Here is a 72,089-nt window from a genome sequence, read left to right on the forward strand (position 1 = left end):
GCCTAAATATATGCCAATGGACTGTTGCAGTGTTGGGTGACGTGAAGCCTCATTCTCTGCTATGACATGCAGACTGATTCTCTGCTGACATGAAGCCAGATCGTCTGTTACGGGACCTCTCTGCTCTGCCTGTGTGCTAGGCCTAAATATATGCCAATGGACTGTTGCAGTGGTGGGTGACGTGAAGCCTCATTCTCTGCTATGACATGCAGACTGATTCTCTGCTGACATGAAGCCAGATTGTCTGTTACGGGACCTCTCTCCTCTGCCTGTGTGCTAGGCCTAAATATATGCCAATGGACTGTTGCAGTGGTGGCTGACGTGAAGCCTCATTCTCTGCTATGACATGCAGACTGATTCTCTGCTGACATGAAGCCAGATCGTCTGTTACGGGACCTCTCTGCTCTGCCTGTGTGCTAGGCCTAAATATATGCCAATGGACTGTTGCAGTGGTGGGTGACGTGAAGCCTCATTCTCTGCTATGACATGCAGACTGATTCTCTGCTGTCATGAAGCCAGATTGTCTGTTACGGGACCTCTCTGCTCTGCCTGTGTGCTAGGCCTAAATATATGCCAATGGACTGTTGCAGTGGTGGGTGACGTGAAGCCTCATTCTCTGCTATGACATGCAGACTGATTCTCTGCTGACATGAAGCCAGATTCTCTGTTACGGGACCTCTCTCCTCTGCCTGTGTGGTGCTGGGCCTAAATATATGCCAATGGACTGTTGCAGTGGTGGGTGACGTGAAGCCTCATTCTCTGCTATGACATGCAGACTGATTCTCTGCTGACATGAAGCCAGATTCTCTGTTACGGGACCTCTCTCCTCTGCCTGGGTGCTGGGCCTAAATATATGCCAATGGACTGTTGCAGTGGTGGGTGACGTGAAGCCTCATTCTCTGCTATGACATGCAGACTGATTCTCTGCTGACATGAAGCCAGATCCTCTGTTACGGGACCTCTCTCCTCTGCCTGGGTGCTGGGCCTAAATATATGCCAATGGACTGTTGCAGTGGTGGCTGACGTGAAGCCTCATTCTCTGCTATGACATGCAGACTGATTCTCTGCTGACATGAAGCCAGATTCTCTGTTACGGGACCTCTCTCCTCTGCCTGTGTGTGTGCTGGGCCTAAATATATGCCAATGGACTGTTGCAGTGGTGGCTGACGTGAAGCCTCATTCTCTGCTATGACATGCAGACTAATTCTCTGCTGACATGAAGACAGATTCTCTGTTACGGGACCTCCCTCCTCTGCCTGGGTGCTGGGCCTAAATATATGCCAATGGACTGTTGCAGTGGTGGCTGACGTGAAGCCTCATTCTCTGCTATGACATGCAGACTAATTCTCTGCTGACATGAAGACAGATTCTCTGTTACGGGACCTCTCTCCTCTGCCTGGGTGCCGGGGCCTAAATATCTGAGAATGGACTGTTCCAGTGGTGGGTGACGGGAAGCCAGATTCTCTGCTATGGAACCTCTCTCCAATTGATTTTGGTTAATTTTTATTTATTTAATTTTTATTTTAATTCATTTCCCTATCCACATTTGTTTGCAGGGGATTTACCTACATGTTGCTGCCTTTTGCAGCCCTCTAGCTCTTTCCTGGGCTGTTTTACAGCCTTTTTAGTGCCGAAAAGTTCGGGTCCCCATTGACTTCAATGGGGTTCGGGTTCGGGACGAAGTTCGGATCGGGTTCGGATCCCGAACCCGAACATTTCCGGGATGTTCGGCTGAACTTCTCGAACCCGAACATCCAGGTGTTCGCTCAACTCTAGTCATAATGACTCGCACAATGATATAGTACAAAAACATCACAGCAAAAATGCATACAATACAATATAGGGATTAGGTGGTACGACGTCTATCGGGGGATATGTATCTGGTGGTACTCATGCAGTGTCTGGAGGGACTGTGTTTGGTGTACAGTTTCTGTATATTGTGACGGTGCTGATAACGGTTGGGTGGTTGTACTTGGTTGTAGGCATTCAGATTGTGTTAATTTGCGGCTTCTTTTGTGTGCGTCGGATATGATTTTTTTGGGGTTATTGTTTCTCTTTGAATCTTTTTTCTAGTTTTTTGATTGTGCAGTGAAATCTGTATCATTGGTGCAGTTGTATCTTATGCGTTTATATTGACTATGTGGAATATTCCCGAGCCATGTCTTGTGATGGAAACTCGAATATTGGATATGGCTGTTCGTGTCTACCGTCTTAAAGAAGGTTTTTGTGATAATTTTGTTGTCTTGATTGGTTACGATGATGTCTAGAAATTCTATTGATTTTCTACTAAATTTAGGTGTGAAGGTGATAATCCAGTCTGTGAAGTTGAGGCTGTTACATAAATCAAGTGCTGATTTCTCATCACCTTCCCAGATTTGTGTATCTTCAAATTCCCCCATAAAAGTATTAGCGAATGCGGGTGCTACCCGCGTCCCCATCGCGGTCCCGGTGCGCTGATGGTAAGTGTTATTGTTGTATATGAAGTAATTGTTTTCTGCTAGAAGTTCTATCTGAGGTGGTTTTAATGACTTGTCTGTTGCAAGAGTGTTTTTTACACATTGAATACCTATTTCGTGCTGTATGTTAGAGTAAGGGGCCGTAACATCGAGTGTGAGTGTAGTTGGGGTCTCCTAGGATATTTTCTGCTTCTTGTTCATAATCATCGGCGTCCTGTATCACTATTCCACCACCTTTGTCTGCAGGTCGCATGATATGTCATTATTGTTTTTGAGACTGTTCAAGGCTAGTAGTTCTGTTTTGGTCAGGTTCCCTTTATAATTTAGGCTGTTTGTGTCATAAATTTTTGTTTTGATTTCTTGTGCAATTAACTCAAAAAAGGTCGGAATAATGTGTACCTGGTTCTGTTGAGGGAAGAAGTTGGATTTTGGTCTCACATCTAAATGTTTGTATGGTGGGCTTGTATGGTCATTTTCCATGGTCCGGTAGTGAGGGACATTTTTGTTGTTTTCTATATTAAAATGTCTTTTGATAGGTTCCTTCTGAATTTCTGAGTGTCTATATAGAGTTCCAGAGGGTTGATTCTATTCTGGGGGCAGAAGGATAGGCCTTTTTGTAAGAGCTTAATCTCATGGGCTGTCAGTTTGTGAGTCGATAAATTGAAGATTTTGATAGTTGATGTGGTGTTTTTAACTGCATTTGGTATGTTAGTTGAGGTTTTTAATGGTGTTTTCCTCATTTTTGTTTTCTGTGCACCTCCTCTTTTTCCTCGTGGTCTATTTTTCTTTTTCCGGGTGTTGGTTTGTAATATTGTGTGATTTTTGGCTAAAGAGTGGTTTTGTTCATGGTTGGGTGTTGGTGAGTATCGGCCGGACATAAAAAAAAGGTACCAGTGTGCAGGATGCTGAGCTGGTATTGTCGATGGTAATGATATTCGGACGGTATATCCTGCTTGTAGTTTGCAAGGGGCTGTGGGCTGATAGGTGAAGGGGTAAGAGGTAGGGTGAGGTTGGTAGTAAATGACCCCTCTGGTGACTTTGGGAGGGCGTCTGTAGTAGCGGATTGGAAGTCTATGAGATTAGGTGTGTCCTCTGTTGGTATGGTGGGGGGTATTTCTCTAGGAGGGGCATCTCTTCTACGATTCTTTGATACTAGGTACTTTGATCTGAGTGCCCTAAACCGTTCAAGGAAACGATCCGTGTCGGTTAGTTCAGCGCATTGTATATAGGATTCATTGTTGATGGAGGGGTTGCTTGGCTTGATATCTTCCTGTCCGGGGTTATCTATTTTGTGATGATTGTCCAGGCTGGTTATGCTAGGTGTGGGATCTATATTTTCATGTTGGATATTAGGGGAATGTGCATTTATGGGTTTAGAGTTATTGCTGGTGGGGGGGGTTGATTGTGATAGGCTTCATGGGTTTGTTTTGGTTTCTATTTTGTGGTTTGTGATATATTTGGTTGGTGAAGTGGCGGCTCTTGGGGCTGTCGTGGCTTGACTGTTGGGATAGTCTAGTGTCGGATGGTTGTGTGGTTTAGAAATTGACTCTCGTCCTGGATTAATGTTATTGTGATTGTGTTTGCCTTGTAGTGTTCTGGTGTTATCTGATTGGTTCTGTTTTATCCAATCTCGATAGGAGTCTGACTTTCTGTCCGTTTGTAGCTTACGTGATTTTGTTGCTATCATATCGGATTCCATTTGGTAGATCCTATTAGTAAGATTATGGTTTATAGTGATGAAATCAGAATGTTTGGAATATTGCAGTAAGGCTTGAATGTTTAGTTCTATATCCCTGGTGTAGGTCTCAGTAATTCTCATTTTTCATGATGATCCTGATGAGACCCGCTGCGCATTGCTCTACCCAACTGCTCGGTCCTCTTCTCCCAAAACCCGCTTCTCTAGCATTACAGAAGAAAAACTCTCCACTCTACTCTCCAAATCTCATCTGACCACCTGTGCACTTGACCCAATCCCATCCCACCTCATCTCTAACCTCACCGCAGTGTTTATCCCAGCCCTAACTCATCTCTTCAACCTATCACTAAACTCTGGTGTTTTCCCCTCTGCTTTTAAACATGCTACCATTATACCCATCCTCAAAAAGCCTTCACTTGACCCATCTTCCTTGTCCAGTTATCGCCCCATATTACTTCTTCCGTATGCCTCAAAGCTACTTGAACAACATGTCCATTCAGAACTGTCCTCCCACCTCTCCTCCTGCTCCCTCTTTGACCGCCTACAATCTGGCTTCCGACTCCACCACTCGACCGAGACTGCCCTTACCAAAGTCACCAATGACCTACTAACAGCCAAAACTAAGCAACAATACTCTGTCCTCCTTCTCCTTGACCTGTCACCTGCCTTCGACACTGTTGACCACTCCCTTCTGTTGCAAACCCTCTCATCTCTTGGCATCACTGACCTGGCCCTCTCCTGGATCACATAATACCTCACAGACTGGACGTTTAGCGTCTCCCACTCCCGCACCACCTCCTCGTCTCATTCCCTCTCTGTTGGTGTCCCGCAAGGCTCTGTCCTAGGACCCCTGCTCTTCTCTATCTACACTTTTGGCCTGGGACAGCTCATAGAGTCCCATGGCTTTCAGTATCACTCCTATGCTGATGACACACAAATCTACCTCTCTGGTCCAGACATCACCACCTTACTATCAAGAATCCCACAATGTCTATCTTCTATATCATCCTTCTTCGCCTCTCGCTTTCTTAAACTTAACATGGATAAGACAGAATTCATAATCTTTCCCCCATCTTGTTCAACCCCCCAACAGACCTGTCTATCATGATCAATGGCTGCACACTCTCCCCAGTCAACAAAGCCCGCTGCCTTAGAGTGACCTTGGATTCTGCCCTTTCCTTCCGACCGCACATCCAAGCCCTTTCCACCACCTGCCGCCTCCAACTCAAAAACATCTCCCACATCCTCGCTTTCCTTAACTTTGAGTCTGCGAAAATACTTGTACATGCCCTCATTATCTCCCGCCTAGACTACTGCAACATTCTCCTCTGTGGCCTTCCATCCAGCACTCTCGCACCCCTCCAATCTATCCTCAACTCTGCTGCCCGACTAATCCACCTCTCACCCTATTATTCCTCTGCCTCTCCCTTTGCCAATCCCTTCACTGGCTCCCCATTGCCCAACGAATTCACTTCAAAGTACTTACAAATACATACAAGGCCGTCCATAACCTGTCCCCTCCCTACATCTCTGAGCTACTTTCCCGATACACCCCCACACGCACTCTCCGATCCTCACAAGGCCTCTTTCTCTCCTCTCCTCTTATTGCCTCTTCCCACAATCGACTCCAGAATTTCTCCCGTGCATCCCCCATACTCTGGAACTTGCTACCCCAACATATCAGACTCTCACCTACAGTGGAATCCTTCAAAAGAAACCTGAAAACCCACCTCTTCAGACAAGCCTACAACCAGTGACCCTGCTGCCTCTATACCGCCATGACCAACTTAACCTGCACCTACTGTGTCCTTCTCCCATACCATGTAGATTGTAAGCCTCGCGGGCAGGGCCCTCTCCCTTCTGTACCAGTTTGTAACTCATTTTGTTTATGATTAGTGCAATTGTCTGTATTATGTATGTGCACCGCTTATCATATGTACAGCGCTATGGAAGGAATGGCGCTTTAATAAATAATAATAATAATTGGTCTAAATAATCATTCCACTCATAGTTAAAATCAGGATCATCAGGGAATGTGGGTGTCATGGCTAGGCGTAAGCCTCTGGGGGCCAGATTTTCTTCTAGATATATTTTCAGGAAACCTTGCACCGAAGAAGCGAAAGGAATTCGAATTGCCTCCTTTAATTAGCCCCGCCCCTCTTTTGGTCAAATGATAGTAACATCATCACCTCCTATCTTCTTCTACTGAGCCACACCCCTTGCAGTGATCACATAATAGTGTCATCATCACAGGTCCTTAACCCCCTGTCACCACTGCATAGCCCCACCCCTTGCCATGATCACATGACAGTGACGTCACCCCAGGTCCTTCACCACCTCTTCTATTCTCCACTGCTCAGCCCCTCCCCTGCACTGGTCACATGACAGTGAGGTCACCCCAGGTCCTTCAGCTCTGGCAGTGCAGCAGATACTGGGCAGGTCCTGGTCGGTAGTCAGGACTCTTGTTCTCTCTGGTATCAGCCATTCCTCCAGCCTGCAGGTAAGATGAGCTGTGAGGAGACAGTGTGGTGGAGAGCTCAGACATGTCACCTCTGGAGATTCTCCTCCATTACACACAAGGAATCCTTCTCCGCTCCTCAGCTTAGTATGATGGGGGAGGCAGTAGTGGGGATAGTGGGGGTTGTCATCATTCGCTGGCCCCTGACTGTCCTGGTGAGGGGCCCCTGTATCCAGGAGGAGAATGAATGGAGCGGGGCCCGGCCTGAGCTCAGCTCTCTCCAGTCTCTTCTCTAGGAGTTCTGGACACAGCTGAGCACAGCCCAGAGGTGGGACCTGCATCTATCAGACATTTATCTCCTGTGGAGCCACCAGAGATCTCCATGTTGGGGCCCCTGGAATCCATGTGGTGATGGCTCTGAGAAGCGGGGCCCCTCCAGGCTCAGGAAGTGCGGTTCTGGAGGTGACATCTGGTCTTGTCCCCTGGATGATTTCCTCTCCTCTTCTCATAAAGGCGCCTGCAGTACTAGAAGCCTCCAGCTCCTCCAGTTCTCTCTTCTCCTGAATGACCACCAAGGATGGACAGGAAGGGGATCAGCAGAAGAATATTAGACCTCACCTTGGAGATCATCTCCCTGCTGAGCGGAGAGGTAAACTTTTCTAGATTTCTCTCCTCTTTATTGTATTCTGTAACAAGTCAGACATCGGGAAGGAGAATCCATCATAGGAAGTGATAGAAAGAGTCCAGGATCCTGGAGAACAGCCTCCAGACCTTCCAAGTGATGGAGAACCTGAAGATCAGCCCCCAATATGGTGAGTGATGTGTCATGTGACCAGTGACCAATAGTCATGTTGTAGGACCCATGAGGAGGTAAGTAGGCACGTTGTACCAGGAGGAGAGGGCCGGAGGAGAGGGCCGGAGGAGAGCACATGGCCCCTGAAGGGTTTATTCCCTAAGTGTCTCTCTCCATCCACAGGAGTACACAATAGTGAAGAAGACATTGGGGGACTGTGTGACTCCCATCATCCATCTCCAGGAGTCAGGAGGGCGGAGCAGGACCCCTCACCCCATCGCAGAGCCTCCCCCTCACCCCCTGATACATGAGCAGAAGATCCTAGAACTCACCCACAAGATGATGGAGCTGCTGACTGGAGAGGTGACACTGCTGGGAATGCTGGGAAATTCTCCAGTAACAGCACTGGAGGGGTCTGGGTGATGACGGTGTCATTGTATTGTCAGGTTCCTATAAGGTGTCAGGACATCACTGTCTATTTCTCCATGGAGGAGTGGGAGTATATAGAAGGACACAAGGACCTGTACAAGGAGGCCATGATGGAGGAGCACCAGCCTCTTATATCACAAGGTAAGAGCCGTCATGTGCAGTGTATACACGTGTGTGCAGTGAGATGTGATGGAGGAGCACCAGCCTCTTATATCACAGGGTAAGAGCCGTCATGTGCAGTGTATACACGTGTGTGCAGTGACATGTAATGGAGGAGCACCAGCCTCTTATATCACAAGGTAAAACCCGTCATGTGCAGTGTATACACGTGTGTGCAGTGAGATGTGATGGAGGAGCACCAGCCTCTTGTATCACAGGGTAAGAGCCGTCATGTGCAGTGTGTGCAGTGACATGTAATGGAGGAGCACCAGCCTCTTATATCACAAGGTAAAACCCGTCATGTGCAGTGTATACACGTGTGTGCAGTGACATGTAATGGAGGAGCAACAGCCTCTTATATCACAAGGTAAGAGCCGTCATGTGCAGTGTATGCACGTGTGTGCAGTGACATGTAATGGAGGAGCACCAGCCTCTTATATCACAAGGTAAGAGCCGTCATGTGCAGTGTATACACGTGTGTGCAGTGACATGTAATGGAGGAGCACCAGCCTCTTATATCACAGAGTAAGAGCCGTCATGTGCAGTGTATACACGTGTGTGCAGTGACATGTAATGGAGGAGCACCAGCCTCTTATATCACAGGGTGAAGAGCCGTCATGTGCAGTGTATACACGTGTGTGCAGTGACATGTAATGGAGGAGCACCAGCCTCTTATATCACAAGGTAAGAGCCGTCATGTAGCAGTGTATACACGTGTGTGCAGTGACATGTAATGGAGGAGCACCAGCCTCTTATATCACAGGGTAAGAGCCGTCATGTGCAGTGTATACACGTGTGTGCAGTGACATGTAATGGAGGAGCACCAGCCTCTTATATCACAAGGTAAGAGCCGTCATGTGCAGTGTATACACTGTGTGTGCAGTGACATGTAATGGAGGAGCACCAGCCTCTTATATCACAAGGTAAGAGCCGTCATGTGCAGTGTATACACGTGTGTGCAGTGACATGTAATGGAGGAGCACCAGCCTCTTATATCACAAGGTAAGAGCCGTCATGTGCAGTGTATACACGTGTGTGCAGTGACATGTAATGGAGGAGCACCAGCCTCTTATATCACAGAGTAAGAGCCGTCATGTGCAGTGTATACACGTGTGTGCAGTGACATGTAATGGAGGAGCACCAGCCTCTTATATCACAGGGTAAGAGCCGTCATGTGCAGTGTATACATGTGTGTGCAGTGACATGTAATGGAGGAGCACCAGCCTCTTATATCACAAGGTAAGAGCCGTCATGTGCAGTGTATACACGTGTGTGCAGTGACATGTAATGGAGGAGCACCAGCCTCTTATATCACAGGGTAAGAGCCGTCATGTGCAGTGTATACACGTGTGTGCAGTGACATGTAATGGAGGAGCACCAGCCTCTTATATCACAAGGTAAGAGCCGTCATGTGCAGTGTATACACGTGTGTGCAGTGACATGTAATGGAGGAGCACCAGCCTCTTATATCACAAGGTAAGAGCCGTCATGTGCAGTGTATACACATGTGTGCAGTGACATGTAATGGAGGAGCACCAGCCTCTTATATCACAAGGTAAGAGCTGTCATGTGCAGTGTATACACGTGTGTGCAGTGACATGTAATGGAGGACACCAGCCTCTTATATCACAAGGTAAGAGCCGTCATGTGCAGTGTATACACGTGTGTGCAGTGACATGTAATGGAGGAGCACCAGCCTCTTATATCACAGGGTAAGAGCCTTCATGTGCAGTGTATACACGTGTGTGCAGTGACATGTAATGGAGGACACCAGCCTCTTATATCACAGGGTAAGAGCTATCATGTGCAGTGTGTACACGTGTGTGCAGTGACATGTAATGGAGGAGCACCAGCCTCTTATATCACAAGGTAAGAGCCGTCATGTGCAGTGCATACACGTGTGTGCAGTGACATGTAATGGAGGAGCTCCAGCCTCTTATATCACAAGGTAAGATCCGTCATGTGCAGTGTATACACGTGTGTGCAGTGACATGTAATGGAGGAACACCAGCCTCTTATATCACAAGGTAAGAGCCGTCATGTGCAGTGTATACATGTGTGTGCAGTGACATGTAATGGAGGAGCTCCACAGTTTCTTCTCACATTACATTAGAGGCTGTGTGTCTTTTATATGTCAGTCAGATCTATAGAGCTCCTTCCACATGACAGAAGAGTGTCACTATGACTATAGAAAGGAAGGTTTCTCCATCAGACAGGATTCTTTCCTGGTAGAGCAGTCAGACTATGGATCTGGAGGTCTCTCTAGAGAGTAGTAATATCCCAGGTTAATGGTTCTAGATTCCTGGAGATTGGTGATGATCCAGGGGTTTTATTTTGGTTTCCTGTTCTGGAGTCCTGAAGAATTTTTCCCCTTTGCCTTGTGACAGCACCCATGGAGAGACTGTGACCTTTTCTTCAGGAGGGAACCTCACCTGATCCTCCCTTCCTTTTCTTGTCTTAACGAAGCCACGTGGGACAAAAATTTCTACAGGGAACTGCAGGAGCTGTCCGGCACATGAGATGTAAAGGGTTTTCTGTGGGCAGCATAAGAATCCACTTAGAGCTGCGGCAGAGTCTGTGGTGCTGGGTCTCCCCCTTCCTGGACGCCGCTCCCGTCCACCCTCAGTCCGTGTTGAGGTTGAGGGTTCTCTTGTACTTAAATGGAACCTGACATCCCCTTTTCCGTTACTTTATTATTTTATTAGTTTCTTCTGCTTTCGTTTTGTGTGGTTTTTGGGAATAAACCGTTTTATTCCACGATCCCCGCGTATGGAAATTCCCTCTCTAAACTCAAACAGTCGGTCAGCGGAGGAAGCCGTCCACTACGTCTGCGGTTATTTATCTCCAGTGATGTGTTGTCATGGTTGAGGATTCTTCTGAAGACGAGTCAGCAGGGAGGCCACTTTTTCAGCAGAGTGAAAGCTGTGAGAGCCGCTGAGGAGACCGTGGCCCAGTGGTAGATGGTTTGGGCCCAGAAAAGAAAGAGGAAGGTTTTTGATGTACATAAGAATATTCAGTCGGGTATTATTACGCACAAAGATTTTCATCCCTACTCCAGTTAGAAGGAAGTGTCTGCTAATTGGTATAGAGCCCCATAGATCGATGCGCTTGTGACAAAGATGTCTAGGAGAGCGGTGCTCATTGCCATTACGGCTATTTTTGTGGCCAGGTTGTAACGGCAGCTGCTGTGCGCCGCTGTTCCCCTGCTTACCGCTGCGGTCCCTGGCGCTGTGTTCAGTGGTGATCTGCGGCCAGTGCTTCCCATTCACTGCTGCAGTCCTGGGCACTGTCTGTGTAGGTGCTGTTATTCTGGAATCCGCTCCACAGTTTCTTCTCAGCCCTGGCCGCAGCATGCCTCTGCCACATCATCCGGTCCTGCACTGTTGCTCCTGTTTACGACTCAGCCTGCTGACTACGCCTGTACCTCTGGTACCTTGCTCAGGTACCTCCCGGTCTGCCTGGACCAGCTGCCTCGTGTTCCTATCCTCCTTAAGAGGTAGCGACCTGGATTTCCCCTCGGGAAAGTCTTTTCCCGCCATCAGGGGTACTGTGAAAATCGAGGGGTTCACTTAGACAACGCCCTTTAGAGATGGTAGGACACGTGGCACAGTGGGTTCACACCCGCTGGTTCGTGACACAGGTCACTCAAGGTTTGGTTAGCACAGATAGTCACATATTATAGGTGGCACTCCCAGGGAGCAGCTATTATCTTCTGTGCCGGCGCTTTAAGGGCTCAGCCCCAATGGTGTGAATGGGCCAAGCTGCAACTAGACCATGTCACTGATGTACAGTGATGTCACTGGCCTAAGAAGAGGCTGCGGTGCTCAAGGGCTCTGCTCACAGCTGTTCAGTGGGGGTCCCCGGCATCACCCCCCCCTCAGATCTGATACTGATGACCTGTCCTAAAGAGAAGTCCTATTAATTTTCTAGCAGATGCTTTGCACTTGTCGGCCAGAGCTGCTGCCCTTTCAAGTTTAGCACGCAGGGCCCTATGCCTGAGGGGCTGGAATGGTGGTTTGTCTTCAAAAGTTTAATTATGCACCATCCCTTGTCAGGGTGAATCTTTGTTGGAGCCAGCGCTAGATGAATTATTGAAAAAAGGAGCGGCGTAACTAAAAGGACTTCCCTTCCACTTGTGTCCTTTTATCCCAGAGGTTCTAGAAATATAAGGGAAAACTTTAGACGGTAAAACAAATCATAGAATTAGGGATAAAAGAAGCTCCAAGGCCTCAAAAATCGCAGCTCAACGATGAAGACAGGCCCCCAGCGGGAGGACAGTTGGCGGACTTTCTAGAACAGTATTTCTAGCAGCCCCTGGAAGAGATCTGTGATAAGGGAAGGTCTAAGACTAAGGGCTCTTTCACGTGAGCATGTCCCTTGGGGGAATCGCGCTCTGTGTGTTAGAGGGATCATTATCGTGATTCATAACGCTGTGTGCCTCTGCCTGACCTTTCAGTAACGCGATCATAGTGACATAAAGCTGACAGTATAATTCTGTAGATGTAGGTTAGGAGATCTTGGACTCTTCAATCAGGTTATTCCCTTAGACCCTAAGATCCCTTACATGGTGGTGGCGTTGGAAAACCTTCAGGAGGGAACTCCTTGGAAGAGGGAACATTTTTCCCTTGACCATAGACACCAGTCCCATGGTTTGGGAGGCCTATATGTATGAAAGTCTTCTCCATGGTGTTTGTGATGCCCAGACTTCATCTCAATCCCACAACTACAAAGAATTGAAGACAGTTCTTCTAGTCCCTAGAACAGTCTCTCAGTAATTCAGGGCAAGAATATGAAAATGTATGCGGATAATGTCACAACAGTTTCTTATGTCATCTGACGGGGGTAACAGGACTCTGGGTCAGATAGTCAACTTGTTAGAGAACACTCAAAGCTCTCTCTCAGATATTCATCGTGGGGTGGAGGGCAAACAATATTTGAGCAGATTTTCTGAGTCGTTAGCGTCTGTGTGATGGAGAGTGGGCCCTAGAACAGGTCATTTTAAACCAGAGAACCAATCTTTGGGGTTCTCCAGAAATAGACCATCAAAAAGGTGGAGAGATTATTTTCTCTCTCTCTCCCATTGATCTTCCATCCGGGAAAGACACATTTTTCCAATCTTAGAGCAGAGGCCTACTTTATACTTTTCCCTCTCTAAAACTGTTGTTGAGTCTTCTAAAAAAAAGACCATAGAGGTAGGGCCACCCCGTTTTAGCCTTTAAAGGTTTGGTTTTCATGGCTACGCAGGATGTTCATAGCATCACCATAGATCCTGGTGGAAACCAGGGATCTTCTGAGTCAGGGACTTGTCTTGTCTAAGGAATCTGCATTTGACAACTTGGCTATTAAATTGCAGATTTAAATAGACTCTGTCATCCGGATTACCCCTATTAAACCAAGCATATAGCCTGGTGGGTGTGTTCCTGCAGTTTAAAATGATACCCTCCTCCTCATTTTCGGAACTACGATTGTTGATAAAATCATGCTTTTAGTCCTTTGCTGGCAGGCAATTTGGAGCACCAGGAGGCAGGCTTTTTCAGTACAAGCACCGCTATGCGACGCCTACCAACATCTAAACACGTCCCCTCCCCTTGATTGACAACACTGAGGTCATTTCCACTCTGTTAGCAACCAGCAAGAACGTTACATCTGTAATATACCTAAGATTCTAGAAAGCCTTCTGTATGTGTCCTGGCTATTCTGGACATCCCCCTTGTCCTAGAATGTCTGCAGGAAGCGTGCAAGAAGAAACCTAGACCGAGTACCCTTAAAAGAAATGTGTCGCCAAAAATGTTTTCTGGCAACTAAAACCAGAGAGTGACACATCTCCTTTTTTCTAATTTGTTTTTATCTTTTGATTACAGATTAGTTTATTCTGTTTGCTGAACATGATTATGGGGGCGGCCATCTTGCCTGAGCTGTTCTTAACAGCATTTATCCTGCATTAAAAAAAAATTGCTTTATGGCAGCCCCAGGGGACATAGACACAATGGTCCAGAGGAGACCTGATTGACTTCTACGGGAGAATTTTCTATGTCATTGTATAAGGAGGAATAGATAAAATAAGACAATGGTGGATCCTGGTTTATCTTTCATTCTAATCCTTCCTATAAGGATATCACCTCTATGTATAGATAAGCAGATAACTGCAGTAAAGTGACCAAGAAGTTGCACCAATTATTAGGCTTAGGGCTCATGCACACGACAGTATTTTGCGTTCAGTATACTGGACGTTTTTCGAGTTCAGTATGCGGAACATATACTGAACCATTCATTTCAATGGTTCAGCAAAAAATACTGAAGTGTCTCCGTGTGCATTCCGTTTCAGTATTTCCGTGCCGTGAAAAGATAGAACATGTCCTATTCTTGTCCGCAAATCACGGTGCTTGGCTCCATTCAAGTCAATGGGTCCGCAAAAAAAACGGAACACATACGGAAATGCATCCGTATGTCTTCCGTATCCGTTCCGTTTTTGCTGAACCATCTATTGAAAATGTTATGCCCAGTCCAATTTTTTCTATGTAATTACTGTATACTGTATATGGCATACGGAAAAACGGAACGGAAAAACAGAAAGGAAACGGAAACACAACGGGAACGACGGATCCGTAAAAAACGGACCGCAAAACACTGAAAAAGCAATACTGTCGTGTGCATGAGGCCTTAGTGTCCGGTGCGAAAACTACAGGATTTTAAGTATTTTTATTATTTTTTTAAGTATAGGTATTGACATGGAAAATTATAATTACAGTAACATCATCAAAAATTCTTTAAAAATATAAAAAACATTATTTAAACAATAGGTCATTTTCTGCTGACACATTTCCTTCAAGGTACAGGATTCAGCTTTGAGCGTCTTATTCCATTTTGATTCCTGCTTGGCAGGGCATCCCTGGGTTAAAAGATTTATTCCCGCAGTAGGTAGACTCGCAATCCAGAGAGAGAGATCTCCTCCTTGGGATCTGAATGTAGTGCTGAATGCCTGGCCCCTGACATCTCCCCCCTGTGAACCTGTGCAGGAGATTCTGATTTAGATGCTGTGGATTAAGCAGGATTTCCTTCATGTGATCACCCGAACTAGAAGGCCTTTTCGATAGACCATCCATATCTCCCCAGATCCTTCCTTCTTACCTAAGGTGGCATCCAGCTTTTACTGTTCCCAGGAGTTCTGCCATCTTGCTGTCCCTTTTTAAAATTAAGAAAAGGAAGGGAGGTTGGACTGTTCGGACGTTAGGACTATGTCTCCTCCAGTATTTTCAGGCTACACAGGGTTGGAGACCATCTTCTCAGAACGTTCCAGAAACAGTAAAAGCACCACTTGGGTGGATTAGGCAGACTATCACTCTAGCTCGCTCCTCAGGTGATATCCATTCCCCGTCAGGGTTTGGGGTCCATTCCAATAGATTTGGGCAGAAAGGGTCAGTGCATCAAGTCAACAAATTTGTAATGCAGCCGCATGGAGTTTACTTCACACTTTTTTAAGCATTACAGACTCCTAATGGCGGTTTAGCATTTGGAAGGGAGATAATTCAGGCTGTCGTCCCACCCTAGCTTTATATTCTTGCGTACTCTCCATGAGGGCTATCATGAGGAAAAGAGGACAATTTAGCTTACACTTACTGGTAATCAGTTTTCCTTGAGCTTATGACAGTACCTGCTTCTTTTTTTTACTGGCCCTTAGGGACCATTCACACATCCGTTGTTTCTTTCCAGATCTGTTCCGTTTTTTTGCGCAACGGATGCGGACCAGTTGCGTACCTATTCATTTTCAATGGGTCCAGAAAAAAATCGGACAGCACAATGTGTGCTGTCCGTTTCCGTTGTTCCGTTCCGCATGTCCGATAAAATATAACACTTGTCCTATTATTATCCGCAAAAATTGGTTCCTGGTACAATACAAAGTCAATGGATCCGAAAAAAACGGATGACATACGGAAACATTTTCAGGAACAACGGATCCACAAAAAAACGGACCAAAATTCGGGATATAGAAAAATACTGACGTGTGAATGAACCCTTAGCCTGAATTTTTTATCTTAAAAATAAATTAAATATATATATATATTACATGTGGAAATTTTTTTTGTTACCGTTCGTCAAATAAAGAAAACGCCACAATGGTCACTGAAATAACGTGAAACTGACAAAAGTAATAAAAAAAATTACTGAAAGTCAGCTAATGGAGATCAGGGATTGCTTCTGAATTGTGGTTCAAGAGAACAGCGGTCACTGTGGAAGTCACTGTTAAAGGGGCAGGCAGTGCGGAGGTCATTGTTAAAGGGGCGGGCACTGTGGAGGTCAATGTTAAAGGGGCGGCCACTGTGGAGGTCAATGTTAAAGGCGTGGGCACTGTCGAGGTAATTGTTAAAGGGGCGGGTACTGTAGATACTGTACTTTTATGGGGGAAACTGTCGATATCTTTTTACGACACACGGAAACATAAAATGAAATAGATTAAATATACCCGTGCGAAGCCGGTTCCTTCTGCCAGTAATTTATAAAACAGACTAATGACACTGTCCTGGGTAAAAATGATGGGACCCTTAACTTGATATTCTGTTGCACAACCTTTTGAGGCAATCGCTGAAGTCAAGTGATTTCTGTAACTCTCAATGAGACGTCGGCACCTGGTCACAGGTGTTTTGGCCACTCCAGGTGTCTCAGGTTTGAAGGGTGCCTTCTCCAGACTTCATGTTTCAGCTCTTTCCACAGATGTCCTATAGGATTTAGATCGGGGCTGATAGCGGCCACTTCAGAATAGTCCAGTGCTTTGCTGTTAGCTGTTCTTGGATGTTTTTAGCTGTGTTTTGGGTCATTGTCCTGTTGGAGGACACATGACCTGGGACTGAGACCAAACTTTCTGACACTCGGCAGCACATTTCGCTCCAGAATACCTGGATAGTCTTGAGATTTCATTGTAACCTGCACAGAATCAAGACACCCTGTGCCAGATGTAGCAAAGCAGCCCAAAACATCCCCAAGCCTCTTCCATGTTTCACAGCAGGTACAATCTTCTTTTGTTGCCTCATTTTTGCATCTGTGAACCTAGAGCTGATGTAACTTGCCAAAAAGCTTTTGTCTCATCTGTTCTCCCAGAAGGTTTGTCAGTATACTTCATTTTGGCAAATTTTAGTCTCACTTTTTTATGATTTGCTTTCAAATGTGGTTTCCTTTTCTGTCATCTTTCATTAAGACAGCGATGGACGGTGTACCTGGACCTTGGAGTTTACTTCTAATCTCTTTGGAAGTTGTTCTTGGGCTCTTTGGTTACCATTCGTATTATCCATCTCTTCAATTTGTCATCAGTTTTCCTCTTGCGGCCACGTCCAGGGAGGTTGGATACAGTCCTGCAGACCATAAACTTCTGAAAAATGTGTGCAACTGTAGTAAGAGGAACGTGAAGTGGTTTGGAGATGTCTTCTAGCCTTTGCTTTTAACATGCTTGTCTATAATTTTCTTTCTAATCTCCTGAGACAACAGTTTCCTTAGCCTTTTCTTTGGTCCATATTCAGTGTGGTACCCACCATAATGCCAAACAGCACAGTGACTACTTTTCACCCGGTAAATAGGCAGATTGACTGATTACAAGTTTGAAGACACCTGTGATGCTAATTAAAGGACACACCTTAGGTTAACATGTCCCTATGGTCAAATAATTTTTAATCTTTTCTAGGGAAACCATCATTTTTGTCAAAATCTGCTTCCTTAGTTTTTTTTATTATTGTGTTGAAACACAAATCAAAAGCAATGTCTTATTTTTATTATTAGATTTTCAGTAAATTTTTTATTTATTATTACTTTTGTAGTTTCAAGTTATTTCAGTGACTACAGGGAGTGCAGAATTATTAGGCAAGTTGTATTTTTGAGGATTAATTTTATTATTGAACAACAACCATGTTCTCAATGAACCCAAAAAACTCATTAATATCAAAGCTGAATATTTTTGGAAGTAGTTTTTAGTTTGTTTTTAGTTTTAGCTATTTTAGGGGGATATCTGTGTGTGCAGGTGACTATTACTGTGCATAATTATTAGGCAACTTAACAAAAAACAAATATATACCCATTTCAATTATTTATTTTTACCAGTGAAACCAATATAACATCTCAACATTCACAAATATACATTTCTGACATTCAAAAACAAAACAAAAACAAATTAGTGACCAATATAGCCACCTTTCTTTGCAAGGACACTCAAAAGCACGCCATCCATGGATTCTGTCAGTGTTTTGATCTGTTCACCATCAACATTGCGTGCAGCAGCAACCACAGCCTCCCAGACACTGTTCAGAGAGGTGTACTGTTTTCCCTCCTTGTAAATCTCACATTTGATGATGGACCACAGGTTCTCAATGGGGTTCAGATCAGGTGAACAAGGAGGCCATGTCATTAGATTTTCTTCTTTTATACCCTTTCTTGCCAGCCACGTTGTGGAGTACTTGGACGCGTGTGATGGAGCATTGTCCTGCATGAAAATCATGTTTTTCTTACCTTGCAGACTTCTTCCTGTACCACTGCTTGAAGAAGGTGTCTTCCAGAAACTGGCAGTAGGACTGGGAGTTGAGCTTGACTCCATCCTCAACCCAAAAAGGCCCCACAAGCTCATCTTTGATGATACCAGCCCAAACCAGTACTCCACCTCCACCTTGCTGGCGTCTGAGTCGGACTGGAGCTCTCTGCCCTTTACCAATCCAGCCATCTGGCCCATCAAGACTCACTCTCATTTCATCAGTCCATAAAACCTTAGAAAAATCAGTCTTGAGATATTTCTTGGCCCAGTCTTGACTGTTTCAGCTTGTGTGTCTTGTTCAGTGGTGGTCGTCTTTCAGCCTTTCTTACCTTGGCCATGTCTCTGAGTATTGCACACCTTGTGCTTTTGGGCACTCCAGTGATGTTGCAGCTCTGAAATATGGCCAAACTGGTGGCAAGTGGCATCTTGGCAGCTGCACGCTTGACTTTTCTCAGTTCATGGGCAGTTATTTTGCGCCTTGGTTTTTCCACACGCTTCTTGCGACCCTGTTGACTATTTTGAATGAAACGCTTGATTGTTCGATGATCACGCTTCAGAAGCTTTGCAATTTTAAGAGTGCTGCATCCCTCTGCAAGATATCTCACTATTTTAGACTTTTCTGAGCCTGTCAAGTCCTTCTTTTGACCCATTTTGCCAAAGGAAAGGAAGTTGCCTAATAATTATGCACACCTGATATAGGGTGTTGATGTCATTAGACCACACCCCTTCTCATTACAGAGATGCACATCACCTAATATGCTTAATTGGTAGTAGGCTTTCGAGCCTATACAGCTTGGAGTAAGACAACATGCATAAAGAGGATGATGTGGTCAAAATACTCATTTGCCTAATAATTCTGCACGTAGTGTATTGTGGGTTTTACTTTCTTTATTGGAAGGTCCCAACAATTTTGTCCATGTGTATATAGTTCATTGGTTCTAGGACAAGACTGAGGATAAGGGAAGGTTACCTTCTTTTAAGCAATTTTGGTTCCTGCCTCCTGTCCTGAGGAGGAGGTGGTCTCTCTATGGGTGCTTCCATAGGCTCAAGAAAAAACTATTACTGGTAAGTGTAATTTTATTTTTTTCACTCATTTGGAGAAGTTGCTTTCCTCCTAATCTACTGGATATTTGGATTCCTTTGGATCAGTATTAAATGTTAATCTACATGATTCTGGTTTTCTACAATGTTCTACGTGGTGGATGCTGTTTTTAGGCTTGGGGGGTTATCACCTATAATACCCGGTCCCCTCTCTGTCCAATACCCAGGGTGATAGGGCGGATAACAGAGGGTCATTATTCTAATAGTCTTTTTGCCCCAGATAGTCTGGTTTACCTGGCTGAGGAGTGATCTCTGACCGTCCCCCGTCTAGCTATCCCAGGACCTTTCATATGGTTTTGTCTCCTGAATGATTTCCTCTCTTCTTCTTATAAAGGCGCCTGCAGTACTAGAAGCCTCCAGTTCTCTCCTCTTCTCCTCAGTGAATCACCAAGGATGGACAGGAAGGAGATCAGCAGAAGAATATTAGACCTCACCTTGGAGATCATCTCCCTGCTGAGCGGAGAGGTAAACTTTTCTAGATTTATCTCCTCTTTATTGTATTCTGTAACAAGTCAGACATCGGGAAGGAGAATCCATCATAGGAAGTGATAGGAAGAGTCCAGGGTCCTGGAGAACGGCCTCCAGACCTTCCAAGTGATGGAGAACCTGAAGATCAGCCCCCAGTATGGTGAGTGATGTATCATGTGACCAGTGACCAATAGTCATGTTGTAGGAGCCATGAGAAGGTAAGTAGGCACGTTGTACCAGGAGGAGAGGGCCAGGGGAGAGCACATGGGCCCTGAAGGGTTTATTCCCTAAGTGTCTCTCTCCATCCACAGGAGTACACAATAGTGAAGAAGACATCGGGGGACTGTGTGACTCCCATAATCCATCTCCAGGAGTCAGGAGGGCGGAGCAGGACCCCTCCCCCCATCACAGAGACTCCCCCTCACCCCCTGATACATGAGCAGAAGATCCTAGAACTCACCCACAAGATGATGGAGCTGCTGACTGGAGAGGTGACACTGCTGGGAATGCTGGGAAATTCTCCAGTAACAGCACTGGAGGGGTCTGGGTGATGATGGTGTCATTGTGTTGTCAGGTTCCTATAAGGTGTCAGGACTTCACTGTCTATTTCTCCATGGAGGAGTGGGAGTATATAGAAGGACACAAGGATCTGTACAAGGAGGCCATGATGGAGGGGCACCAGCCTCTTATATCACAAGGTAAGAGCCGTCATGTGCATTGTGTACACCTGTGTGCAGTGACATGTAATGGAGGAGCACCAGCCTCTTATATCACAGGGTAAGAGCCGTCATGTGCAGTGTATACACGTGTGTGTGCAGTGACATGTAATGGAGGAGCACCAGCCTCTTATATCAAAGGGTAAGACCCGTCATGTGCAGTGTATACACGTGTGTGCAGTGACATGTAATGGAGGAGCACCAGCCTCTTATATCACAAGGTAAGACCTGTCATGTGCAGTGTATACACGTGTGTGCAGTGACATGTAATGGAGGAGCACCAGCCTCTTATATCACAAGGTAAGAGCCGTCATATGCAGTGTATACACGTGTGTGCAGTGATATGTAATGGAGGAGCACCAGCCTCTTATATCACAGGGTAAGAGCCGTCTTGTGCAGTGTATACACGTGTGTGCAGTGACATGTAATGGAGGAGCACCAGCCTCTTATATCACAGGGTAAGAGCCGTCATGTGCAGTGTATACACGTGTGTGTGCAGTGACATGTAATGGAGGAGCAACAGCCTCTTATATCACAAGGTAAGACCCGTCGTGTGTAGTGTATACACGTGTGTGTGCAGTGACATGTGATGGAGGAGCACCAGCCTCTTATATCACAGGGTAAGAGCCGCCATGTGCAGTGTATACACGTGTGTGTGCAGTGACATGTGATGGAGGAGCACCAGCCTCTTATATCACAAGGTAAGAGCCGTCATGTGCAGTGTGTGCAGTGACATGTAATGGAGGAGCTCCAGCCTCTTATATCACAAGGTAAGAGCCGTCATGTGCAGTGTATACACGTGTGTGCAGTGACATGTAATGAAGGAGCACCAGCCTCTTATATCACAAGGTAAGAGCCGTCATGTGCAGTGTATACACGTGTGTGCAGTGACATGTAATGAAGGAGCACCAGCCTCTTATATCACAAGGTAAGACCCGTCATGTGCAGTGTATACACGTGTGTGCAGTGACATGTAATGGAGGAGCACCAGCCTCTTATATCACAAGGTAAGACCCGTCATGTGCAGTGTATACACGTGTGTGCAGTGACATGTAATGGAGGAGCATCATAGTTTCTTCTCGCGTTACATTAAAGTCTATGTGTGCTATATATATGACATCCGTTGACTCACGCCGGTCCAATCTCGAACTTAACTGCTCATAGGTATTGTTCAGATTAGTGTGACAGAACTGATCTCTCATAAACCCGAGCTAATGTTACATTATACACAAATTTTTGATATTCCAGGATATCATCTCCTAGAAAACCTTGACACTGTTTACCCACAACAGATGTTAGACTTAGTTTACCGACTCTGTTTTTACCCCTCCCCCATGACAGCACCACTGAGCACTGAGATGGCTCCGCCTCCATGGACAGGAAACCTGTAGCATAAAAAAGGTGGAGCCACTCTCCCACCTCAGGAGACTTGTAGCTTTTTCCTTCTAGGGGCCCATGGCTTGGAAATCCTAGGAAAGCCTAGAGAGTCATGGGTCTTACCAGCCTGAGACCGGGTGCCGGGTCGTTTTTCTTTAAAGGATGGGGATTGGTCCGGGCCGATCTTCATCCGGAGGCTGAGGACACCGGTCCCTCAAAGGAGTGAGACCGTGTGGGAGCCGCAGAGCAGGTGAGTGGCTGATAGGGAACATGCCAGAGGGCAGTTGCTCCGGGCGCGCACTTGTGGGCTGCAGACTGTCGGCGCAGGAGCAGTGGAGCGCGCCAGAGTGGAAACCGGAAGTCGCAGGAATGACGTCACGAGGTGAGACGCGAGTTCCACAGGCAAGTTCCGGTCAGATGGCCGGAAATAAAAGTGTGAGCAGGCTGAACAGCGTTCTCAGTCGCAGACACCATTGAGGTCTGCTGTGGATAGGTTTTCTAACTCTGGGCTATCAGTTTATTCCCCCTTTCAGGGAAGCGCTTGTTCAACAACCGGATCGACGTCAGGTGAGACCCCAGATGGTTTATTGCACAGCAGCTCCCAGGGAACATGTGGAACTCTCTAAGGAGAGGTGCTGTTCCCTGCTTCATATTGAATCTCAGCCTCTATGCCTCTAGGTATATCATGGAGGAGGACAAGAGGCTGGAAGAAGTGGAGTCAGAAAAGCAGACGCCGGTATAAAGAGTTTCTGAGGGGGTAAGAGACAGTGGTTTATGAGGATACTGATATGTGTTCTTCGTATCTACTATTTGTTCCTAAGATGGTGCCTAAAAAAGTCGTAGCACAAAGAAAGAATAAGGAGTGTGCATTATGTAGATGCCCCTTGTCTTCATCATATTCTAAAAAGTTATGCCAGGAATGTATCGAGAGGACACTGGCAGAGGAATCTCCGAATTTCATGAAGGATATTAAATCAATGGAATCAATAAAAAGCCTAAAAAATCTGTGGAAAGAACAGATTCAGATGTGGAATCTGTAGGCGTTAGTGAGGAGGATAAGGATGAAAGGTCTGAAGATTCATCCTTTTCAGAAGAGGAGAATGAGAAAAAAATCCTGTTTCCAGTAACGGATACGGAAAAACTACTTAAAACTATTATGGCTTCTCTAGAGGTAGAGGACGTCAAAGAGGACAGATCTATGGCTGACAGTCTTTGAGGGATTACCGGAAAAGAAAAGAGGTTTTCCTTTACATACAAGTATATCTGCTCTAATAGAAAAAGAATGGAAGAAACCAGACAGAAAGGCTTTTGTAAGTAAAAATTTTAAGAGAAAATACCCCTTTGACGAGGAGGCCACTACATCGTGGGATAAGGCGCCTAGATTGGACGTTGCTATATCTAAAGTTTCCAGAAGAGCTTCCTTACCATTTGAGGATATGAGGTTCTTAAAGGACCCACTAGATAAAAAAAATAGACTCTTGTCTCAAAAATACGTGGGAGGCATCTACAGCTTCCTTCAGACCCAACATAGCGGCAACAGTTACAGCCAGGTCTTTGGCCATTTGGCTTGAAAGGCTAGAGGGGCAGTTAAGAGATAAGTTCCCTAGGGATCAGATTCTGACTTCGTTGCCGACCTTGCAAAAAGCGGCAAATTTTTTATCCGACGCTTCGGTTGAGGCGGTTCGATTGTCGGCCAGGTCTGCTTCCATTTCAAACTTGGCCCGTAGAGCCCTGTGGCTGAAGAACTGGAGGGGAGGAGACATGGCTTCCAAACAACGTTTGTGCAGTATTCCCTGTCAGGGACAGTTTCTGTTTGGGCCAGAACTTGATGCCCTCCTAGAAAAGGCAGCTGACAGAAAAAAGAGATTGCCACAGGAGTCCTCTTTCTCACAGTTTAGACCCTACAGACGTCCCTTTCGTAATGCATCCAGATTTCAGGGAAAGAGGCAGTCGGGGGACAGAGATCAGTTTCCCAGGCCCAGGGGGTAGGGGCTTCATGTTCGGGAGTTCCTCCTCCCAGAAGGACAAGTTTCCAAAGAAATGACGCCAGGCTGCAGGTAGGAGGGAGACTAAAATTCTTTCTTTCTGCCTTGAAGGAAATCCCAGGAAGTTGGGTGAGAGATATTATGTCAGAGGGTTTGAAAACTGCATTTCAAAGGACATTTTCCACAAAGGTGGTTACAAGAAAATCCCAAAAATTGTCAAAGGAAGTGGATCAGCTGACAAAAGAGTGTTAATACCGGTGCCAAGAGCAGAGTGGGGGAAAGGCTTCTACTCGACTCTGTTCTTAGTGAAAAAAACGGATGGCTCTTTTCGGCCGATTATAAATTTAAGACAATTAAACAAGTCCCTAGTCATAAAGAAATTCAAGATGGAGACCATAAAGTCTGCAATTCATTTAGTTTTTCAGGGATGTTTCATGGCGGTATTAGATTTGAAAGATGCGTATCTGCATATCCCGATGCATCCTTCCTTCCAAAAATTCCTAAGGGTGGCAGTAGTCAAGAACAAAGGAACCAGACATCTACAGTTTCAGGCTATGCCTTTCGGGCTGTCGAGTGCACCAAGAATCTTTACCAAGGTGATGGCAGAAGTGGCCTCATTTATCCGCAAGGAAGATATTCTTTTCCTGCCTTATCTAGACGACTTCTTGATAATAGCGAAGTCAAGGGAGAAGTGCCAAGATTCCGTTCAGAGAGTGATTCAGATTCTGGAACATCTGGGATGGATAATCAATGTAAAGAAATCCAGGTTAAAACCCAGCACAAGCCAGACATTTTTGGGGTTGCAGCTGGACTCCTTGCAACAGAGGACTTTTCTTCCATCAGAAAAAATAGAGAAAGTTCCTGAGCTCAGAGAGCTCAGGAAAATCCAAATATGTCTGTCTGGAAGGCCATGTCCCTACTAGGGTTGATGACAGCTTGTATTCCAGCGGTACAATGGGCACAGTTTCGTTCAAAACAGTTGCAAGAGGAGATTCTGGGGATAAAGAACGAAAGGGGATTTCCTTGGACTCCCAGATGAGTCTCGGCAGGAGAACTCTTATCTCCCTCAACTGGTGGTTGGAGGTAAAGAATTTAGACCAGGGTGTCCCATGGAATTACCCAGATCCTGTAGTTATTATGACAGATGCCAGCCCATGGGGGTGGGGGGCACATTTCCAGGATCAGTTAAGGCAGGGAAGCTGGTCCCCGTTGCAGAGACAATTCTCCTCCAACAGGAAGGAATTAAGAGCAGTGTTATTAGCCTTAAGAGCAGCTCTTCCAGAGATACATCACCAGCATGTCCGGATTATGTCAGACAACAGAACGGTGGTGTCATACCTGAACCGTCAAGGCGGTACAAAATCCCGATCTTTAATGAGGGAAACAGAATTAATATTCTGGGAAATAAGGGTCCAATTAACACACATATCTGCTCTGCATATAATAGGGAAGGAGAATATCCAGGCCGACTTTTTAAGTCGCCATCGCTTGAAGCAAGGAGAGTGGTCCCTAGATCCCTTAGTATTCGCGAAGATTGTGGAGTTATGGGGAAACCCGGAAATAGACCTTTTTGCCACTAGGGAGAACAGGCAGGTGGAGAAATTTTGCTCTCTCAGCCCTTACAAATCCCCTTTTGGGGTGGATGCTTTCCTTCTAGAATGGAAGTTTCATCTAGGATATGCCTTTCCTCCGCTTCAGCTCCTTCCCAGGGTTCTCAGGAAAATAAGAGGAGAAATCAGACATGATAGTGATCACCCCTTTTTGGCCAAAGAGGGCATGGTTCTCTCTTCTCAGGTCCATGTCAGTGGTAGAACCGTGGGTTCTTCCCGAGATTCCGAATCTCCTGAGGCAGGGCCCAGTAATGCACCCAGAGGTAAAGTCCTTACATCTTACGGCATGGAGATTGAAAGGGCGCACTTAATCAAGGAGGGGTTTTCTGAGGCTCTGGTTTCTTCCATACTTAAAAGCAGGAAAAAACTGACTAACACTATTTATGCTAGAATATGGAAAAGATTCTTATCCTTTGCAGGTCTTGACACCAATGTTTGGCCAGAAAAAAATTCTACTAGACAGGTGTTGGAGTTTTTACAACGAGGGTTATCCTTAGGTTTAGCAAAAAGCACTCTGAAGGTTCAAGTTTCGGCCCTCTCAGGATTAAGCGGTAGAAGTCTGGCCATGGATCCCTTGATAGTCAGGTTTTTCAGGGCAGTGGATAGGGTTGCTCCGGTTAAGGGACCTAGATTTCCCCCTTGGGACTTAAATGTAGTGTTAAAGGCTTTGACTAGTCATCCATTTGAACCTATCGAGGATAGTTCTATAAAGATTCTCACTCTAAAGTTAGTTATTTTGATAGCTCTCACTTCTGCGCGAAGAATTAGCGAGATTCAGGCCCTGTCTATTAATCCTCTGTTTATGACCATACGCGAGGATAGAGTAGTATTAAAGCCAGACTCAAAATGTATTCCTAAAGTCCCTTCTAAGGCCCCTTTCACACGAGCGAGTATTCCGCGCGGGTGCGATGCGTGAGTTGAACGCATTGCACCCGCACTGAATCCTGACCCATTCATTTCTATGGGGCTGTTCACATGAGCGGTGATTTTCACGCATCACTTATGCGTTGCGTGAAAATCGCAGCATGCTCCTCTTTGTGCGTTGCGGTGCGATAATCCACGCAACGCAGGCCCCATAGAAGTGAATGGGGTTGCGTGAAAATCGCAAGCATCCGCAAGCAAGTGGGGATGCGGTGCGATTTTCACGCATGGGTTCTAGGTGACAGTCTATTCACTGTATTATTTTCCCTTATAACATGGTTATAAGGGAAAATAATAGCATTCTGACTACAGAATGCATAGTATAATAGTGCTGGAAGGGTTAAAAAAATAAAAAAGTTAACTCACCTTATCCTCTTGTTCGCGTAGTTCGTTCCCGGTCTGTAGTTTGCTAGCTGTGGGCTTGGGCTAAAGGACCTTTGATGACATCAGATAACATGCTCCATCACCACGGTGATGGACCATGTGATTGGAGCATGTGATCTGACGTCATCAAAGGTCCTTTAGCCCAAGCCCACAGCTAGCAAACTACAGACCGGGAACGAACTACGCGAACAAGAGGATAAGGTGAGTTAACTTTTTTATTTTTTTAACCCTTCCAGCACTATTATACTATGCATTCTGTAGTCAGAATGCTATTATTTTCCCTTATAACCATGTTATAAGGGAAAATAATACAATCTTCAGAACATCAATCCCAAGCCCGAACTTCTGTGAAGAAGTTCGGGTTTGGGTACCAAATATGCACGATTTTTCTCACGGAAGTGCAAAACGCATGACAATGTTTTGCACTCGCGCTGAAAAATTGTGCATTTTCCCGCAACGCACCCGGCTCTTATCCGGGCAAAAAACATGACGCCCGTGTGAAAGAGGCCTAAGACCAACAGAATACAGGAGATAGTTCTCCCAGTTTTTTTTCCAGGCCCAAAGAATGAGGCTGAAGAAAGATGGCATCTTCTAGACGTAAGAAGGTGCCTGATCCAGTACCTGGATAAAACCAAGGACTGGAGAAAATCCTCATCTTTATTGGTCTTGTACGCAGGGGCTAAGAAAGGTAATGCTGCCTCTAAGAGTACCATCGCTAGGTGGATTCGAGAGCTAATTTCTTTAGCTTACTCTTGTTCTGGTGCTTCTCCTCCACTATCCTTGAAAGCTCACTCTACTAGTGCGGTGTCTACCTCCTGGGCAGAAAGGTCCAGCGTGTCAATTGACCAGATCTGCAGAGCTGCCATTTGGGCTTCTCCATCTACATTCTATAGGCACTATAGACTTCAGCTAGACTCTATCTCTGACCTCCTTTTTGGTACAAAGGTGTTAGAAGTTGTTACCCACCCTTGAATTCTATGTAATCTCTCTCAGTGGTGCATTCGTGGGGGAGGGGAAAAATGATGATTACACTTACCGGTAATCAGATTTTCCTGACCCCACGACAGCAGCCGTCTAATTCCCTCCCTAAGGTGGTGGTTGGTGTTAAATTTCACGTGGTGAGATGCAAAAAAATAAACAAATAAATGAATATATATTGTATTAACCAAAAGGGGAGTCCCTCTCATACTCTGTAAACCCACTGAGTTGGGAGAGTGGCTCCAACTTTTTTTATGCTACAGGTTTCCTGTTAATGGAGGCGGAGCCATCTCTCAGTGGTGCTGTCGTGGGGTCAGGAAAATCCGATTACCGGGTAAGTGTAATCATAATTTTTACTGTGGCACAGACCCTATTATGGAATTCTTACTGAGTTACACATTTCATGCAGATTGTAGTTTCACACTGTGCATTTCATCTGACATTTCAGTTTCCTCAGGGAGTAAAGTGGAGAAAAAATATTTTATACATTTGCTTTCCCCTCTCTATAACCCCTCCCTCATCACCCTCTACAACCCCTCCCTCATCACCCTCTACAACCCCTCCCTCATCACCCTCTACAACCCCTCCCTCATCACTCTCTACAACCCCTCCCTCATCACCCTCTACAACCCCTCCCTCATCACCCTCTACAACCCCTCCCTCATCACCCTCTACAACCCCTCCCTCATCACTCTCTACAACCCCTCCCTCATCACTCTCTACAACCCCTCCCTCATCACTCTCTACAACCCCTCCCTCATCACTCTCTACAACCCCTCCCTCATCACTCTCTACAACCCCTCCCTCATTACTCTCTACAACTCCTCCCTCATTACTCTCTAAAACCCCTCCCTCATCACTCTCTACAACCCCTCCCTCATTACTCTCTAAAACCCCTCCCTCATCACTCTCTTAAACCCCTCCCTCATTACTCTCTAAAACCCCTCCCTCATTACTCTCTAAAACCCCTCCCTCATCACTTTCTACAACCCCTCCCTCCCTAGGATGCTTAAAAAAAATACTGTATCGCTGTCTTTTACTGCAGTTTGTGTGGAACGACTGTGTCAACCAACAGACTTGACTAATTTGGCCTATTCTAAGGGTGTTATCCTGGAGATCCTCTGGTATTCATATGTTAATCCCTGTAAAGTGATCTGTATTTCGTGGCAGGGATGCCACCAGGCCGCTACTTCCTGGAGTAGTCTCTGTGTGGGGCACCAAGAGGTCAGGCAAAATTGTAGTCGGCGGCAGGCCGAGGTAAGGGCAGGCAGATTATGTGTAATACGGCAAACGTTCCGAGGGCAGGCAGCAAAGGGTCAATATGGAGGTGAGCAGAGAATTGGTATCCAATAAACAGGTAGACAAATGATTACAGCACACCTTTATAGAAAACTAGCAAGCTAGACAACCTTTTGTCTTCCCACTGAATAAGGTACCTGAAGTACCCTAGGTTTGCCAGCAATTAGCCGGTTGAAGATTCGCATGCATGTGCTGGCCCTTTGAGATCTGGAGGGAGCACACGCGCCTGCCCTACAGGCAGCTAGGCCTGCCAGGCTAAGTTGAGACAACTCTAGTGATTGTGCCTGCCGCAAAGAAGTTGCAGAAGACCAATGGGTCCAGGCCGCTAGAGAAAACACTGCAGGTAAGTGGAATATGGACCAGTCTGTCGGAAAATGTATTGTTTGCTAAGTGCTGCAGTGTCATCCACAGTATGTAGGTAAGTACTCCACTTATCTCCTGGAATCTTAAATAATGAGCCCACCAGGATGTCTACCTGCCCAAAGGTTAGTTGATTCTTATAAGAATCCATGTTGCCAGAATTACGTGGCTGATATCACAGTAGACTGACAACCTTCTGTCATGTCTGAAATAATTACCATTATTAGGAAAGAACAAAGTGCACTAACCTCTCCCGCTAATTGTCTGGTGGAGAAGGTATTCAATCACCTGCACTCGGGACCAGTGGTTGATGTAAGTTTCTCATAGTTTTACTTTAATTGCTTTTACTCCCTTATGACCTATGTGCCGATCCCTTTGGGTGTGGCCTGTTGACGCTACCTCAACTCCAATCTTCTAGAACCATAATTGTAATCATCTCTTTCATGTTCAATTATTGTAGACACAGGCGTCTCAGTGATGATTACCTGCACTCATGGGACACTTCATTAGGTCCACCTTTTAGTTCTTCATAGGATGACTTTAAGTATGTTTTTTTCAGGCATTTTTTTTATCTCCTGTAGAGAAACTTGTGGGGAAAAAACAGCAGTAGAGCCTGTTCTGTTGAAAAAAGATATGCAAACCTCCCACAACCCTAAAAATGCTCAAACATAATGCACTGTAGACTTAGGGCTCTTTCACACAAGTGTGTTCCTTGTGGGAATCATGCTCCGTATGAGAGAGGGATCTTGCATTCTGGACTGTAAGCGCACAGCATTATCATGATTGATTGTGGGATTGGTGATGAAACGGCCTCTGCCTGTACTATATCTGTATTCTGTGACTGTGCTTCACTAAAGAAAAGCTGTATCGGATGTGAGGCTGCGGTTTCTTGGGCGATTAGCAAAACTAATTGTCACACCACCCTTGAGTACTTTTACATCGCTTTTAGGAAAAATGCTGCTATAGAGTCATGAAATACACTAGAAACAGTAGGGTTTGTTTGTGTTTTTTCCTTGCTTTTGGTGCCTTTTATGTTTTCTTTTAACTTTGCATGGTGTAGTTATGATGGATTTTTTTTACATGTTTTCCCATAGAATGCTCTATAGAAAAAAAACTTGTCAAAAATGTTTGACCAAAAATATGCTACCCAAAAAGAATGCTTTTCAAAAATGTTTTATGCTATTTTTTTTACAATCCTCCAAAAACTGTTATAAAAGTGTTTTCATGTGCACCTTTCTTTGTCAAAAAAGAAAAAGACTAAGAGGGTAATTTATTAAGGCCGACATGCTCTGGAGGGGGATCTGCTGAAGTTATGGCGCAGGCCTCTACATAACTTCAGCACATCCACCGACGTTCTGAATCTACAACAGGTTTCCTTGCTGGCTTAAATTTAGACCATTTTCTACACCTAAAACAGGCGACAGCCGGCCCGTCCTCTTCCCCACGCTCCCGTCTTTAGACCTGGCGTGAGCGGGGATAAGTCGCTGATTGCGGTGCAAATAACCTTTTGAGCCGCAATCTGCACCAGAAATGTACCACAAATAGATGAATCTCTGCTAGTAAATGATGGTCTAAATTTTTGTGACATTGTTGATACCGTTTTCGGAGCCAAATCCAGGAGAGCATCCAGCAGGTAGGAGTTTGTCCTTTCTTTGTAATTCCCATCCTTTTTAATCTACTTATGGTTTTGGATAAAACAAAAAAAAACTGAATGAAAAACTGCCACAGGATCTTCTAAAAAAAAACATATGAAACCACACCCAGGATAGAATAATTTTGTTGCAATATTTTTAGCCAAGAGTGGTTTTTGAAGGAACATTTTAGTTACGTTCACATTGCTGGCATGTAATTCAGTAGCCTGTTCTGGCAGAACATGCCTCAGTATTTCTATGGGAGAAAGATGGCATTTATGCTTGATCCCCCTTCAGATCCTATTATAGTAAATGGGGATCCGCCAGTGTGTAGCTATGCCAGATATGGTAACTTCTGTAATCTGTCCTCTGCTGGAACAGTCTACTAAATTTATATGCCGAATGTATATGTGAATATGACCTTATACTTCTTTCTGCTTGATCTAGTTGACCTCAAACCATATCGGAACCTTCGTTTGTGTTTGCAGCCTAATGAGAATATTAAACATTTGTCTGCTTTGTGGTTTTGAAAAAAAAAAACTTAATTAATTTGTAATTCTAACAGAAAATCCCTTTGAGGAAAACTTGATGTTATCAATAAATTATAACGTAGACGGTGAAGATATCATGTTGCACTCATCAGGAAAAAGCCTCATTACCCTGAATGTACATCCAGGACCACACAGTACAGATGAATCACATAATCCTCCAAATCATGAAGAACTTTCTCCTGACGGATCACAGAATGTTACCACGCATACAGGTCAGAAAGGGGATAACAAATTTCAATCTCGTACTGGGGTGAAGCGATACTCCTGTTCAGAATGTGGAAAGTGCTTTACAAAGAAACAGACTCTTGTGATACATGAACGAAGTCATACAGGAGAGAAACCTTATTCATGTTCAGAGTGTGGTAAGTGCTTTACAAGGAAACCATCTCTTGTGATACATGAGAGAAGTCACACAGGAGAGAAACCGTATTCATGTTCAGAATGTGGAAAGTGCTTTGTTATTAAAGCCAAACTTAAGGATCATCAGAGAATTCACTCTGGGGAAAAACCATATGCATGTCCACAATGTGGGAAATGTTTTACAAAGAAATCTAATCTTGATAGGCATGAGAGAATTCACACAGGAGAGAAACCATATTCATGTGCAGAATGTGGGAAATGTTTTGATTTTCAAGTCAGTCTTAAAGACCATCAGAGGATTCATACAGGAGAAAAAACATATTTGTGTTCAGAATGTGGGAAATATTTTTTTAGTAAAGCCAGTCTTAAATACCATCAGAGAAGTCACCCAGAATATAAACCATATTCATGTTCAGAATGTACGAAGTGTTTTACAGAGAAATCAAATCTTGTTAGACATCAGAGAAGTCACACAGGAGAGAAACCGTATTCATGTTCAGAATGTGAAAAATGTTTTATTACTAAACCCAAACTTAAAGACCATCAGAGAACTCACACGGGAGAAAAACCATACTCATGTTCAGAATGTCTGAAATGTTTTAATTTTAAAGCCACTCTTAAAGACCATCAGAAAATTCACACAGGAGAAAAACCATATTCATGTTCAGAATGTGGGAAATGTTTTATTAGGAAAGCCAGTCTTAAAGACCATCAGAGGAGTCACACAGGAGAAAAACCATACTCCTGTTCAGAATGTGGGAAATGTTTTAATTTTAAAGCCACTCTTAAAGACCATCAGAAAATTCACACAGGAGAAAAACCATATTCATGTTCAGAATGTGGGAAATGTTTTATTAGTAAAGCCCGTCTTAAATCGCATCAGATAATTCACTCAGGAAGTAAACCGTATTCATGTCCAGAATGTGGTAAATGTTTTACAAATAAACCAAATCTTGAAAGACATGAGAGAAGTCACACAGGAGAGAAACCATATTCATGTTCAGAATGTGGAAAATGGTTCATTACTAAACCCAAACTTATAGAACATCAGAGGAGTCACACAGGTGATAAACCTTATTCATGTGCAGAATGTGGGAAAAGTTTTGCTTTTAAAGCCAGTCTTAAAGAGCATCAGAAAGTTCACACAGGAGAAAAACCATATTCATGTTCAGAATGCGAGAAATGTTTTCTTAGTAAAGCTAGTCTTAAAGACCATCAGAGGAGTCACACAGGAGAAAAACCATACTCATGTTCTGAATGTGGAGAAAGTTTTTTTAGTAAAGCTAGTCTTAAATGCCATCAGAGTAGTCACCCAGGATATAAACCATATTCATGTCCAGAATGTATGAAGTGTTTTACAGAGAAATCAAATCTTGTTAGACATCAGAGAAGTCACACAGGAGAGAAGCCGTATTCATGTTCAGAATGTGGAAAGTGTTTTATTACTAAACCCAAACTTAGAGATCATCAGAGAATTCACACAGGTGAAAAACCATATTCATGTTCAGAATGTGGGAAGTGTTTTATTTTTCAAGCCAGTCTTAAATACCATCAGAGAAGTCACACGGGAGAGAAGCCTTTTTGATGTTTATTATGTGGAAAATGTTTTACAAGGAAATACAATTTTGCATCTGAGAGAATTCACAGAAAGAAACCATGTTCTTGTTTGAAATGTAGGAAATACAAAATAACAAAAAAAAAGCTAATTAAAAGAGCACCTCGGCCTATTCACCGACATTACAGCCGATAGGAGGGTTTATTTCTGTGGTGGAATTATACTGGATCTGCCAAATGCCCATATTCAACTGTGAAAGAGATCCAAGGAGTAACAATAGAGAGGAGCCTTGTCACACACCCCCCCCCCCCAGAGCAGTGAAGATTAATTGTTCCCATGGACCTTGCCTCTTATCACTGTATTCACACCTCCACCCACACTGCAGGAGAATCCAGAGTGACATGGGGAAAAATAACTAAATTCCATGTAATAAAAAAAAGGAAATGTGGATATTTTAGTATTTGATCATCATACAAATGTTATTAAACAATAAAGGAGATGGATTTGAGCAAATACACTAGCAAACTGACTTTACAATCATTTATTAACGAGTTACAGTCTGAGCCATTTACCCCTTCCTGACACAATTATATTTTTTTTCCCTAGTACATTGCAGCTTTTTAAGTTGTGTTCCCTTTCCATTAACTTCATTGTGATATATCATTTTCAGAGGTGGGGCTAGAAGCTGCAGTGTAAGACAGCACAGACATTTATTTTTTAGTTTGTTTTGGCTTTTTTTAGTTTGCACTTTGTGGCCACCATATGGCCACCATATGGCCATACAAGACCTTTGCAGTGTGGCATTTTAACTTTTTAAATTTTTTATTGCTGATTTCTCTGACTAGCCCCACAGGAGGAATTCAGCCTCATGGGTCACACTGTAGAGCTCAACTAGGTCTGCTAAGAATCAGCAGCTCGTGCTGTTTCCTGGCTTCCAGCGGTCACGCTCTGTAGGACCAGAGCAGTAAGCAGCATTGCTGCTGCCTGATCTGTATACACATTGCTCATAGAGAATGAGAGATAGAGAAGGCAGGGATAGTTAAAAATGGGCTTAGTGTGCAGCTGCCATCTTTGCATTCGGAGAGCTTTGAGGTCTTTACAAAAGTTATGGATTCTTATAAGCCTGGAATGGGAAGATGGGCAAATAATTGGATTTCAATCATTCTACTGTCCAAAAAAGTACAGATATCAGATAACTGAAATTTGGCCCGGGCCAGTCTGTCTCAACAAGATCAGCCTGATGGCAGAGCACAAGATGCTAAGAGAATTGTTTAACCCCTTGGTCCTTCAGGGCGCAGCCCCATTTTTCATATCCAACACTAATGACGCTATGAGGTAATAACTTTAGAATGCTTTTAATCATCCAGTAGATGCTAGTGTAAATTTAGATTGAAATTTTGTGTTTTTATTTATATAAAAAAATCTCCTAAATTTAATGAAAAGTTAATCAAATTTACAATTTTCCAAATTAAATTTATCTTGCTTAAAGACAGTCATAGCTCACAAAATACCATATTTTTCAGCCTATAAGATGCATTTTTTAGTTAGATAGTACCTGCATCTTATAGTCTGCAGTCAGGGCCGTCTATCAGTACCAGACTCTCCTGGGGGTTCTTACCCCAGTGTTATGTAATGCATGTCTCTGATGTGGGTCTTCATTTATGTTAAGGTGTCTAAAGAGTCCAACAGAAAGAGCTCCAAAGCCAAGGAGAGGGGTTGTGCATAAATGAAGACCCACATCAGAAACATGCATAACAAGTATCACTGGAGTAGGAGAAAGCTACCCTCTGCTTAGGCGAAGTCCCTGTGTCAGAGCTGCAAGTTGATGGATGAGGAAGACCCGTTCCTGATGGGGAAAATTAAGCAATTGATCCGTGATGGAGTTAAAGAGTCCGTTAGTGGCCTGCTGAACAGTCGACCTAGGGCCTCTAGAGCTGTGTATAGCCCTCCCTTCAGTGACAGCAAAGTGTTATCAGGATTGAAGGTGTAGGAGAGAGAAGTGGAATACAATTCAAAATCAGTGTTATGTAATGAATGAATGTTCTAGATCAGGGGTGGGCAACCTGCGACACTCCAGCTGTTGTGAAACTACAACTCTCACCATGCATACTTGCTTTGCTTTTCTCAGAACTCTCCCAGAAATAAATGGAGCATGCTGGGAATTGTAGTTTCACAACAGCTTGTTTCCTATCCCTGTTCTAGAGGCTTTTGGTCAGATAGGAAGGTTTCTGGAATCGGTCTTCCAGGTATTTAGAAGGAATGTTCCAGAGATTTCCATTGCCAGGACAAGTGTGTGATTTTGAAAAATGATTGAGTAAAGGGGGTCATAAAACACAGCTATTGCTATTTAGACAATGGCCGGGGACTCTAAACAGTTGTTAAGGTAAACAATGTGTGTTATGTAAGACCACTATGTATACTGTATGTCTCATCCTGCCGTCACCCTGTGTTGCAATTTGAAGACATGGGTTCCCTAAAGGATCCAATGGATACAAGGGCTGAAATGTATTTAAGAAAGAACTGGGAGGTGTCGTCAGCAGCTTTTAAACCCACCATTGCTGCTACTTCTGTTGCCAGGTCCCTCAAGCTATGGATAGGACAGTTAGAGGCTCATATAAAAAGGAGGCACTCCTAGAGAGAAATGATGTTCATTCCCTATGATCAATAGTGCCCTAGATTTTTTGGCTGACGCCTCTGTGTATTGTTTGTGATTATCAGCCAGGGCTATTGCCCTATTTAATTCAGCATGCAGAGCTAGTTGATGGGTTGGAATGGAGATATAAGTTCTATGTCTAAGTTATGTGTCACCTGTTTCAGAGTGATTTTTTTTTGTTTGGGCCTGTACTAGATGATAGGAAGAAAGGGTTTCCCTCTACTAGTCTGCAGCCCTTTAGGAGTTCCTTTTGTCCCAAGAATAGAAGAGAGTATTTTATAGGAAACTACATATGGAATTGGGGAAGGGGGCCCAAGGAATCCAAGTGGTTTATTTTTTCTTCTTCAGTTTTAAGGCCTCTAAAAAGTAATCCCAATGACACAAGGCCCCCGTGGGAGGTTGACTAATGCAGTTTTTTTTTCTCCACAATGACAAGAAATCTCCAACAGTCCCTGGATAAAGTCTATGATAGAGGAGAGACTGAAGCTAAACGTTTTGAGTCACTCAGGGGACAGGTTATTATCCCAGATTACTGTTCAGACCCCTTAAAACAGAAGGCCATTGTGTCAGATGTGTTCTCCCTCATAGGGAAGGATGTTTTAGTCAGAGTCCCTGAGTAGGAGTTGAGAAGAGGTTTTATATAACCCTTTTCCTTGTAAGAAAACCAAATGGTTCCTTCCGAATGATAATAAACTCAATGCTTAAACCAGTATTCCTGAGAGTAGCAGTTCAGAAGACAGAATTCTCCACCTCCAATTCTGGACCATTCCCTTCAGTTTGTCACAAGCCCCAAGAATTTTTACAAAGACTGTGGCAGAAATTAGGGTTCATGTTAGAAAGAAGGAGATGTAGTCGTAGTCCCCTACCTGGATGATTTGCACAGTGAGAACAGAGTCTTTAAAGGCAGATTCTAGGTTCCCTATCTGAGAAATGCTTTTTGCCCCATCAGAAGCAGTTCTGATTCAGTCAAAAGTCTAGGAGCTACTTGTTCAGCAGTCAATTTCACTGAGAGAGGCTATGTTGGTTCTGGGTCTAATGACTGCATCTATTTCAGGGGTAGAATGGGCTCAGTAGCACTCAATGAATTTCCAGCTTCAGATCTTAGCAGAGTGTGACAGTAATGTTTGGATTCAAAGATCACTCTATCTCCTCAGACTTTTAAATCATTGACGGTGGTGGATGGATCTGGAGAATTTGCAGAAGGAATTCCTTGGAAAAGGGACAATGTTCTTTCCCTTACCACAGATGCCAGCCCTTCAGGGTGGGGCGCCCATGCAGAGTTGCTTCTACTTCACTCTGTATCGTCTCCCAATTTCGAAGAACTGAAAGTGGCTATTAGCCTTGATTTAGGGATTCCCTGTCCTCCAGGGCAGAAATGTAAAAGTATTCGCCAACAATGCGACAACAGTAGCCTACATCAACAAGTGGGTACCAGAGCTCCAGGTCTCGTGTCCCTCTTCTGTCAAATATTCAAGATAGCTGAAGATTCTCTATTATACCTTTCAACGGTACATCTTAAAGGGACAGACAATGTAAAGTCGGATTTTCTCAGTCGCCACCATCTCTGTCAGGGAGAATGGATTCTGATTAAGAAGGTGACAGCTCTGTGGGGTGTACCAGGGATAGATATTTTCGCTACCAGGGCCAACAGGAGAGTAAACAGATTTTCTTTCCCGCTCCCCCAGAGATCTTCAAGCAGGGATAGATGCCTTTGCCCAATCCTTGAGGCAGTTCTACAGTGATCATTATTGCCCTGCTCTGACTACAGAGGGTTTGGTTCTCATGGATCAGCAGGATGTCTATGGCTCCTCCTTGGATCCTGCTGGAGTCTTGAGATCTGCTGAATCAGTGTCTGATTTTGTATCCAGAAGTAAAGGAGCTACATCTGACTATTTGGCTATTGAGAGGCAGATATTAAGAAAAAGGGGTCTATCTGAAGAAGTTATTTCCAGACTAGTAACTTCTACTATGTATTTAAGGATTTGGAGAGCCTTTTGTAGATTTGCCAATAAACCAGTGGATGTGTTGGCAGATCCTGTATTACATTTTTTGCAGGAAGGCTGGAAGGAGAAGCTTAAACCTAGCACCCTGAAAGTCCAAGTGTCAGCCTTGAGTGCCCTTTTTGAAATCGGGTTAGCAGAAGATCCATCGGTCAAAAGCTTTATTACAGCAATTTCTACTTTAACAAAGGAGTACAAAGGAGCAGGTTTCCTCCCTAGGATTGGAACGTGGTTCTTTCAAGCCTCATCTCATAGCCCTTTGAGCCTATCCATAACATTTTTCTGAAGATAATTTCCCTTAAAGGGGTTGTCCGGGTTCAGAGCTGAACCCGGAAATACCCTTATTTTCACCCAGACAGACCCCCTGAGGCTAGCATCGGAGCATCTCAGTGCTCCGATGCGCTCCCTTGCCCTGCTGCTAAATCGCGCAGGGTACGGGTTCTTTTGTTTTCAATAACACACTTCCGGGGGCGGTAACTTACTCCTGGCACTGTGTTCGGTGACGTCACCGGCTCTGAGGGGCGGGCTTTAGCTCTGCCCTAGCCGTTTTACTGGCTAGGGCAGAGCTAAATCCCGCCCATCAGTGCCGTCGACGTCACCGGGGTTCCTGGCAGCCTCATGGAGAGCCCCGGTACGTCACCGGATCTGCAAAAAATGCCTTTGCCCTGCGCAATTTAGCGCAGGGCAAAGGAGAGCATCGGAGCATGAACTGCTCCGATGCTCATGTCAGGGTGGCTGCCGGGGTGAGGATGGAGGGATGTCCGGGTTCAGCTCTGAACCCAGACAACCCCTTTAAGCTGTCCTTTCTCTTAGCCATAAACTCTTCCAGAAGACTCAGTGAGATAGCAGCCTTCTTTATTGACCACCTATATTTAGTGATTTTGGGAGATAGAGTGATTATACTGTATCTCCTAATCCCTCTTTTTTTTTTGCCAAAGTTATCTACTAGTTTTGAGGAGGTAGTTTTGCCATCTTTCTGTTCTCCTCTAAAAATAAAAAAGAATCAGAATTCCACTGTTGGGACGTTGGGAGGTGCTTCATTCCATTTCTGCAGGCCATGCAATAGTGGGGGGCTTCATCTCCATATCTGTTACAGTTTCACGGTTCTAAGAAAGGCTTTGGTGCCTCTTCCCAGACCATAGCTGGATGTATTAAGCAAGCAATCTCTTTAGCTAATTCCTCTAAGGGAATCTCTCTGCAGGGCCCACTCTCTTTCAGGCACACTCGACTAGATCAGTTTCTACATCCTGGGCAGAAAAGGACTTCAGCATCTATCGAGCAAATTTGTAAGGGAGCTACCTGGAGTTTTCAGTGTCTAAAAAGGGTATGCTGAGGACACCAGCTTCCTTCTATTTTTTTATTTAACATTTTTTATTGTTCACTGATAAAGTACATACAAGGCTATTTTCACAATAGTTCGCTGTGTACTTTTCTATTTCAGATCATTTTGCATCATTTTACATCAAGAGTAAAAGTAACAATAGGAATACAATAACAGTAATAATCCCTCTTTTCCTCAATAATCCTCCCCTCCCTCCCCCTTCCAGTAGCCCTATCTGGATGTACGCACCCCGTCCCTTTTTGATTCAATTATGTTATATCTATTTACTGCGCCCGTATACTTTACGGTTGCCTAACTTTCCCTTCAGATCTGTAGTCAGGTACCATTCTGTGAATTGGAAGTTTCGCATGATTTTCTGTATCTCACTAGTGGTCGGGTGTTGGTGGATATAGGTTTTACCCGTTGTTAAAGGGAACAGGTCATCAATCTTTATGCTGACCGTACTGAGGGCAGTATAAAGTAGTGACAGAAATGCTGATGTCAGCGGTGTGTCACACATCAGCTAAAAGTAGGTGGTTGCTGAGAACCAGCATCATAATCATTGCAGCCCAAGCCTTGAAAAGAGTCAAATCTACCTGAGAATAGTCATGGTTATTCATTAATTCCTGCTCTTCCGCCCACCTGCTAATGACTGACAGTCTTCTACCTAGTTTTCTCCCCATCTCTCTAGTAGAGAACTGCCAATCATCAGCAGATGGGTGCGAGGGCAGGAGATTATGAATAACCATGACTCTTCTCAGGTAGATTTGGCGCTTTTCATGGCCTGGGCTGCAGTGATTATGATGCTGGTTCTCGGCAAACACTAACTTTTAGCTGATGTGTGACACACCGCTTAAATCAGCATGTCTGTCACTATTTTATACTCCCTCAGTACAGTCAGCATAAAGTCGATAACATGTTCCCTTTAAAGAAGTGTTTGGACTTATTTGTCTTTCGGCTTCCAGTTGGTCCATGAGTAGAAAATATCTAATTTGTGTATAAATATCAGTGATTGAGGGGGTATGTGGTACCAACCATGTATTCCTTAAACATCTGAGGGCTACCACTAATGCACCATCTATTAGTCTAGGAACCTTCAGCATCTCCGAATACCCATGAAAAAACACCATCATCAGTTCACATGGCAGATCTACTTGCCAGGTATTTTTTATCCAAGATAGGACCATCTTCCAATATGTCTGCACTGAAGGACACATCCAAATGCAGTGATTCAGATCCACCTTTGGCAAAGCACGGTTGAGGCATGCCGTTATCTTTTGTGGGTTCTTAGCATGAGATCAGATATTAAAGGTATAAATCACCCTATGCATTCGTTTAAAGTGTGTTTCTCTCCAATGTTCACATATAACTGCCTTCCTCACTCTCGCCCACCCCAGCATTAAAGTATCTCCTATATCTGCAGATGATAGTAAAGATTTCCATCCCTGAAATAGCTGTGGAGTAAGCTTAGTGTTCACTCTTTTCCCTCAGTGCTTTGTATATATCTGATAATGTGAGTTTAGAGTCCCTATGTTCAAGAAGATGGTCAAGCTGGTTGCACACAGTCCTGCTGCACATCCCTGAACCTAGACTTACAAGGCCACTACCTGGTAATATTGCATAACCTGGTGTGTGGGTAGACTGAATTTGGTCCTTATCGTGCAGTATGTGCTTGAAGGAGTGTATGCCCAGTGACCTCCACGTCTCAAACAGTTTATTGGTCCGTCCCATTGTAAATTCCAGGTGCCGCCACAGTGGCATATGTTTAGACGCTAGGAACAGTAGTCCAAATAGTTTCCTCACCTCTTTCGAGGTCACTAGATTGTCCCTGATCACTACAGAAAATCTTATATCTGAAGGCAAGTAATACCAGCCTGGAGTGAAGAAGGGACTCCCAAGATCCCATCCTCTGGCCAGTTCCTTCTCTAAGAGGAAGTTTGAGTGGTGTGACTACTGATTTAGCCAATCCCTACAGTGGCGGAAGAGACTCGCCAAGTTATATCGCCTGATGTCTGGGAATTGGACACCTCCTTTGTCCAGTGAAGCCATTAGTGTCTTTAGAGCAATTCTCCCATGAATTTGGCAAAGGCTGTTTAGAGAATTATTTATGTTTGAGCAAGACCGGTATGGTCTGCACCGGGTACAATAGTTTTGGGAAGCTAATAATTTTTATCAAGTGGAATTTCCCTAGAAATTATAGAGCCAATTTTTGCCAGCGAGTCAGGTCCCTTTTGATCTGTTGGATTAGCGGAGCATAGTTAAGGGAATATAAAGAATGTGCTGTACGGCCTATTTTGTCCCTCAGATAAGTGATATGAGATTGTGCTAGTGAGACTGGCTAACCCTGCTGGCGAAAACCTGTCCCATGACTACCTGGTCCAATGGTTAATAGTTCACCTTAAAACCTGATACCACTCCAAACTCCCATAGAATTTTAAAGATTTTGGTCATATCCCTAGATGGGTTGGCTAAAAACAGTTGTGAAAGAAATTAAGAGGTTAATGAACATGAATGGTGCTAATTGTACCTAAATTGTCAAATCTCCATTTTCAGATTTTTATGTTTAAAATCTATGATTGGGAAATATGAGTCACCATCACTTGATTTGTTAAAGGAAGTTGGACGGATACCACAAATAGGGACATTGTTGGCAGCATGTGATACATACAGACAGGGGGACTTTTGCAGATAGATGATTCATGTAATGATATATATGAGTAATGCCTGTGTGTGTTTCTATGTGTCATATTTTAACACTGGGAGGGAAAGGATGCAAATGAGCTCTTAACAAGCTCTGCCTCTTATGCCACCAGATGTAAGGCAGCTATCCTATAAGTCAATGTTCAGCTCTTAAAATAAGCCTTGAGACATGACTTGGATATTAAATAAGCCAGCACCTCATCTGCAGACAGCTGTTTCGGGGTGATTGCATCAGTGCAGCGCATCATCAGTGCAGAGCAGAGAGTACTGGCTTAACTGGGTGAGAGGCCTGTCAGGGTTAGGGGGGTACTATCTCTCCTTAGGGAGAGAGCGCCTTAATCAGTGTGAGGAGACTTATAGGCCATACACGCTCCTCTGGAATTTTAGGAGGGAAGGGATGCAAATGAGCTCTTAACAAGCTCTGCCTCTTATGCCACCAGATGTAATACCAGATATTTTAATACCATCAAGTTTCTAATTGGTTGCTTTGATAGATACTTGTGATTTGACATATTAAAATTAATGGCTAAATGGGGGTGGCTAGATCTACATTGTACATCTAATAAAATTGGCTCATTGGGTGCTGCCCAGCAGAGAATCATTTAACCAGCTACCTGTGTCTGGCTGTTTTGGTTCTTTAGGTCTACCACATCCCCTGGCACCTGGGAAAACATATTAACTAATTTAAATCCCACAGACAAGCGAGTGTAGTCCCCTAGTTTGGGACTTGTCCTAAATTGCAGCAACACAGGATTATATTATCTGCAAAGAGAGAGAGGTGTATTTCCTGCGAACCAACACATATTCCCTCATAGACATCAGTGGTTTCTAGGTAGCGGGCTAGGGGCTCAATAGCTAGATTGAAGAGCAATGGTGAGAGGGGCAGCTATGTCTTGTGCCCTTCAAGAGCCTAAAAGGTTTTGAGAGGAATTCTGGTAGAGTTATTTGTGTCAGAGGTTTGGCAGTAGTTTGATGTATGCCATATCACTAGCTGCTGTCAAGGCCTGTCCGTTGAGTACTCTGTTGTAACAATCAACTAGGAGAGAAGATACGTGTTGCCGGAGAATTTTATAAAATTCTCCGGTATACCCATCAGGTCCTGGAGCCTTACCTGGCTTTAATGTTCAAATGATCAAATTAACCTCATTGACCGAGATAGCTCTATTTTAATCAGACAATGGGCCATCTTGTAATTTTCGGAGAGAAACCCTATCTAGGATTTTTTTTGGAGAGGCTCTGGTAAAAGGACTTAAAGATGTCAGTACTTTTTCAGGCTTTGAATTGAGTGTTGCCTGAGAATCTTTCAGTGTTGGAAAACTAGGTGTTCCCCTTGGCCCCTTAGTCAATCGTGCTGATTGCTGAACCCTAGAAAGGTTACCGTGTCTTCAACCCCAACTAGGGGCTATTTATGGATATGTAAGAGTTCAGTTCAGTTAGGCCATCTGGATGTCCTGGCGGCACGTTGTTTATTAGGTTCCTCCTGCTGTTCAAAGCATAGCTTTTGTAGCTTGTGAATATTCCTCTGGCTCTATAGTGCGCCGTAGCAGGGAGTCTCCAGAGTTGCTCCTGGGCTTCTCCATCAAAGTCCATCTGAGCATCTTTGGGAGTCAGGTAAGTAGTCGCTGATCCATTGGTTTTATAGATCTTGAGCGTAGCTGGGTACAGCAAAGCGAATCGTGCATGCCTTTGATATAGCGCTGACAAAATCATGGAGAAGGCCCGTCTCCTGCGGGTTATCTCTGTGGAATAATCTCCAAAGAGAATCAATCTCGACCCTCTCAGTTCCATGGGCTCCGATCTCATTTTAAGGGCCTGAAGAATAGTTGTCTTGTCCTGAAAGTCGAGGTACTTAACTTTGACCTGCCTGGTTCAGCGATTTTGCTCCTTTTTGTTTACCTTGTTGCGGGTGTCAGGGCCTATATGGTGTGCACGTTCCACTTTACAGATGGAGAATAGACCCAACAGTTCAGGAATCTGTTGTTCACATATGATATGTAAGTCTCTGGCAGGGATCGATTCCGATAAACCCACAATACTCAATTTTTTTCTCCGGGACCTATATTCGAGATCCTCCACTCAATCCCATAGCTTTTTGTTTTCTTGAATAAGACTGCGGATCTGTGATACACTTTCATCTAAGGTGGCTTCGATTTTCAATATGCTGTTTTCTGCTGCCTCAATGCATGTTCCATGTTGCTGAAATTTGTCATTAATCTGTTACATGGAGGATTTGATGGAGGCCACAAGGGTGGCTTGTAAGCCTGTTGAGAGCTGAGATGCCACCTCAATCGCCAGTATTTTATAGTCAATCACCACAGGGTTATGCGCTTCTTGTGAACCCAGCAGGAGAGGTTAGTCATCTCCATCGGCTGAAGGTGTTGGCTTTGCAGGCGCCATGTCTGCCTCCTCCGTTTGTTCGGCGGGAAGTTCTGTTTGTGTCTTGTTCTTGAGTTTCGTGCACATAATGACCACAAAGCAGTCTATTCAATGCAGCAGGACCTTTGAAACATAGGGAGCTGTTGAAAGCTCTGGTTATTTACAAAGTAGAGGCAATATGTCAATCTGTTTACCCGAGCAGCGCTGAAGACGGAAGTACAATGACTACAAGCTCTAATTCACACACAGGAAGCCAGCACCTGTCATTGTTACAGCGCCAGCTTGATTTTTTGTTTTTTTTTACTCACTGATCCCCGGTGTCACTATATGCTGTAATAACCCTGGAATGCTTTTCCTTATCTAAGCAATTTTGATGAATATATATTTTTTATTTATAAGAAATCTGAAATGTAATGAAACCTCAGCTAAACGTACACATTTTCCAAATATGGAATCCTCTGCTTTTAAGACAAATAGTCCTTATCGTATGTCCACTTTACGTTGGCCTCATTACAAGCATATCTGTTACCCATGTATATCCTGTAGATACCCGTGTCCACAGGTCGTGTGACCGATTCCATGATGACGTTGACCCAGTAATGTGATGCATCAGGGACACGTCACCGCTTCGGCCACTCATTGGCTGTGATGGACACATGAGGTGTCAGGTAAGTACTCTCACCACTGTGGGTGATCTACTGATTGAAGCTTCCATGCCTGAAGTTGTATTTTGTATCAGGTGAGGATCCGTCTCAAAGAGCGTAGATGGAGGGTGATGGGTGAGCAGGAGGTGACAAACGGGACAAAGCTGCATCACGTGTATGAATTAATATGGCCGATATTTGAACATGATGAGGGAAAGAGAATAGGAGAAAGAGGCACTGGAGCGTGAAACGGGAAACACGGGGACCAAACCTATAACGTTACCTCCGTCTTATCATCCATCTAAGGCTACTTTCACACTCGTGTTTGGTCCGGACCCGTCATGGATCTGCACAAACGCATCCGTTCAGATAATACAACCGTTTGCATCCGTTCAGAATGGATCCGTTTGTATTATCTTTAACATGAAACTGAGCCAAACGGATCTGTCCTGGCACACAATGTAAGTCAATGGAGGACGGATCCGTTTTCTATTGTGCCATATTGTTTCAGTGAAAACGGATCTGTCCCCATTGACTTACATTGTGTGCCAGGACAGATCCGTTTGGCTCAGTTTCGTCAGACACACACCAAAACGCTGCAAGCAGCCCCCAGAGCAGAATGGAGACAGAACGGAGGCAAACTGATGCATTCTGAGCGGATTCTTTTCAATTCAGAATGCATTGGGGCTGAACTGATCCGTTTTGTTTGTATTGTGTTCACTGTATTTACTGATTTGTGATAAAGTTTTATGAAAGATGTGAAGGACCTGTGATGACGTAATCATCATGTGATCAGTACAATACTCCCACTTTATTATTTACTGAAGCTGAGCCCCGCCCCCTGCACTGATCACATGACAGTGCCATCATCACAGGTCCTTCACCACTTCTTCTCCACTGCTGATCCCCGCCCCCTGCAATGATCACGATACAGTGACGTCACCCCAGGTCCTTCAGCTCTGGCAGTGCAGCAGATACTGGGCAGGTCCTGGTCGGTAGTCAGGGCTCTTGTTCTCTCTGGTATCAGCCATTCCTCCAGCCTGCAGGTAAGATGAGCTGTGAGGAGACAGTGTGGTGGAGAGCTCAGACATGTCACCTCTGGAGATTCTCCTCCATTACACACAAGGAATCCTTCTCCGCTCCTCAGCTTAGTATGATCGGGGGATAGTGGGGGTTGTCATCATTCGCTGGCCCCTGACTCTCCTGGTGAGGGACCCCTGCCTCCAGGAGGAGAATGAATGGAGCGGGGCCCGGCCTGAGCTCAGCTCTCTCCAGTCTCTTCTCTAGGAGCTCTAGACACAGCTGAACACAGCCCAGAGGTGGGACCTGCATCTATCAGACATTTATCTCCTGTGGAGCCAGAACCAGAGATCTCCATGGCTCAGGAAGTGCGGTTCTGGAGGTGACATCTGGTCTTGTCCCCTGGATGATTTCCTCTCCTCTTCTCATAAAGGCGCCTGCAGTACTAGAAGCCTCCAGCTCCTCCAGTTCTCTCCTCTTCTCCTGAATGACCACCAAGGATGGACAGGGAGGAGATCAGCAGAAGAATATTAGACCTCACCTTGGAGATCATCTCCCTGCTGAGCGGAGAGGTAAACTTTTCTAGATTTCTCTCCTCTGTATTGTATTCTGTAACAAGTCAGACATCGGGAAGGAGAATCCATCATAGGAAGTGATAGGAAGAGTCCAGGGTCCTGGAGAGCGGCCTCCAGACCTTCCAAGTGACGGAGAACCTGAAGATTAGCCCCTAATATGGTGAGTGATGTGTCATGTGAACAGTGACCAATAGTCATGTTGTAGGAGCCATGAGAAGGTAAGTAGGCACGTTGTACCAGGAGGAGAGCACATGGCCCCTGAAGGGTTTATTCCCTAAGTGTCTCTCTCCATCCACAGGAGTACACAATAGTGAAGAAGACATCGGGGAACTGTGTGACTCCCATCATCCATCTCCAGGAGTCAGGAGGGTGGAGCAGGACCCCTCCCCCCATCACAGAGCCTCCCCCTCACCCCCTGATACATGAGCAGAAGATCCTAGAACTCACCCACGAGATGATGGAGCTGCTGACTGGAGAGGTGACACTGCTGGGAATGCTGGGAAATTCTCCAGTAACAGCACTGGAGGGGTCTGGGTGATGACGGTGTCATTGTGTTGTCAGGTTCCTATAAGGTGTCAGGACGTCACTGTCTATTTCTCCATGGAGGAGTGGGAGTATATAGAAGGACACAAGGATCTGTACAAGGAGGCCATGATGGAGGAGCACCAGCCTCTTATATCACAGGGTAAGAGCCGTCATGTGCAGTGTATACACGTGTGTGCAGTGACATGTAATGGAGGAGCACCAGCCTCTTATATCACAGGGTAAGAGCCGTCATGTGCAGTGTATACACGTGTGTGCAGTGACATGTAATGGAGGAGCACCAGCCTCTTATAGCACAGGGTAAGAGCCATCATGTGCAGTGTATACACGTGTGTACAGTGACATGTAATGGAGGAGCACCAGCCTCTTATATCACAGGGTAAGAGCCATCATTTGCAGTGTATACACGTGTGTGCAGTGACGTGTAATGGAGGAGCACCAGCCTCTTATATCACAAGGTAAGACCCGTCATGTGCAGTGTATACACGTGTGTGCAGTGACGTGTAATGGAGGAGCACCAGCCTCTTATATCACAAGGTAAGAGCCGTCATGTGCAGTGTATACACGTGTGTGCAGTGACATGTAATGGAGGAGCACCAGCCTCTTATATCACAAGGTAAGAGCCGTCATGTGCAGTGTATACACGTGTGTAGTGACATGTAATGGAGTAGCACCAGCCTCTTATATCACAGGGTAAGAGCCGTCATATGCAGTGTATACACGTGTGTGCAGTGACATGTAATGGAGGAGCACCAGCCTCTTATCTCACAGGGTAAGAGCCATCGTGTGCAGTGTATACACGTGTGTACAGTGACATGTAATGGAGGCCATGTGTTCAGTCACTGTGTGCTTGTGTCTCCACAGATGAATCCAGGAGGAGAAATCCACCAGAGAGATGTCCACGTCCTCTGTATTCCCAGGACTGTCCAGAGGAGAAGCTCCCAGAGAACCCTCAGGTAGATGGAGCTGAGCCCTATACACATCTATATAGGGGGGTCCTGCAGTCATAGAGGGGTCATAGATTGTGGGGGTCTCTTATGTGGATCTGTTAGATTTCCCACCTGTCTGCTGTATTGTACTGAATTGTTACAGATGACAAATCAGGGGGAAGATCTGACTGATATTAAAGTGGAGGATGAAGAAGAGCGGATGATGGTTGATCCCCCGTGTAAGAGTGAGGTGGAGGAGGACATTCCAGGAGATGTCACCACAGGTGAGGAATCATGAATGGAAAAAGTGACTTTGGAGGTTTCTTCAGGAGAGTCTCCACCTTAGAGCTCTAGTAAAGTAGCACTCTGGGCAGTGATCCCGCGTTATGTGCATTGCAGGAGCGAGGGAGCTGTGACTACGCATAGAAATCTTTTCCCAGCTCTTTCTGTCATGCACTCGCATTAGCTTTAGTTTTTGTAGCATTTCCATCTGCACTAATGGCTGGGATCTGAGCAAACTCAGATTAATTACTGGTGGCTTGAGTTGGACTGTTCTGGCCCTCAGCTGTGTCATGTGACCGACACTCTGACTCGCCAACTGACACAGCTACCCAGATTTACTAATTCCATGGATGACGTAACCTTAGACTGATGGTCTAGACCCGGGGCGGACTGGGAACTTAAAGGGGTTATACAACCCCAAAAATTCCCCCTTTCCAATTGCCCGGACCCCTCACACAGACTGTACTTAGCTCGTTTCCCAGGCACCCGCGTAGCTTCTGATGCTGGCACGGCCGCCGCTCTATCTCCCCATCACACGGATCAAAGCATCCGGCGGGGGGGCAGCCAATAGCAGGCCACAACAGGAACGAGCCTCCCTAACATTGCGGGTGATGCTTGTTTTGATCCACGCGATTGGGAGATGCAGTGGCGGCCATGCCAGCATCAGAAGGGATGCAGGTGCTGGGGAGCGAGGTACGTACAGTCTGTGTGAGGGGCCCGGACATTTGGGGGGCATATTTGGTGTTGGATAACCCCTTTAAAGTGGCCCTGAAAAAAAAAAAAAAAAGTGGACCCATGTTGTAAACGGGTCCAAATTTACAGAAGTTGGGACAATCGAGGTAGGCGGGGTCTGCAGTACCGTAGTGCAGGAGAAAATACCACATTCCAGCGCAATATACTTTCGCCCGCTCCACAGTATGAAGCTGCACCTGATGCTCCTATATCAAATTTTACACCAGAATTGTGTCTCAATTTAGGTGCAAAATTATGCTTCTTGACCAATCTACTTTTTCAGATAAGTCCTGCGCATTTTCAAGTAAGTTGGAAAACTCTAGCTGCCCCAATATTAATTGTGCCTCTTTTTAGACAGATTTTAGGCGCAGACACTTTAGTAAAACTGCGTCAGTGTCTTATTGGTGGACAGGAAGTCAGATTCTCTATTCAGTCCTAGCAGACTCACATCGACGCTCTCTCTCATAGGTGTCCAGCACCACAATCACAGGGCGACAATGTATTATCATGGCAACTGGCATCTGTTCCCCTTAGAGCATCCTGAATTCTTAGTGTAATGGACCCAACAAGGTGCTGGAGACCTTTTATTAAAGGTTCTGATGGCCTCGCTCTGTCTATTCCACTACATCCTACAGATGTCTATAAACCTGAGATCTGGTGACTGTGCAGCCATTACACCTTACAGACCACATTGTCATGTCAATTTTAGAAGATATGTTTCTATCTATTGTTTAGTTAAAGCTATGTGGTGACCGAGTGTAGACCAGAATCCTGGTCTTTGTCTTTGATATGTTTTAAAGCTTTACACAGTATGGTTGTAATTGCACACATAGATTTTATGGCAGTTTTTACTGCAGTTTTTCTTATAGTTAAAGCCAGGAGTGGATTCGAAAGGAATGACTTTTGTTTCCCCTTACTGCTAGGTCCACTTCTGTCTTTGGCTCAAAAACCTGCAGCTCAAACTATATCAAAAACTGCATGTGTTTTCTTCAGCAACTGGGGAATATTATAAATTCTTCTGCTTTGTAGTTGGTAAAAAAAAAAGAAATTTATTTTTAATCCTAACAGAAAATCCCCCTGAGGAAAACTTCATGTTATCACTGAATTATAAAACAGAAGATGAAGATATCATGCAGCGCTCTTCAGGAGAAAACTTCATTACCCTTAATGTACATCCAGGACATCACAGTACAGATCTGTCATATAATCCCCCTAATCACGAGGAACCTTCTCCTTACCAATCACAGTTTGCTACCACAAGTACAGGTCAGAAAGGGGGTGAAATGTTTCACTGTGTTAAAGAGTTCACAAAAAGCTTAGGTCTTTCTACACACAGAAGAATTCACACAGGGGAGAAGCCATACTCCTGCTCAGAATGTGGGAAATGTTTTACAGAAAAATCACAGCTTGTTATACATAAAAGAAGACACACAGGAGAGAAGCCGTATTCATGTTCAGAATGTGGAAAGTGCTTTACAGAAAAATCATATCTTGTTATACATGAAAGGAGACACACAGGGGAGAAACCATATTCATGTTCAGAATGTGGGAAGCGTTTTACAGAAAAATCAACTCTTGTTAGACATGAGAGAATTCACACAGGAGAGAAGCCATATTCATGCCCGAAATGTGGTAAATATTTCACCCGAAAATCATATCTTGTTATCCATGAGAGAACTCACACAGGAGAGAAACCGTATTCATGTTTGAAATGTGGGAAGTATTTTACACGAAAATCATATCTTGTTACACATGAGAGAAGTCACACAGGAGAGAAGCCGTATTCATGTTCTAAATGTGGGAAATATTTTACGCGAAAATCATATCTTGTTACACATGAGAGAATTCACACAGGAGAGAAGCCGTATTCATGTTCAGAATGTGGGAAATGTTTTACACAAAAATCACATCTTGTTATACACAAGAGAACACACACAGGAGAGAATCCATATTCATGCCCTGAATGTGGAAAATACTTTACAAATAAATCACACCTTGCTGCACATCAGAGAATTCACACAGGAGAGAAGCCATTTTCATGTTCAGAATGTGGGAAATGTTTTAGACAAAAATCAGATCTTGGTACACATCATAGAAGTCACACAGGAGAGAAGCCATATTCATGTTCAGAATGTGGGAAATGTTTCATTACTAAAGCCACACTTAGGGCTCATCATAGAAGTCACACAGAGGAGAAAACATTTTGATGTTCAACATGTGGGAAGTTCTTTATTAATAAATCAAATCTTACATGTGAGAAAAGTCACAAAGGAGACTGTATTCATATTCAAAAAGAGAAGTCCCACAGAAGAGAACCTATATTAAAATTCTGAATGTGGGCAATAGTTTATTAGTAAAGCTGGTCTTAAAGATCATCAAAGAATTTACACAGGAAGAAGCTGTGTTCATGTTCATAATGTGAAAAAATGGCTTATTACTAAAGCCCAAATTAGGGATCATCAGATAATTCACACAGGAGCAAAGCTGTTTTCATGTTAAGAATGAGAGATTTTTTTTTTTACTAAAGCCAAATTTGGGGATCCTCAGAGAAGTCACACAGCAGAGAAGCCATTTTAATGTCCTTTATGTAGAAAATGTCAACAGGAAAGTCAAACTTTGAAACTTACACAGAATTCACATTGTCAGACCTAACACTGGTGCAGTGGTCCCTGGGTTTCTCCCTATGCAGGACCAGGCTCGTCCTGTGTCCAATTGAGAATGTCTGGGACATTCTGTATCAGTGCATCTGGTGCTGCCATCTAGCGCCACGGACTAGTAGTTCACTGATGCATTATTCTCAGTTTAGGAGGAGATCTCCAGGATATCATCTGCTGTCTCATCAAGATAATGCTCAGATGTTGTCAGGAATGCATATAGGCAAATGGGGGCATACATGCTACTAATTCACATTATGAGTCGTCGTGATGAAATCCAAGTAAATTAGATCTGCTTATGATTTTTATTTTTTACATATGATTTAAATCTGGCCCTCAAATGATTTATGATTTTGGTTTCCATTGACAAAAATAAATTCTTGTAATGAAACTGGGCGGGGGAGGGGTGGTAGTGAACTCTATCTGGTAACCAGAGTGGATTATGTTGAGGTCTCTGCTGTCATGGTACCTTCTGTGACAAAGGTTAGAAGATCTGAGAGACTGACTGAACGTGAGGTTAACTGACAGTCTCTTGATTCTCAGTGTTGTTGTTTGGTAATGACCACACCTCTTGTTAAGTGCAGCTTGTGGTCATTACTGCTTCCCTATTTAGTTTGGTCTCACACCATGCAGTTGATATTCTCTGCTTGGATTTGGAAGAGTTGGTGTGTGGACCTTACCTGTGTTCCTGCTCATCCATTTTCTATAAGATTTAGTGCTCTTTTATTTGGTTGTTCCCTTGTGCTTGTTGTTACTAGGGAGATGCTGGTTTATTCACCTGGGAAGGAACCGGTAGTATCAATCCTTTTTACTACCTCTAGGGCATTTCAGGGCTCCTAGGGTTTAGGTTCCGGCGTATGTATTTTCCCACCTTCAGGGTCTATACATACTGACAGGAGTCAGGGCCAGTTCTAGGGGTTTCATAGGAGGTGACCTTTCCCCTCTCCCTAGCCCTGAGGCCTAGTTCTTTGTCTTTTCCCTTCAGTTGTCATTCTCTCCTCCACATTATTCGTGACATTATCAACCGCCCCAAAAAAACGCCATTTTGTTTGTATCAGTGTGGCAATGGATCCTATTTCTGCACTGGTCGGAAAACTCCAGGGGCTGTCTCTGGAGGTAGCTGACCTCCGCACGACCGTCTCACAGATCCAGAGACCACAGGCGGCTGGTTCCGACAGCGGGACAAGAGTCATAGAGTGGGTATAATCATTTCTATGTTAAAAGATGATACTCAGTCTTCGGCTTTTCTGTTGCCGACCGGATCACAGTTGCGTGGCTTACGTCAGGGAGGGCGTTCTGCAGAGACCTATTGCTCTGAATTTAGGCCGCTTTTTTCCTGACCACCACGCATACCCCCACTATGCTACCTCAATGATAAATATTTCAGTCTTCCATTCTTGTTGATGGATCTCATGCACTTTAAATTGTAACACATTTACCCATGTGGGGGCATGTTTATGGTTTTGTGGTGAGCCAGGGTGGCGTGTGTACATGTTTGGTTCACATGGCCCTGATTTATTGTATACAATGATTTTAAGCTATTTTCTGTCGTGTCTGTTGCTTTGAATAAATTTGATACATTTTTAGATGTGCGGCTCTTATCTCGGTATTCTTTTTCTTTCTCTTTGAACTACAGGGAGTGCAGAATTATTAGGCAAGTTGTATTTTTGAGGATTAATTTTATTATTGAACAACAACCATGTTCTCAATGAACCCAAAAAACTAATTAATATCAAAGCTGAATATTTTTGGAAGTAGTTTTTAGTTTGTTTTTAGTTTTAGCTATTTTAGGGGGATATCTGTGTGTGCAGGTGACTATTACTGTGCATAATTATTAGGCAACTTAACAAAAAACAAATATATACCCATTTCAATTATTTATTTTTACCAGTGAAACCAATATAGCATCTCAACATTCACAAATATACATTTCTGACATTCAAAAACAAATCAGTGACCAATATAGCCACCTTTCTTTGCAAGGACACTCAAAAGCCTGCCATCCATGGATTCTGTCAGTGTTTTGATCTGTTCACCATCAACATTGCGTGCAGCAGCAACCACAGCCTCCCAGACACTGTTCAGAGAGGTGTACTGTTTTCCCTGGTTGTAAATCTCACATTTGATGATGGACCACAGGTTCTCAATGGGGTTCAGATCAGGTGAACAAGGAGGCCATGTCATTAGATTTTCTTCTTTTATACCCTTTCTTGCCAGCCACGCTGTGGAGTACTTGGACGCGTGTGATGGAGCATTGTCCTGCATGAAAATCATGGTTTTCTTGAAGGATGCAGACTTCTTCCTGTACCACTGCTTGAAGAAGGTGTCTTCCAGAAACTGGCAGTAGGACTGGGAGTTGAGCTTGACTCCATCCTCAACCCGAAAAGGCCCCACAAGCTCATCTTTGATGATACCAGCCCAAACCAGTATACCACCACCTCCACCTTGCTGGCATCTGAGTCTGACTGGAGCTCTCTGCCCTTTACCAATCCAGCCATGGGCCCATCCATCTGGCCCATCAAGACTCACTCTCATTTCATCAGTCCATAAAACCTTAGAAAAATCAGTCTTGAGATATTTCTTGGCCCAGTCTTGACGTTTTAGCTTGTGTGTCTTGTTCAGTGGTGGTCGTCTTTCAGCCTTTCTTACCTTGGCCATGTCTCTGAGTATTGCACACCTTGTGCTTTTGGGCACTCCAGTGATGTTGCAGCTCTGAAATATGGCCAAACTGGTGGCAAGTGGCATCTTGGCAGCTGCACGCTTGACTTTTCTCAGTTCATGGGCAGTTATTTTGCGCCTTGGTTTTTCCACACGCTTCTTGCGACCCTGTTGACTATTTTGAATGAAACGCTTGATTGTTCGATGATCACGCTTCAGAAGCTTTGCAATTTTAAGAGTGCTGCATCCCTCTGCAAGATATCTCACTATTTTAGACTTTTCTGAGCCTGTCAAGTCCTTCTTTTGACCCATTTTGCCAAAGGAAAGGAAGTTGCCTAATAATTATGCACACCTGATATAGGGTGTTGATGTCATTAGACCACACCCCTTCTCATTACAGAGATGCACATCACCTAATATGCTTAATTGGTAGTAGGCTTTCGAGCCTATACAGCTTGGAGTAAGACAACATGCATAAAGAGGATGATGTGGTCAAAATACTCATTTGCCTAATAATTCTGCACTTCCTGTATATTGTGTGTTACATACCGTGTGCCAGCACTCTTATTTCAATTCTGATGTGCCCCCGTTTTTTTAATTACGATCTTTCATCATCTGTGTTGTGCTTTTTCATAGGTGTATAACATTTATATCTAAATATCCTAATTATAGTGGATTTGATTATATAAGAGGCCATATTGTGTTACATTCACAATTGTGTATGTATTTTAAATTAGGCCGAAAGAAGTTCATGGAGAGGACATAGTTCATATAATTTCTTCTCTGTAGATGTACCATTTTGAGAAGAGTCATTCTTGTCTCCTTATAGATTTTTGGACTGAATTAAGGTTATTTTCTAGACGCATCTGGTACTAATTATCCCTATGGTTTAATGTCTATTGATGAAGCAGAAAATCTGTGATTGTATATGTATAATGAACTTTGGTTTTTAGTATAAGATAATCAATAGGACACATGTATTGTACTATATTATTGGATATTATGAAGGACGTCAATGCATCTATTATCTTATATATTTCTCACTAGGAATGCATAGACTCCTAAAGGATGATGAGAAGAATTTTAAGTGTAGTCTTTTGTTAGTAAGATAGTGTTATTTTAACTAACAATCAATTAACCGTTGGAGTAACCGAGGAGACACACATGTCTGTGAGAATACAAAGACTATTGTATTCTTATCGGTACCATAAATTTAGTAGCTTGGGAAAACGTCTCAAATGGTACCCAAAGGTCTGTGTTTTAATGGGTATAAGTGTCAAAGATAATCCCTTAGCTTTGATTTAGAATTCCTTATGTTATGTGTATGGAATATAAGACGAAATCAGACCTGGACATTTAACCCTTACTAGTATGATGCTAATAGCTTATGCAGTAGTGCCACCTAGGTATGAATAGGCAACACTGCGCCAACAGTTGAAATGCATTCTGGGTGATACAGTGACATCACAGTCGTTATCATATGTACACGCCTAACCAACAATGATTGGAAAACTCCAAGTTAGGAAGGTGTGTCTAACTGATAAGTTTGTGATCATAATCCACATACACATGGAAAGAGAGACAGAGAGAAACAAAAAAAGAATGGAGAGAGCCCAGGAGAAAAATCCAATGATCAGAACGGACTTGAGAGCTGACTTTCCATAGACTCTGCATATCATCTGCATTGTTGGGTAATGTATAACTTTATTATGTGTAGTATTGATTGAATTATTTGGCTTCATATTTAGTAACTCCCCGCTTTAGTGCGGATGTATAATGTTAAAAGTGCTACATCAAAATTATCACTATTCAGTAAAGATGTATATTACTGAATAAAAGATCTAATATTGATATCGGAGAAAATCTCTGATTGGAATATTCAATTCCATAGCCGATATCTGGCCTGATAATTTCTAAGTTGTATAGCAATACTACCCGATATCCGAGATTGGTCATAGTTTGAGAAGAGCAAGAGTTCGTATCAAACTTAATCAGTATTAAGTTTATTGTGTATATCTAATAATTAGTGTTGATTGCGCATGCTCGGCTGAACGCCAGTTTGGCTCGAGCATCTCAATGCTTGGCACATGGCAGTATTCGGCCGAATACCGCATGTGCTTGAGTGCAATGCTCGAGTCTCCCCCCGCATGTTTGTTGGCTGCTACGCAGCCAATAAACGTGCAGGTGGGTACTGCCCTTCACTATAATGCCGTAACCATGTTGGTTACTGGCATTACAGTGATTGCCTGGCCGGAACTCGTCATCGGATACTATATAGCACCTGATGACAAATGTTCGGCTCAGTGTTAGTCAGGGAGAGCTATGCTGAGGAAGGGAAAGAGAGAGTAGTGAGTGAAATTAGTTTTTTTCTGTAGAAAATCTTGTCAGAGACCCAAAAGTCATTTTAAGGACTATTCTGAGTGGCAGCAGCAATATATATTTTTAGCACAACCTGCGCTAAATTGCTAAAACTTTACAGACCCAAAAGCCCTTTTAAGGACTATTGTATGTGGCAGCAATATCTATTTTTAGCGCATCCTGGAATAAATAGCGTGCAATAGTTAGGCTGCTGCACACAGCGACATTATCTGCGCTACATCTCTTGTGTAACGTGTGCGTATCCCAAAAATATCAGTGACATCTAGTGTGCTTTTTCCTTACACTGTGGACAGTGACATTAGCTGCGCTACATCTCCTGTGTAACATGTGCGCATCCCAAAAATATCAATGACATCCAGTGTACTTTTTCCATAGACGGTGTCCGCTGCAGACAGTGACATTAGCTGCGCTACATCTCCAGTGTAACATTTTTACATCCAAAATGCCTGTGACATTCCCTGTAATTTAATCTTAGCCGCTGGTGACATCAGCGACATTATCTGCGCTATTTCTCCTGTGTCAGACCAGTGCGACCAGGTGGTCAGTTGGATAATGCTTCCAGTCGGTTAAGCACCACCCTGTCTTCCACCAAGTCCAGTCTCAGTAGCCAAGAATCTGCTTAACACAATCCTCACCCTGATCCTCCTTCCTCCCTCCATGGAGAGTCTTGCCAAGCAAGTGATCCCACACTCGGATATTTCGAGGACCTCTTTTCAGCGCCATTCTTTCATTTGGGCCTCTCATCAAGCCTGCTTGAAGAGCGACATGAGATCTTGTGCCCTGATTCCCAAACTCTTGAGCATCCACAGTCACAAGAAGATGACGGTGGGGAACGGCAATTAGTGTTTCACAAGGTGGATGATGATGATGATGAGACATAGTTGCCAATAAGTCGATGGCAATTAGTGTCTCAAAAGGTTGATGATGAGGATGAGACACAGTTGTCAATAACTGAGGTTGTTAGGTCAACAAGTCAGGAGGATGAGCAGAGTGAGGAAGTGGAAGAGGAGGTAGTGGACGATGAAGTACAGAGGGGGAGGGATCCCCAGCACCGCAACAGTCTGGAAGAGGCAGTTGGCTGGCAAAAGGGGGAAGGTGGGCCACACCAAACAGGCCCGCAACTGTTTCCCGAAGCACACCTTTGCAGAAATCTCCCTTGTCAAGAGGTAGCTGTTCCGCAGTCTGGCTTTTTTAAGGAAAGTGCGGACGACAAAAGATTTGTAATTTGCAACCTGTGCCATACAAAAATGAGCAGGGGCGTAAACACTAGCAACCTCACCACCACCAGCATGATCCGCCACATGGCATTAAAGCACCGTAATAGGTGGGCCGAATGCCTGGGTCCACAATCTGTGTCTGCGCGTCACACCACTGCCTCCTCTTCCCCTATGTTATGTGCTGACCAATCCCCTGTCAAAGGCGCAGGCCCAGATGCCTCCCGCCCTGCACCTGGAGCTTTGCAAGCACCATCAGCAACCACATCCACTTCCGTGTCCCAGCGCAGTGTACAAATGTCCTTACTCCAGGCATTTAAACGCAAGCGCAAATACCCAGCCACCCACCCACAGGCCATAGCACTAAATGCGCAACTTTCCAAATTACTGGCCCTGGAAATGTTGCCATTTAAGCTTGTGGACACTGAGGCCTTCCGCAGCCTGATGTCAGCCAGCATGTGTCCCGTAACATCAACCATGCCGTAACCAATGCAGTTACTGGGAAGGTCCACTTAACCACTGACACATGGACAAGTGCTTGTGGCCAGGAACGCTACATTTCCCCCATGGCACACTGGGTGAACGTTGTTGAGGCCAGGAGTGAGTCGTACCCTGGGATGGAAAGGGTGCTACCGACGCCAAGGATTGCGGGCCCTAATTCCATCAGGGTTTCCGCCACCACCTACGTTAGCGGCTCCAACCCCCACATCTCCTCCACTTCCACCTCAGAATTATCCTCTTGCAGCACCAGTCAGCCATCAGTTGGTAGCTGGAAGCAGTGTAGCACTGCAGTGGGGAAGCGGCAACAGGCCGCGCTTAAGCTGATCTGCTTAGGTGACAAACAGCACACCGCCGCAGAGCTGTGGCAGGGGATAAGAGACCAGACTGAACTGTGGCTCTCGCCACTCAACCTAGAACCAGGAATGGTTGTGTCTGATAATGGTTGTAACTTGGTGGCGGTTTTGGAGCTCGGGAAGCTCACACACATACCATGCCTAGCCCACTTCTTCAACTTAGTGGTTTAGCAGTTTCTCAAAACCTACCCAAATTTGCCTGAGCTACTGGTGAAGGTGCGCCACGTGTGGGCACATTTCCGCAAGTCATCGGCAGCTTCAACGCTGCAGCAGCGATTACAATTGCCAGCTCACCGACTGTTGTGCAACGTGAGCACGCGCTGGAACTCCACGTTCCACATGTTGGCCAGGCTTTGTGAGCAGCAGACGGCAGTAGTGGAATACCAGCTGCAACATGGTCGTCGCCTTTCCAGTCAGCTTCAGCTCTTCACAAGCGAGGAGTGGGCATGGATGTCTGACCTCTGTGGGGTTTTAAAAAACTTTGAGGAATCAACACAGATGGTGAGCGGCGATAACACTATAATCAGCGTAACCATCCCACCTCTGTGTCTACTCAAATGCTCGCTGCTCACAATTAAGTCCTACGCTTTGCATGTGGAAGAGGTGGAAATGTGTGAAGACATTACACAGGGAAATAGTCAGACCACCCTCAGTTCATCTTCTCAGCGCAAATTGAATGAGGAGCAGGAGACGGTTGCCTCTGCTACAGAGGGTAGTACCCATGGAAGTTTAATTCCATCTGTTCAGCATGGATGGGCAGAAGAGGATGAGGAGACGGAGAGTCATCCTCCTGATGACGACAGCGAAGTCTTGCCTGTTGGTACTCTGGCACATTGTCACGAGGGTATCGAGAACCACGCCTGACTCCGTTATACCCGGGGTCAGGAAGTCGCAGCGGTTGGCTGCACGCTCTATTTAAGATAGGGCTGTTTTCCTTATGGTAGCTTTCTGGGTTTGCTTTGCAAACCCTTTTGGCTCACTCAGGGATCCGTAGCTCCTTCTCCTCAGCTGTTCCTTGTCCAGCACTCCCAAACCTCCTTATATTCCTCTCTCACACTTCTCTGGTTGCCAGAGATAGAGCTTCCTGCCTGGACATCTATTCTGACCCACTGGAGCTGTGTTGCTGCGTTCTCTGATTGTTGTTTCAGAACGCTACCCTCCGGATCCCTGTTGAACCTTTGTGGACTGCTGTGGTCGCCCACATGGGTGTATGTGTTTGTCTGTATTTGTCTGTCCTCTCCCTGGTGTTTCCCTCTTAGTGCAGTGGTGCGGACTAGCGATCCCACCGGCCCGTTCACTATCTAGGGCTCATTTCAGGGAAAGCCAGGGTTTAGGCACGTGATCGCCGCACGGGTGAGGAACCCGTCTAGGGACGTCAGGGCAGTCAGGTGCCAGCCGCAAGGTGAGTTAGGGGTCACCACTAGGGATGAGCGAACTCGAACTGTATAGTTCGGGTTCGTACCGAATTTTGGGGTGTCCGTGACACGGACCCGAACCCGGACATTTTCGTAAAAGTCCGGGTTCGGGTTTGGTGTTCGTCGCTTTCTTCGCGCTTTTGTGACGCTTTCTTGGCGCTTTTTGAAAGGCTGCAAAGCAGCCAATCAACAAGCGTCATACTACTTGCCCCAAGAGGCCATCACAGCCATGCCTACTATTGGCATGGCTGTGATTGGCCAGAGCACCATGTGACCCAGCCTCTATTTAAGCTGGAGTCACATAGCGCCGCCCGTCACTCTGCTCTGATTAGCGTAGGGAGAGGTTGCGGCTGCGACAGTAGGGCGAGATTAGGCAGATTAACTCCTCCAAAGGACTTGATTAACTGATCGATCTGCAGCTGTGGATCATTGAGCTGCTGATCCTCAATTGCTCACTGTTTTTAGGCTGCACAGACCGTTTGTCAGTCTCATTTTTCTGGGGTGATCGGCGGCCATTTTGTGTCTTGTGGTGCGCCAGCACAAGCTGCGACCAAGTGCATTTAACCCTCAATGGTGTGGTTGTTTTTTGGCTAAAGCCTACATCAGGGTGAAGCTGTCACACCAAGTGCATTTAACCAGCAATAGTCTGTTCATTTTTTGGCCATATACAAAATCAGGGGCAAGCTGCGCCTGTCACCAAGTGCATTTAACCCTCAATGGTGTGGTTGTTTTTTGGCTAAAGCCTACATCAGGGTGAAGCTGTCACACCAAGTGCATTTAACCAGCAATAGTCTGTTCATTTTTTGGCCATATACAAAATCAGGGGCAAGCTGCGCCTGTCACCAAGTGCATTTAACCCTCAATGGTGTGGTTGTTTTTTGGCTAAAGCCTACATCAGGGTGAAGCTGTCACACCAAGTGCATTTAACCAGCAATAGTCTGTTCATTTTTTGGCCATATACAAAATCAGGGGCAAGCTGCGCCTGTCACCAAGTGCATTTAACCCTCAATGGTGTGGTTGTTTTCTGGCTAAAGCCTACATCAGGGTGAAGCTGTCACACCAAGTGCATTTAACCAGCAATAGTCTGTTTATTTTTTGGCCATATCCCAGTCTAATTCTGTCACTAAATCCATACCGGTCACCCAGCGCCTAAATACTAGGCCTCAAATTTATATCCAGCTAAATCTGTCCCTAGTGCTGTAGCTGGGCGAGTTATTTAGTGTCCGTTCAAGCACATTTCTTGTTCTGGGTTGAAATACAATTCCCAATTTAGCAATTTCATAATTTAGTGGTTCCTGCTATATCAGAGCTATTTGAAATCTATCCCAAAAAGGGTATATAATATTGAAGGTGCACATTGGGTCATTCAGAATAACTTCACACACACCCGCTACTGTGTATTTCCAAGTCTAATTCTGTCACTAAACCCATACCTGTCACCCAGCGCCTAAATACTAGGCCTCAAATTTAAATCCCTCTAAATCTCTCGTTACCGCTGTACTGTTGTTGCTGGGCAAGATATTTAGTGTCCGTCAAAGCACATTTTTTGTTCTGGGTTGAAGTACAATTCCCAATTTAGCAATTTCATAATTTAGTGGTTCCTGCTATATCAGAGCTATTTGGAATCTATCCCTAAAAGGGTATATAATATTGAAGGTGCACATTGGGTCATTCAGAATAACTTCACACACACCCGCTACTGTGTATTTCCAAGTCTAATTCTGTCACTAAACCCATACCTGTCACCCAGCGCCTAAATACTAGGCCTCAAATTTAAATCCCTCTAAATCTCTCGTTACCGCTGTACTGTTGTTGCTGGGCAAGATATTTAGTGTCCGTCAAAGCACATTTTTTGTTCTGGGTTGAAGTACAATTCCCAATTTAGCAATTTCATAATTTAGTGGTTCCTGCTATATCAGAGCTATTTGGAATCTATCCCTAAAAGGGTATATAATATTGAAGGTGCACATTGGGTCATTCAGAATAACTTCACACACACGCTACTGTGTATTTCCAAGTCTAATTCTGTCACTAAATCCATACCTGTCACCCAGCGCCTAAATACTAGGCCTCAAATTTAAATCCCTCTAAATCTCTCGTTACCGCTGTACTGTTGTTGCTGGGCAAGATATTTAGTGTCCGTCAAAGCACATTTTTTGTTCTGGGTTGAAGTACAATTCCCAATTTAGCAATTTCATAATTTAGTGGTTTCTGCTATATCAGAGCTATTTGAAATCTATCCCTAAAAGGGTATATAATATTGAAGGTGCACATAGGGTCATTCAGAATAACTTCACACACACGCTTCTGTGCATTTCCAAGTCTAATTCTGTCACTAAATCCATACCGGTGACCCAGCGCCTAAATACTAGGCCTCAAATTTAAATCCCTCTAAATCTCTCGTTACCCACCGCTGTACTGTTGTTGCTGGGCAAGATATTTAGTGTCCGTCAAAGCACATTTTTTGTTCTGGGTTGAAGTACAATTCCCAATTTAGCAATTTCATAATTTAGTGGTTTCTGCTGTATCAGAGCTATTTGAAATCTATCCCTAAAAGGGTATATAATATTCAAGGTGCACATAGGGTCATTCAGAATAACTTCACACACCCGCTACTGTGCATTTCCAAGTCTAATTCTGTCACTAAACCCATACCTGTCACCCAGCGCCTAAATACTAGGCCTCAAATTCATATCCAGCTAAATCTGTCGTTAGTGCTGTAGCTGGGCGAGTTATTTAGTGTCCGTTCAAGCACATTTCTTGTTCTGGGTTGAAATACAATTCCCAATTTAGCAATTTCATAATTTAGTGGTTTCTGCTATATCAGAGCTATTTGAAATCTATCCCTAAAAGGGTATATAATATTCAAGGTGCACATAGGGTCATTCAGAATAACTTCACACACACGCTACTGTGCATTTCCAAGTCTAATTCTGTCACTAAATCCATACCGGTCACCCAGCGCCTAAATACTAGGCCTCAAACGCAGCCGCCTGTCTACAGCCAATGTGGACAAGCTGACGTTCATAAAAATGAACCAGGCATGGATCCCACAGGATCTGTCCGTCCCTTGTCCAGATTAGACATTAACTACCTCCCCTTAACCATATATTATTGGACTCCAGGGCACTTCCTCATTCAATCCTATTTTTATTTTCATTTTACCATTATATTGCGAGGCTACCCAAAGTTGAATGAACCTCTCCTCTGCCTGGGTGCCGGGGCCTAAATATATGCCAATGGACTGTTTCAATGTTGGGTGACGTGAAGCCTGATTCTCTGCTATGACATGCAGACTGATTCTCTGCTGACATGAAGCCAGATCCTCTGTTACGGGACCTCTCTCCTCTGCCTGTGTGCTGGGCCTAAATTTATGAAAATGGACTCTTACAGTGGTGGGTGACGTGAAGCCTGATTCTCTGCTATGATATGAAGACTGATTCTCTGCTGACATGAAGCCAGATTGTCTGTTACGGGACCTCTCTCCTCTGCCTGGGTGCTGGGCCTAAATATATGCCAATGGACTGTTGCAGTGGTGGCTGACGTGAAGCCTCATTCTCTGCTATGACATGCAGACTGATTCTCTGCTGACATGAAGCCAGATTGTCTGTTACGGGACCTCTCTCCTCTGCCTGGGTGCTGGGTAGTGTTGAGCGCGAATATTCGAAAAGCAAATTTTTTTCGCGAATATTTCGAATATAGTGCTATATATTCGTAAAAACGAATATTCGTTTTTTGTTTTTTCCCCCCCCCCACAAAATTACAGTACACATATAATTGATTGTTTCCCAAAGGTCCAACAGCTCAGATCTTACTCACATTGCCTAGAAAGTGATTGAGGCGCGAATCTTCGTAAGGCGATGTTATTAGCGCACATGCGAATATCGGCACGTCCCAGAACAGAGGCAAAGGGCTTTGCATTCATACATTAGTGAATTGAGTTGCGAATCTTCGTAAGGCGATTTTATTAGCGCACATGCGAATATCGGCACGTCCCAGAACAGAGGCAAAGGGCTTTGCATTCATACATTAGTGAATTGAGTTGCGAATCTTCGTAAGGCGATTTTATTAGCGCACATGCGAATATCGGCACGTCCCAGAACAGAGGCAAAGGGCTTTGCATTCATACATTAGTGAATTGAGTTGCGAATCTTCGTAAGGCGATTTTATTAGCGCACATGCGAATATCTACACTTGTCCCAGAACAGAGGCAAAGGGCTTTGCATTCATACATTAGTGATTGAATTGAGCTGCGAATCTTCGTAAGGCGATTTTATTAACGCAAATGCAAATATCTACACTTGTCCCCAGAACAGAGAGGCAAAGGCCTGTGCATTCATATAGTATAGCACCATATTCGCGAATACGTAGAACTTCGTAAAATTCGATTTACGAATATTCGTATTTTTTATTTTACTTTCCACCTTACAGATTACATTGATCTGTACTCTGTCAACTACTGTCATCACCCCCCACTGTATCTCGATTGATTCCCAAAAGTCTCACATTCCCTAGAAAGTGATTGAGGTGCGAATCTTCGTAAGGCGATTTTATTAGCGCACATGCGAATATCTACACTTGTCCCAGAACAGAGGCAAAGGGCATTGCATTCATACATTAGTGATTGAATTGAGTTGCGAATCTTCGTAAGGCGATTTCATTAGCGCACATGTGAATTTTGCATAGCATATGTATTATGCGATGCGAAAATTCGAATTATCGCATATGCGAAATAATAACGAATTTGAATAATCGCGAATATTTTACGAATATTCTTTCGAATATTCACAAAATTTCGCGAATTCGAATATGGGACATGCCGCTCAACACTAGTGCTGGGCCTAAATTTATGACAATGGACTGTTGCAGTGGTGGCTGACGTGAAGCCTCATTCTCTGCTATGACATGCAGACTGATTCTCTGCTGACATGAAGCCAGATTCTCTGTTACGGGACCTCTCTCCTCTGCCTGTGTGTGTGCTGGGCCTAAATATATGCCAATGGACTGTTGCAGTGGTGGCTGACGTGAAGCCTCATTCTCTGCTATGACATGCAGACTGATTCTCTGCTGACATGAAGCCAGATTCTCTGTTACGGGACCTCTCTGCTCTGCCTGGGTGCTGGGCCTAAATATATGCCAATGGACTGTTGCAGTGGTGGCTGACGTGAAGCCTCATTCTCTGCTATGACATGCAGACTAATTCTCTGCTGACATGAAGACAGATTCTCTGTTACGGGACCTCTCTCCTCTGCCTGGGTGCCGGGGCCTAAATATCTGAGAATGGACTGTTCCAGTGGTGGGTGACGGGAAGCCAGATTCTCTGCTATGGAACCTCTCTCCAATTGATTTTGGTTAATTTTTATTTATTTAATTTTTATTTTAATTCATTTCCCTATCCACATTTGTTTGCAGGGGATTTACCTACATGTTGCTGCCTTTTGCAGCCCTCTAGCTCTTTCCTGGGCTGTTTTACAGCCTTTTTAGTGCCGAAAAGTTCGGGTCCCCATTGACTTCAATGGGGTTCGGGTTCGGGACGAAGTTCGGATCGGGTTCGGATCCCGAACCCGAACATTTCCGGGATGTTCGGCCGAACTTCTCGAACCCGAACATCCAGGTGTTCGCTCAACTCTAGTCACCACCTTTCCCTCTCCCTTGGGCAGGGCTTTCCCTGTTTTCCTCCCTGTGCGTGTTGCCGGTCATTACATTATCTCTGGCCCTTATTTTGTGTAGGTAAAAAAAATAAATAAATAATAAATTTTTTTTTTTTACCTACTTAGAATCCAGTATGGATCAAATTGCTGCTCTGTCCGAACAGTTTCATGGCCTGTCTTTGGAGGTGGTAGGATTGAAGGCGTCGGTCCTCCAGCAACAGCAGCAATTACAACTGACCGCAAGCCCAGCGGTTGCTACTGGTAACCAGGTTGTTGCAGAACCCAAGGTCCCTCTCCCTGACAGATTTTCTGGGGGAAGGGACAAGTTTTTGACATTCTGTGAGGCCTGTAAGTTATATTTTAAACTGCGCCCTTACTCCTCTGGTAATGAAGATCAGCGGGTGGGGGTTGTTATTTCCCTGCTGCAGGGGGACCCTCAGTCCTGGGCGTTCTCTTTACCTACTGATTCCCAGGCTCTTCGGTCAGTGGATGAGTTTTTCGGGGCCTTGGGTCTCATATATGACGACCCTGACCGAGTCGCACTGGCTGAATCAAGATTACGGAGACTCTTACAAGGAGAGCGGCCGGTAGAGGAGTATTGCTCTGAATTCCGTAGGTGGGCTACGGATACCCAATGGAACGACCCGGCTCTCAGGAGTCAGTTCTGCTCTGGGTTATCCGAAAGGGTTAAGGATGCGCTTGCATTATATGAGACCCCCTTTTCCCTTGATGCGGTTATGTCCCTTTCTATCCGTATAGAGAGACGCCTTAGGGACAGGTTGAAAGAATCGGAGAAATTGGTAACCCCTCCCAAGCAGCAGTTAGTCTGTACGGACTTAGACGAGCCTATGCAGCTAGGAGGTACTACTCGTCAGGTCCGCCCTCCTGAGGTTCGCCGTAGGCGTGGGGTTTGTTTTTTCTGTGGGGAGAGGGGCCATTTCATTAATGTCTGTCCTTCTTTCCTCAGAAACAAAAGACCGTCGGAAAAACTACTAACCCCAGGCTGGGTGGAGGATGTCAGCCGGGGGGTATACGTTTCCTCCATACGTACATCGCAATTTGTGTTGCCAGCGGTTATTATTTTTGGTGATAAGACAGAGACTATTTCTTTCTTTCTAGACAGTGGAGCAGGGGTAAATTTGATAGATGCCCATTTTGCCCGCACTTTGGGTTTGTCTCTCTGTACGTTACAGAGACCCATTCCCATATTCGCTATTGATTCTGCTCCCCTGTCTCAGAGAAACCTCACCCACATTGTTCATAATTTACACCTTCGGGTAGGGGACCACCATAACGAGATGCTTTCAGGTTATGTTCTGGAGGGGCTTCCCACTCCGGTAGTGCTGGGTCTTCCCTGGTTGGTAGCGCACAATCCAGTAGTGGATTGGCAGGCCAGGGAGATATTGGAGTGGAGTGAGCAGTGCAGAGAAAATTGCTTAAATAGCAATTGCTTAGTCTCCTCCATAACTACCCTACCTACATTTATTTCGGATTTTGAGGATGTTTTTTCTGAAAAGGGTTGTCAGAAGTTACCACCTCATCATCCTTATGATTGCCCGGTTAACCTTATTCCCGGCGCAAAATTACCCAAGACCAGGTTATATAATCTTTCGGGTCCAGAGAGACAAGCCATGAAAGATTATATCTCCGAGAGCTTGGCTAAGGGACACATCAGATCCTCTTCTTCACCCGTGGCTGCAGGGTTTTTCTTCGTTAAAAAGAAAGATGGGGGCCTGCGTCCTTGCTTAGATTTTCGCGAATTAAATCGGATAACCATCCGAGACCCATACCCTCTTCCTCTCATTCCTGACCTGTTTAATCAGATTGCGGGTGCTAGGTGGTTCTCCAAACTGGATCTTAGGGGGCCTACAATCTGATTCGTATTAAGGAGGGGGATGAGTGGAAGACAGCGTTTAACACCCCTGAGGGGCATTATGAAAATCTAGTTATGCCTTTCGGTCTGACCAATGCTCCTGCCGTCTTTCAACATTTCGTTAATGACATTTTTAGTCATCTCATCGGCAGGTTTGTGGTAATATACCTAGATGATATTTTAATTTATTCGTCTGATCTGAGAACACATGAGGCGCATGTTAGACAAGTACTGCAGGTCTTACGGACGAATGAATTATATGCTAAGATTGAAAAATGTGTCTTCGCCGTTCAGGAGATACAATTCCTAGGTTATTTTTTATCTGCTTCTGGTTTCCGTATGGATCCTAGGAAGGTCCAGGCAATTTTAGATTGGGATCTTCCTGAGAACCTCAAAGCACTACAACGGTTCTTGGGCTTCGCGAATTTCTATAGGAAATTCATTAAAAATTATTCACTCATTGTAAAACCGCTTACTGACATGACTAGGAAGGGGACTGATTTTTCTAAATGGTCTGACGCCGCTAAAGTTGCTTTTTCCTCTCTAAAAGAGAGGTTTACCTCAGCACCTGTACTAGTCCAACCTGATGTCTCTCAGCCTTTTATTGTTGAAGTCGATGCGTCAGAGGTGGGAGTGGGGGCGGTACTGTCTCAGGGTCCGTCTCCTGGCAAATGGCGTCCTTGTGCTTTCTTTTCTAAAAAACTATCTGCAGCAGAAAAGAACTACGATATTGGCAATAGGGAACTATTAGCTATTAAACTTGCGTTTGAGGAGTGGCGTCACTTCTTAGAGGGGGCAGTCCACCCCGTCACTGTGATTACGGACCACAAAAATCTCCTGTACCTCGAATCAGCTAAGCGTCTCACCCCTAGACAGGCTAGGTGGTCGCTATTTTTTACCAGGTTTAACTTTGTGATTACCTATCGTCCTGGGGCAAAGAACACCAAGGCTGATGCACTATCTCGTTGTTTCCCTGCAGGGGGTAATGTGAGTGATCCGGTACCCATTCTTCACAGAGGAGTGGTTGTCTCTGCGGTACACTCTGTTTTGGAGGGGAAGGTGTTAGAGGCCCAGGGGGACGCCCGGTCTCTTGCCCCTCAGAGAAATTGTTTGTACCGTTGAACCTACGTTTCGAATTATTAAAGGAACATCATAATTCGGCACTTGCTGGGCACCCGGGTGGTAAAGCAACCTTGGAGCTATTGTCTCGTCGTTTTTGGTGGCCAAGGTTGCGTCAGGATGTATTGGATTTTGTGTCTTCTTGTTCTACCTGTGCGCGCGCAAAAGTTTCACATACACGTCCTGCAGGGTCTCTATTACCACTCGTCATTCCCAATAGACCGTGGACACATCTGTCAATGGATTTTATCACTGACTTACCTTTGTCTGCGGGTAAAACAGTTATTTTGGTAGTAGTGGACAGGTTTAGCAAAATGGTACACTTCATTGTGTTACCCGCACTACCTAATGCTAAGACTCTTGCTCAGGTATTCGTCAGTGAAATGGTGAAGCTTCACGGGGTCCCCTCCGATGTTGTTTCGGATCGGGGTACCCAGTTTATTTCTAAATTTTGGAAAGCTTTTTGTTCCCGTTTGGGTGTACACTTGTCCTTTTCCTCAGCTTTCCATCCTCAGTCGAATGGACAGACTGAGCGTACCACCCAAAACCTTGAAACATATCTAAGATGTTTTGTGTCTGAAAACCAAGAGTTGTGGTCATCATATTTACCGTTCGCTGAGTTTGCCATAAATAATCGTCGTCAGGAATCCACTGGCAAGTCACCATTTCTTGGTGCATATGGTTTTCATCCCCAATTCTGTACTTTCAAAGAGGGGGGGGGGTCTTCTGGGGTTCCCGAAGAGGAACGTTTTTCGTCATCTCTTTCATCGGTATGGCAGAAGGTGCAAGCTAACTTGAAAAATATGGGAGGTAAATACAAATGCATGGCTGATAAGAGACGGTCGCCAGGTCCGGACCTAGGAGTGAATGACTGTGTGGTTGTCTACTAGGAATATTAAATTGAAGGTTCCCTCTTGGAAACTGGGTCCTAGGTTTATTGGCCCTTACAAAATTGTAGCCATCATCAACCCCGTGGCTTTTCGCCTGGAGTTACCTCAGACTTTTAAAATTCATAATGTTTTTCATAAGTCGTTACTCAAAAAATATGTTCCACCTCTAGAACCATCACCGCTGCCACCCCCTCCTGTTGTCGTGGATGGTAATCTAGAATTTCAGATATCCAAAATTGTTAATTCTCGTCGGGTCCGCCGCTCTCTTCAATATCTGGTGCATTGGAGAGGTTACGGTCCAGAGGAAAGAATGTGGGTTCCTGCGTCTGAGGTAAACGCCGACAGGTTAGTTGGGGTTTTTCATGCCTCTCATCCTGAGAGACCTGGTCCTGAGTGTCCGGAGGCCCCTCGTAGAGAGGGGGGTACTGTCACGAGGGTATCGAGAACCACGCCTGACTCCGTTATACCCGGGGTCAGGAAGTCGCAGCGGTTGGCTGCACGCTCTATTTAAGATAGGGCTGTTTTCCTTATGGTAGCTTTCTGGGTTTGCTTTGCAAACCCTTTTGGCTCACTCAGGGATCCGTAGCTCCTTCTCCTCAGCTGTTCCTTGTCCAGCACTCCCAAACCTCCTTATATTCCTCTCTCACACTTCTCTGGTTGCCAGAGATAGAGCTTCCTGCCTGGACATCTATTCTGACCCACTGGAGCTGTGTTGCTGCGTTCTCTGATTGTTGTTTCAGAACGCTACCCTCCGGATCCCTGTTGAACCTTTGTGGACTGCTGTGGTCGCCCACATGGGTGTATGTGTTTGTCTGTATTTGTCTGTCCTCTCCCTGGTGTTTCCCTCTTAGTGCAGTGGTGCGGACTAGCGATCCCACCGGCCCGTTCACTATCTAGGGCTCATTTCAGGGAAAGCCAGGGTTTAGGCACGTGATCGCCGCACGGGTGAGGAACCCGTCTAGGGACGTCAGGGCAGTCAGGTGCCAGCCGCAAGGTGAGTTAGGGGTCACCACCTTTCCCTCTCCCTTGGGCAGGGCTTTCCCTGTTTTCCTCCCTGTGCGTGTTGCCGGTCATTACACACATTCGGCTGACTTTGTTAGGCTGCATTTCCTGTAACACACGCGTTCACCCTTCTCAACCCTCGCTACAAAGAGAACTTCTCATCTCTCATTTCTGTATTGGAGAGGACGAGCAAAATGGTGCAATACCAGAAGGTCCTTGTGGAAAAATTGCTCCAAAAATTTCCACCTGACAACGCTGGCAGCAGAGTACTTAGTTCCTTGGGCAACCGAGGAGGGGAGACGAGGGAAACACACAGCAGTTCCAACAGAGGCAAGGCAACACTCCGATGCCTGGGACAGTTTCATGACACCCCATTAGCACCCTCACCCTGATGCGTGGCCTAGTGTCACAGGGAGGGAAAAGTTTTAGAAGATGGTGAAGGAGTATGTAGCAGACCATGTCAGCGTCCTTAATGATCTCTCTGTGCCTTACAACTACTGGATGTCCAAGCTGGACACAGGGCACGAACTCTATGCCTTGGCAGTGCTGGCCTGCCCTGCCGCTAGCAGTTTGTCAGATCGGGTATTTAGTGCTGCTGGGGGCATAATAACTGATAAGCGCATCGGCCGGTCAACTGAAAATGCTGACAGGTTGACTCTTATAAAAATGAACAAGGCCTGGATTTCCCCTGACTTCTCAACTCCACCAGAGGAAAGCGGCTGAACATAAAGGCACTTTAAATGTGCTTTTTATACTGTACTGAATACACTGTATTCCCATGCACCCCTTCCAACACTTTCTCGTCCTCTTC

At 44.7% G+C, this 72,089-nt stretch overlaps 1 protein-coding gene and 1 pseudogene across 1 annotated transcript; both read left to right on the forward strand.

Moving 5' to 3' along the window:
- Positions 1-7,915: 7,915 nt before the first annotated feature.
- Positions 7,916-34,314, forward strand: LOC122925009 (gastrula zinc finger protein XlCGF26.1-like). Its single transcript, XM_044276545.1, has 2 exons — positions 7,916-7,973; positions 31,894-34,314. Exons 1-2 carry the CDS (start codon positions 7,940-7,942, stop codon positions 33,822-33,824), a joined length of 1,965 nt encoding a protein of 654 aa, XP_044132480.1. The 5' UTR covers positions 7,916-7,939; the 3' UTR covers positions 33,825-34,314.
- Positions 34,315-48,781: 14,467 nt separating this feature from the next.
- On the forward strand, positions 48,782-52,267 carry LOC122925018 (annotated as a pseudogene).
- The last annotated feature ends 19,822 nt before the right edge of the window (positions 52,268-72,089 follow it).

This window comes from Bufo gargarizans, chromosome 1, assembly GCF_014858855.1.
Source record: "Bufo gargarizans isolate SCDJY-AF-19 chromosome 1, ASM1485885v1, whole genome shotgun sequence".
Lineage (NCBI taxonomy): Eukaryota > Metazoa > Chordata > Amphibia > Anura > Bufonidae > Bufo > Bufo gargarizans.

Bases quoted from the DNA above. Each gene is read 5' to 3' on its own strand.
- LOC122925009 (XM_044276545.1), top strand. From the start codon at position 7,940: ATGATGGAGGAGCACCAGCCTCTTATATCACAAG. The intron at 7,974-31,893 runs GTAAGAGCCGTC...TAATTCTAACAG, and splicing joins CCAGCCTCTTATATCACAAG to AAAATCCCTTTGAGGAAAAC.